The 63,306-nt window shown below is 41.9% G+C and overlaps 4 protein-coding genes and 1 long non-coding RNA gene across 5 annotated transcripts; 3 read left to right on the top strand and 2 right to left on the bottom strand.

The window, feature by feature from the left end:
* The first annotated feature begins 17,655 nt into the window (after positions 1-17,655).
* On the top strand, positions 17,656-19,724 carry LOC116716889 (kallikrein 1-related peptidase b11-like). Its single transcript, XM_032557855.1, has 6 exons — positions 17,656-17,703; positions 17,898-18,087; positions 18,164-18,346; positions 18,498-18,559; positions 19,101-19,249; positions 19,356-19,724. The coding sequence occupies exons 1-6, from the start codon at positions 17,667-17,669 to the stop codon at positions 19,509-19,511; spliced, it is 777 nt and encodes a 258-aa protein (XP_032413746.1). The 5' UTR covers positions 17,656-17,666; the 3' UTR covers positions 19,512-19,724.
* Positions 19,725-31,092: 11,368 nt separating this feature from the next.
* LOC116715937 (complement factor D-like) lies at positions 31,093-31,780 on the top strand. The gene is made up of 3 exons (XM_032556713.1): positions 31,093-31,142; positions 31,328-31,517; positions 31,594-31,780. The coding sequence occupies exons 1-3, from the start codon at positions 31,106-31,108 to the stop codon at positions 31,778-31,780; spliced, it is 414 nt and encodes a 137-aa protein (XP_032412604.1). The 5' UTR covers positions 31,093-31,105.
* Positions 31,781-36,201: 4,421 nt separating this feature from the next.
* LOC116715922 (snake venom serine protease Dav-PA-like) lies at positions 36,202-38,615 on the top strand. The gene is made up of 7 exons (XM_032556687.1): positions 36,202-36,380; positions 36,593-36,785; positions 36,868-37,053; positions 37,369-37,430; positions 37,532-37,609; positions 38,363-38,526; positions 38,583-38,615. The coding sequence occupies exons 1-7, from the start codon at positions 36,344-36,346 to the stop codon at positions 38,613-38,615; spliced, it is 753 nt and encodes a 250-aa protein (XP_032412578.1). The 5' UTR covers positions 36,202-36,343.
* An 11,347-nt stretch (positions 38,616-49,962) lies between these two features.
* LOC116716895 (uncharacterized) lies at positions 49,963-51,719 on the bottom strand. Its single transcript, XR_004338652.1, has 2 exons — positions 50,132-51,719; positions 49,963-50,051 (listed from the first exon to the last, which is right to left on the bottom strand). It is a non-coding gene; the product is annotated as an uncharacterized LOC116716895 (long non-coding RNA).
* Positions 51,720-58,450: 6,731 nt separating this feature from the next.
* LOC116716880 (anionic trypsin-2-like) lies at positions 58,451-61,804 on the bottom strand. Its single transcript, XM_032557842.1, has 6 exons — positions 61,670-61,804; positions 61,381-61,558; positions 61,134-61,304; positions 60,199-60,260; positions 58,777-58,895; positions 58,451-58,693 (listed from the first exon to the last, which is right to left on the bottom strand). Exons 1-6 carry the CDS (start codon positions 61,704-61,706, stop codon positions 58,526-58,528), a joined length of 735 nt encoding a protein of 244 aa, XP_032413733.1. The 5' UTR covers positions 61,707-61,804; the 3' UTR covers positions 58,451-58,525.
* Between the last annotated feature and the right edge of the window lie 1,502 nt (positions 61,805-63,306).

The following is a 63,306-nucleotide window of genomic DNA, read 5'->3' as shown; positions in this document are numbered from 1 at the left end:
GTTCGGCCTGGGAGGATTTTATTGATTGATGATAATGTCCGGGTCTTTGTCGTGTTTCCGGGGGACCAATAAGCATCCTTAAAATGACTGGTGCGATATGTTGATATGCAATAGTAACACTGCTGTTATGTTAGATTTACCAATGCCTTATTTTATCTTTTTTTATCCGATTACTCCATTAATCGTAAGAATAATCAATAGATTACTCGATTACTAAAATATTCGTTTACAACAGCCCTAAACCAGAGTGAGTGACTTCATGCTACCATGCTAGCTTAGCTAGCCATGAGAAGTTGAGCAACTAAAGTATTTCCTCTGCCTACATCTCCCAGGATTCTGTGCAGTTCTGGACCAAAGTTCAGTGAATATTCAATATATTTAATATTCTATCAGACGTACTATCTATTGATATTGATCACATGTTTATTGAGGTAAATACTGTTATTGATTTAGTGTCCAGTCCTACTCGTTTGTTGTGTTTTGGACACAAAGACGAGTCCTGGTAAGCTACTGACTGCTAGAGACTCTCCTGACAACCCCGCCTGCTCCGTATAGTCCTGGTTTGATGGAGGGTGGAGGAGCACCTGTGGTTCTGGTGGTCCGCCAGCTGGCAGTCCCTGCAGGTGAGCTGGCAGCAGCTGAAGCAGAACAGCTTCAGCTCCTCAGACGGGTGGATTCTGCAGAACTTGGTGGGAAAAACCAAACTGGGTCCTGGGGAGGAAACAGAAACATCAGCAAGTCTGGAGGGAACGAGCCATAAACCAGGAGGAGCCGGGCTGGCGGACCTTCAGGCTGCCGGTTCAGAACTCGGTGGGATCGGGTCAGGGTGACCCGGCGGTGAGCCGCCAGGCAGGCGTCGCACAGAGCTTCGCTGCAGTCCACACACCAGCAGGAGGCCGAGGCGCCGTCACAGGTCCCGCACTGAGGAAGAAGAGGAGGAGGAAGAGCGTCAGGTCTGGAGCCACTTCCTGTCACTGTCCCACTTGAACAGCACAGATCTGAGCTTTACCTGCCGGGCCTGGACGTCTCCTGGGTCTCCAGCTGTCTCCATGACGACTGGAGAGGTCTTCACCTGAGACGCACCAAACATCAGTAAAATGAGCTCCGATGCTGCATTCACAGCAGGAGAACACGACCCAATCTGGGCTGCAACCAGAGCCGGCCCAAGACACATGTGAGCCAAGCGGCTGCTTAGGGCCCCAACACCACCAGGGGCCCCCAAGAGCATCATTGATCTTACTTGAAAGTGATAGACTGCATGTTTTGTACATATTACATACAAAGATATTAAACTCGCTAACTTGTTTAGCGTAAACTTTGTGTTTGTCTTAAGATGTTACTTTCAAATAGTCAATATGCCTCACCAAATTAATTAGAGCATCTTTCCTACTTCTGTACGGTGAAAACCAAGAACCATAACAAAACCCAGTATTATGTAAGACAAATGACACTAATAACAGTAGGTATGTTACACATATAATGCAAATTGGTACTGGTGAAATATCTGGTGCTGACATGTTGGTTGGCGCCCCGACTGCAACTAACAAATATTTTAGTAATCGGTTCTTCGATTATTCTGATAATCAATGAAATCAGATTTTAAAAAAACAATTTGCACATTTATCAATTAACCACTTAACGTATCAATATTAGAGAGACAATAAATTAAAAGACGCAAATAAACACATAATTCAATTCCTCAAAAGTAATAAATGCAATAACAATAATCTCATCTGTACGGCTCAAAAATGCACAATATGTCTATAAATAATTCTTTAGTATTGAAAAGAAGTGCTGAAATATTCCAACGTAATAACGTCTTTGCCACTTCGGCACAAGCAGAGTGAGAAACGTTCAGAGGATGAAAACACTAGACTCCGAGCAACAATCAGATGACCCAGCTTTCCACCAGCATTTAAACGCAACACTTACGCACAAATCTGAGGCTGTCTGAAGCCTGAAAAGAGTCTCAAAAATCCTCATGCATCAAACCTGATCTGTGCGTAAATGCAGTTTTATCTGTGTGTATCAGGCGACTTGTGTTACTTATTTAACAATTGTAGGCGCAGGAGAAGGTTTGAAATCATAATTACCAGATTTGTGAAGTTCAAGTTAAAAAATTGTGTGTAGAAATTTAACGTTTGTAGAAACTGTAATTGTGTGTGTGTGTACTTTCATTTTGTATTCGGAATTTCTTCATATTTGTGTATGCATTTGACCTCATATTTACAAGTACCTGGAGTTACACACAAATTTTCTGTTTACCGTTAATAAATCATGTGTCACAGATACAACTATCCAAAGTTACACACAAAGATCCTTACACGGATTACAAATCCAGTATTACACACACACATGTATTTTGAGACTATTTTCACTCCATATTGGTGAATCTGAACCTGGTGAAGTTAAAACTGCCATGCCATGTCTGGATAAATCATATTTACAAAAAATATTTGTTCACCTTAAATGCAATTTTGGCTTATTTATTTCTCTGAATGTTGTATTTTCAGCAAAACTCCTGTTGAGTCCGAATACTCCAGTTAATTAATGGATTATTAAATTAGTTGACAATTATTTTAATAATCGATCCATTATGATTAAATCTTTGCAATTAACCGGGCCTTCTTTTTATTAGCTTCTTTTGTCTGGTTCTGATCTGGTTGTAGTTTTCAACAACTTCTTTTTTTTAATTATTTGAAATCAACATGCGTACATCAAATGTCACTATTACAGCAGACTTAGGCATGAAAAACAATATAATCTTACATTCTACATTCCCCATTTTCCGGTGTAGATATAACACAGGAAAAACAATACAAATGATAATAATAAAATGTAATATTAAATTAATGCAGGGAAAGTGTAGAATTAGCATATCAGTTGTGGAAAATAATGTTCAAAAGGGAAATGTTTTTTTGGGCTTTGTGATTTTACACAAGTTTTAAAAAGTTCACATATTTGTACAAGTAATTTTTAAAGTGAGTAAAATTAGGAAGTCATGCGTGTACTTTGTTCCTGTGAATAAAACAGTTAGCTAGACACAAAGTAACGTTGATACAGAGTTCCTATTTTTTCCCCATTTAATAACAGACCAAAAACTATGTGATCTCTACAGAGGGAAACTGGTAGTAATGGAAAACTACTGTTAAACTATGTCTGTAAATCAACGACTGCACCTCTGCCCACCACAGCAACACCATCATCAAGTTTGCTGACGACACCACAGTGGTGGGGCTCATCTCAGGGGGCGACGAGTCCGCCTACAGGGGAGAGGTGGAGCGGCTGGTGCAGTGGTGCAGGGAGAACAATCTGCTCCTCAACAACTCAAAGACAAAAGAACTCATAATAGATTACAGGAGGAATAAAACGGACATTACACCACTAACCATTGGGGGAAAATGTGTGGAGAGGGTAGCTGATTTCCGGTTCCTGGGGGTCCACACTGAGCAGGGCCTCACATGGAACATGAACACCTTGGAGCTGATAAAAAAGGCCCAGCAAAGACTGAACTTCCTGAGGGTTCTCAGGAGGAACAGCATCAAGGAGAAGCTGCTGGTGTCCTTCTACTAGTGCTCCATAGAGAGCATACTGACCTACTGTATCTGCGTCTGGTATAACAGCAGCACTACGGCTCAAAGGAAAGCTCTCCAAAGGGTTGTGAATACAGCCCAAAAAATCATTGGCTGCCCTCTCCCCTCACTGGAGGACCTGCACAGCGACCGCTGTCTAAGAAAAGCACAACACATCACAAAGGACACTTCTCACCCCGGACCTTCTCTGTTCACACTGCTGCCTTCAGGCAGAAGATACAGAGCAACCAGAACCAGAACCAACCGTCTCAGAGACAGTTTCTACCCGACAGCAATAACAAAACTAAATGCAATCAAAAACAACCATTAATCATCATGAATGATGGATGTGAGAATGTGGCTGTTCTTATTTATTAGTTTTTTTTTTTTTTTTTTTACCAGTTATTTGTTATTTCTTACATTGTGTGTGAATTGTGAGACAGTTATTTTTTTGTTTTTAAGCATATGCACTGACTGATAGCACTTTTTAAATTTCGTTGTCCTTGTGTCAATGACAATAAAGATTTATCTCTATCTCTATCTCAAAAAGGTCTTAAGTTCTTATTGTGATGCAACACATACCCGTTATTCCAAATTATTGTTGAGATCGAGGAAAAATGATGTATATGTATCATTTTCCAATACAGCAATATTTGTTTCTGAAACTCTCTGACAAGAAACTTATTTACTTCAAAACCTAAGATGAGCAGCAAGTTCAAACCGCATAGCTGGCTAAAGAGGAAGTTAGGAATATAACACCAGAATGAACTATGATGGCTCTCAACAACTTCACAATCCGTCCATAGACGGCGGCGGCCATCTTTACTGTCATAAACAGACCGCTGCTGCGCATGCGGGTTGCAAACAGTTCACATAAGTCTGGTTGCTGATGTGGGCCACTGAGTGGACCGGGATGTTCTCTGTAGACCAAAACATTCTAGAGTAAAACATTAGTCCATATTTGTTCAGCAACTGAAAATAGGTCCAAACTGGGTCAACAGAACCGAGCAGGTCTGTACTCCTCCAGCAGGGGTCGCTGCTCAGTCTGAAGAACATCAGTTGTTTCTTTTGGATCTCCTTGTTGTGAATCTCCTCTAACGGTAAGATGAGGAGATAATTCTGGTCCCAGAGCTACAGAACCAACCCAAAAGAACCTCCTGGGTGTTTCTGCTCTTCATCATCAACAAACATCTAGCTGGCGGCAGGTTCACATTTCCCTGAGCTTAAAGGAGACTTCCGGTGGAAATCTCCCTCTTTCCCGTTTATTAACATGGAGTCCAGCAGCAGTTGAACTTCTAACGGACTCACCTCCTGCCACTTCCGCCTCTCCGCTCCGTTCCTCTGTCCACCATCAGCCGCTCCTTCCTCCCGCTGCTCCTCTCGGATCGATTCAACTCCCACAGCTTCACGTTTAAAGTTCTGGCTCGGTTCTGATCAGACATCAGGTGGCTAAACAACAATTCCACACCAATTGCCGAATGTCGACTGCGCATGCTCAGTTTTGGATTGAGAAACTGTGAAACCAGTCCGGTCCCCAACTTCCGGTTCTGTTCTGTTCCGTTGCATTTAACAGCTGTTGGCAACACAGAAAAAGCACTTATATGGATGAAGTTAAATATTTATTTGGGCTTATTAGTATCCAAAAACAAAACAAGAGGAGTTGTTGAAGTCTCAGATTGTTTAGTAAAAATAAAGTTTCAGCCATTGACATAAAATCTGAATATTTGAGAAATTTGTTAAAGCAGGTTTCAAAGGTTATTTATTCACATTGTTCTATCATCTCAAATTATATGGGGTGCTGCTAGTTAGGAATAAACCATTCTGTTTTCCTCTGTGTCCTAACTGATGCTCATATACACAGGTGTTGGCGTGGTCATCGAAGGGCAAAGATAAGTTGGACAAATGCCTCACCACTACTGCAGCTGATCAGAAGGAGTCACCACTTTATTACAAACAATCAGATCAAGCAGAACATCTGACTGGAAGGTGGCGGGTGCTTCAGGATCTTCTCTTGTTAAATCCAGACCCAAAACCAGTTATTTCTACTACTTCTGACAGCAAAGCTCTTGCAGAAAATGAGTTTTTAAACTTTCTGGTTGTCAAAATGAAGACATAAAGCCATGATGACATCATTTTATTGGCTGTGAATCATTTGGATGGAGTGGATCGAGGCCTCTAAAAAAGTCCTCTTTGAACTACAGTATGTCCAAGTTCCAGAGACAGCAGGCTTAAATCGTGGCAGTGGCAGCTCCAGTGGCAGCTCCAGTGACAGCTCCAGTGGCAGCTCCAGTGGCAGCTCCAGTGACAGCTCCAGTGACACTCCAGTGACAGCTCCAGTGACAGCTGCAGTGGCAGCTCCAGTGACAGCTCCAGTGACAGCTGCAGTGACAGCTCCAGTGACAGCTCCAGTGGCAGCTGCAGTGGCAGCTCCAGTGACACTCCAGTGACAGCTCCAGTGACAGCTGCAGTGACAGCTGCAGTGGCAGCTGCAGTTACAGCTCCAGTGACAGCTCCAGTGACAGCTGCAGTGACAGCTCCAGTGACAGCTCCAGTGGCAGCTCCAGTGGCAGCTCCAGTGACAGCTCCAGTGACAGCTCCAGTGGCAGCTGCAGTGACAGCTCCAGTGACAGCTCCAGTGACAGCTCCAGTGGCAGCTCCAGTGGCAGCTGCAGTGGCAGCTCCAGTGACAGCTCCAGTGACAGCTCCAGTGGCAGCTCCAGTGACAGCTCCAGTGGCAGCTCCAGTGACAGCTCCAGTGGCAGCTCCAGTGGCAGCTCCAGTGACAGCTCCAGTGGCAGCTCCAGTGACAGCTGCAGTAAGGGGCCACGACCAGCCACAGCTTAATAACAGCAGCTTCTAGGTTCTGTGACGTGTGACACGGCTTCTGTGTCAGACTGAATATGAATTTCTGCATTTTAAACCAAAATAAATAAATACAAAACGGAAAACATAGCATACACAGCCGCCATTGAATCTGTGACATTTGCCATGGCTTCTGTTTCCAATAGAGTCTAGAATATGAATAATTTGATTTCAGACTAATAGAACTCTTTTTTAAATATAAAATCATAATCCTCATACATATTTAAACATACAGACGGCACTGAATGCATGTTAGATGGCATGGCTTTTATGACAGCGGATAATCGCTGCCACTAGGAGGCCATGGTGTGTCGGAGCTGACAAGCTGCTGTCAGAGGCCAAAGGGTTAGAATTGTTATCATACAATTACTTTAAAATGATGCTATTAATTATTACACCGGGTATGCTGGTCACTATAATTCACGGATATAGTGACCAGCATATTGCTCCATATACTTCACTCTTGTGCAGCATATGTTAACTGAAGAACTTATATTGTTTATACTCATTTTTTTGTGATCATTGTTTTTGTAAATGGCACATCAATTTTGATTTAAAAAAATGTTTTCAGTTAAACTTTGTGTAGAAGGCAAATAATTTATTTTTCAAATAGTTTTATTTGTTTTTCTCAGGTACAAATACTTGCTAAGAACCCAGACGACGCACCAGTTACCCGGGTAGGCCTCTGCAGGGAAAATAATGTTTTATTTACTAATGAGAACAGCAACTCTGATAAAAGTGCAGAAACATAGTATTCTACATTTTAGGGGGATAATAAAAATTTAAAAATGATGCTCTAATTTTGGGCACATTACACATCTGTTACACTAAAAGATAATATTGTTAAATGCTTGTAATATTGCATATTGATCCCAATATAAAATGTTTTACACCGCTAGGCAATGATGCTTTTTAATATTAAGTGAAACATTAAAACATTTATCTACATCAGTGGTCCCCAACCTTTTTAATGGCGCGGACCGGTCAGCCCTGCTGCGGGGGGGGTGGGGGTGGGTGGGGGTAGGGTGGGGGGGGGGGGGGGGGGGGGTGCGCGCGCAGCACTCCGATGTTGTTTTGTTACTCATTCGTAACCGGTGAAATCCGGTTTAGGATTTTCAAAATAAAACATCCGGAGGTAGTTCATTATTTCTTGCGGCCCGGTGGTTGGGGACCACTGATCTACATGACTGATGAAGTAGAACAATAAATAGTCGAAACATAAGCTACTTACATATTGGTATAAATATTGGGCTTTTGTGATGTTGCAATGTTTAAGCACTCGCAATTTCACTTTAAAAATTGAGGCGATATTTAGAAAGTGTTGTTTATGAATAAAAAGTTAGCCAGAGGATTAAATCGTTGTCATAATTTAACTCTTTATCAAAAGTTAGACCAAGATTTATGATATTAAAACTTGTGAGGGAGGAGCCGTCACAAGCTGGGACTTAATAATACAGTCCTTGTCAGCATGCGAGCACGCCCGCACACACACACACACACACACACACACACACACACACACACCCACACACACACACATGTCTGCGCAGCTATCTTTGCGGGGACTTTCCATTGACTTCCATTCATTTCTACAGCCTAAACTTTATCCTAACCGTAACCATTACATACCTAAACCTAACCATAACCAAAACTCAATTCACACCTTAGTCCTAAATCTGACCCCTGACCCAAAAACAGCGTTTCACAAGGACCAGTGTGTCCCCACAATGTAGTATATGTCAGGAAAATGGTCCCCACAAGGGAATAGAAACAAACCTAACCCTACCCCCCCACACACACACACACACAATCGGTTACTTACTTTTTGTTGCAGTTTAAAATGACGCGGTTCATCGTGGGTGAACACGCGATGTTCCTGCTACAGTTAGCATTCATCCTAACCCGTTACTTTAGCTTAATAAATTTCACTAAAGCGATCTCCGGCCTTGGCCAGTCATGTATGTTTGACCAAGTCATTATAGAAACCCGTCACAAAATTTAAAAATGGAAAAGATTTCTTCAACAACACCCAACTTTGAAAATCTTTCTAAACACATTAATGAAGATGCAATTGAAAAAAGGATTTATTGTTTCAAGATTAAAAGTCACAAAACACACAGGAATTTATATTTATTTTGAATTTCTTTTGCAGAAAGTCTTTACAGGGAAAACTTCATACATAATTATGAAATTAATATCTTAAATTTTTTGTGCGAGAGCAATAGAAAGCTATTTAGTTCTTAGTTTCATTAGAAATATCATCATGATTTTTAAATAAATGTTTTCTTCTCCAGGTTGAGGGGAATAAAATTGATGTCAGACTTTGTGTAGTTCAGTCATGTTCCCCTCTGTGCAGCACCGAGGTCCGTTTTCCAGTTTCGGGACTCGACTAAAAACCCCAGTGTCATTAACTTGTGAAACAATGAGATTTGGTTAAATATAAAACAAGCTTTAATAATGAAAATTATCAACATTTGATAATTTTAGCATGAATACTAATTGTAACTACATTGGTAAGAAATCCAAATTTTTTCAACCTACCTGTTTGTGAGTTACACATGTTGGTCACATTACCTTGAGAAATAATGACATTTTGTTAAAAATAAAACAGGTTTTAATGCAGAATGGTCAAATGTTACAGGTCATACAATTGGATCAGATACAGAGTGACGTTCACCGTCCAGCGATGGATCCACTCAGCTCACCTTAGTGGTGACACCAAGTGAAGCAAAGACGAGTTCTGCTTTATTTTCTCCTCATTCTGCTCTCTCTAAGGTGTTGCCTTCCTTAATCTGTGCTTGTTCTTGTCGCCAGTCTGAAATGTTATGGTTATGTCAGCGTGCAGCAGTGTGCATGTGAGCAGATAAAACACATGGAGAAAAGACAAAGAGTCACTTTGTCCACAACAGAGTGTTCCTTATAAATTACTTGTAACAATTTTGGTCTAAAGTTACAAGATATCTTTTGTGAAGTAAAAATTCAATATGTAATTACATCTGTAAACTGTTCCCCACCAGGAAGAGGAGGCACTCTGCCTGGACACAGCCGATGTGTTGAAGACTCTGAAAAGAGTCAACCCACGGAAGGCCCCAGGCCCCGACAACATACCTGGGCGGGTGTTCAGGGAATGCGCAGGTCAGCTGGCTGGTGTCCTAACAGACATTTTTAACACCTCACTGGACCAAGCCACAGTGCCAGCCTGTCTCAAAACTGCCTCCATCATTCCGGTGCCAAAGAAACCTCAAGTCACCTCTTTCAACGATTACCGGCCTGTGGCACTGACTCCCATCATGATGAAGGGCTTTGAAAGGCTGGTAAAAGAACACATCGTCTCCAGACTCCCCTCCACATTCGACCCGTTCCAGTTTGCCTACCGTCGAAACCGCTCCACTGAGGACGCCATCTCCTCCGCCCTACACCTGAGCCTGGCTCACCTGGAGGAGAAGAACACTCATGTGCGGATGTTGTTCCTGGACTTCAGCTCAGCGTTCAACACAATCATCCCACAGCATCTGGCAGGAAAACTGGGACACCTGGGCTTCAGCACCCCCCTGCGCAACTGGCTGCTAGACTTCCTCACCGACAGACCTCAGTCAGTCCGGATCGGACAACACACCTCCGATGTCATCACCCTCAGCACAGGCTCCCCTCAGGGCTGCGTCCTGAGCCCTCTGCTGTTCACTCTGATGACACACGACTGCGTCCCCAGGTTCGCCACCAACCACATCGTGAAGTTCGCGGACGACACAACGGTGGTGGGCCTCATCAGAGACGACAACGACCTGGACTACAGAGAGGAGGTGGAGCAGCTGGTGGACTGGTGCAGAGACAACAGCCTGATCCTGAACGTTGACAAGACGAAGGAGATGATCGTCGACTTCAGGAAGAACCGGCCCAGCCACGCTCCACTGCTCATCAACAGCTCGGCTGTGGAGGTGGTCAGCAGCACCAAATTCCTGGGGGTGCACATCACAAACGACCTCACCTGGACTGGGAACACCACGTCTCTGGCCAAGAGGGCACAGAAACGCTTGTATTTCCTGCGGAGGATGAGAAGAGCACACCTGTCCCCGCCCATCCTCAAGACGTTCTACAGAAGCACCATAGAGAGCATTCTGACCAGCTGCCTCTCTGTGTGGTGTGGAGGCTGCAGCGCCTCCGACTGGAAGAACGTGAGGAGAGTGGTGCGGACAGCAGAGAGGATCATCGGGGCCCCCCTTCCCTCCATCCAGGACATTTCATCCCAGCGCTGTGTGTCCCGAGGCCGAAACATCGTCAGTGACCCCTCACACCCCCACCATGGACTGTTCTCCCTGCTGCCCTCTGGAAAGAGGTTCTGCAGCATCCGGTGCAGGTCCACCAGGTTCCGAAACAGCTTTTTCCCACTTGCTATCAGACTGCTGAACTCTTAACTGGACTGCACTTAAAATCTGGTCTCCACTTCATACCTTGCACATGTACAGAGCTAAATAACTTCCATTTTACTGTCAGTCCTGCACTTTATATTTTATATTTATATTCATATTTTATACTGTATTTTATTTTATTCTGGAGTAACCTCACAACATTGAAAGCTCAAAACATTGTCCTGAGCCGTATGCAACGAAATTTCGTTCTGTATACACCCTGTGCATGCAAAATGATAATAAAGTCAGTCTAAGTCTAAGTCTAAGTCTATCTCTAAAATCAAGTCTGTCAAATCACAGACTGTTAAATTTAATATTCATACATTTTAATGTGTATTTTTTGCCATCTTGGAAATATGACAATGTTCACAAAGTAAGCTGTGTCTGTTGCAAAAAAGAGAAAAATGTTTTCAAAAGTAAAGTCTTGAAATATTTTTTGTTTCACTCTACTGAACATGTGTGATTAGAATGAAATGAAGCCTCGGAGTAAATTCAAACTGGAAGATCATCCAATCGGCGCGTCTCGCTCCTCATCATCGACCTATCAGTGCTGGACCAAGCCATGTTATGGCCAATCTCAGACCAAGCCCCAGTTGATGAGGACCTCCATCCATGGCATCTTCTGCTTTCCAGCTGTGCTCAACCCTCCTCCACCTCCACCTCCACCTCCAGGCTCTCCAGGCTCTCCAGGCAGGTATCCTTCACTGACCTCCACCACCAGTGTTGGGTCCCGGGGATGACATTCCTAATCAGCATCGGGAATGCTCATCTGAGCTTATTGCAGTTCACAGCTCGATGTCCTCCACCGGGGCCCCACCACCAAAGAACTTTAATTCATGTATGTCAATAAACCTTTTTAATCGCCATCTTTCTCCGTCTGAGTCTCTCCACATTGAATTTTTCTGTGTATACAACAAGTCAAAACAAAACACATTTGAACAGTCAAATATCTCCAGCGATGACTTTGGAAAGCAAAAATACTTTTACTGTACATTTCAAATATTTTCCTTTGATTTTCTAGTTGTACTTTTTAGCAGAGGTGTGACCAAGTCACTGTGTTGCAAGTCTCAAGTAAGTCTCAAGTCTCTGTCCTCAAGTCCGAGTCAAGTCTCAAGTAAAGACAGGCAAAAGTCGAGTCAAGTCTCAAGTCAGGAACCTTTAATTTCAAGTCATTTCGAGTCGTTTTTATTTTATTTTTTTTAATATAATTTGCAATTATACATAAAATTCAAATATTAGACCATTTGTTCTTTTTAAAATATGTATTTGAGGTTCATTTGTGATCCTCTTATTCATCTGGTATTCTTCAAATCTGTCAGAAGTAAACAGATGTCAGAAAATAAATTACAGCCTTTCATGAATTACATTTGACTTCAGTTTACTCCTTCTATTCATAAATAAACATCAACACTACAACAATCATAGTTTTCAAAAAATGCAATAAGTATAAATGAAGTTATCACAAGTAAACTCAGGAAGGTCTGGTGCATTTATTTTTCTGCTTTTATTTCTAAGTATGTTAGTTTCAGTCCTCCGTAAATATGGGACAGATATTCTAAACACAACATTTATTTGGGACAGTCACTGTATTTGGTCTTTTTTTTTTTCCCAGCAAAGCTATACTACTTGGAAATGGGTTCTGTGCGACATGTGACAGTCACGCCGGTCATTAAGTCAAAAACAGTTGACTTAATGCACTGACTGCAGTAAACAATATATTGTCAATATAATTTTCCAACGTAGATGTCTTCAAATACACCAACCATCCTTAGATGATACTAGACCCGGCTCATCATCATGATGGGACAGAGAGACTCTGTTCCCTGTGTTCAGGTCCAGAATCTGCTTTCTGTTCCGGAGCCCCGCTCACTATCCACCGGCTTCCTGAGCTAACACGGTGCACATTATTTGTGGAGGCATTTGAAGGACCGGATTTATGGTAAATCATCACCAATTTAACCCGGAGTACACATGCTAACACGAAGTTAGCTAAAGTCAACTATCTTACAGCAAAAGAAAAGCGCCACCTACCGATCTTTGTGAAGCTTCAAATGCCGGACAAAGTTGGACGTCGTGGCATCTCCATCCGATATTCTCTTCTTGCATGTTTTACAAGTTGCAGTTCGTTTTTTAGTCGAAAGTTCATAACCTACGTAGCCTAAAGAAATTACTCGCGGAAGCATATTCGAGCGGTTATTTCGTATTTCGTTCCCTGAGCTCTGTAGCTTTGCCGCGTTTTTTTAAACGTCCAAATCCTGTTAATTTGATTGGTTGTGCTGCAGCTACGTACACATACATACATAAGGAGAGAGGAAAAACATAGTGACTGTCTGCGCATATTGATACGGAATGAGTGAAATTAATTAATGACGCCACTTTATAAATAATGTGTTTTAAATTTTAAGACTTTGAGTAAAAAATATCAAGTCTTTTCAAGTAAACAGCTTCAAGTCGAGTCAAGTCCCAAGTCAATGGCATGAAAGTCAAAGTCAAGTCCGAGTCTTTGAGCATTTTTTCAAGTCAAGTCTCAAGTCGTGATTTTAACGACTCGAGTCTGACTCGAGTCCAAGTCATGTGACTCGAGTCCCCACCTCTGCTTTTTAGCTCCACAAATTGACAGCAATAATTTGGCTCATTTAGCCTGTTGACAAAGAAAACAATGGAGGTTAATTTAGACTTAGACTTAGACTTAGACTGACTTTATTATCATTTTGCATGCACAGGGTGTATACAGAACGAAATTTTGTTGCATACGGCTCAGGACAATGTTTTGAGGTTCCAATGTTGTGAGGTTACTCCAGAATAAAATAAAATACAGTATAAAATATGAATATAAATATAAATATAGAATATAAAGTGCAGGAATGACAGTAAAATATAAGTTATTTAGCTCTGTACATGTCCAAGGTATAAAGTGGAGACCAGATTTTGAGTGCAGTCCAGTTAAGAGTTCAGCAGTCTGATGGCAAGTGGGAAGAAGCTGTTTCAGAACCTGGTGGGCCTGCACCGGATGCTGCAGAACCTCTTTCCAGAGGGCAGCAGGGAGAACAGTCCATGGTGGGGGTGTGAGGGGTCACTGACGATGTTTCGGCCTCGGGACACACAGCGCTGGGATGAAATGTCCTGAATGGAGGGAAGGGGGGCCCCGATGATCCTCTCTGCTGTCCGCACCACTCTCCTCACGTTCTTCCAGTAGGAGGCGCTGCAGCCTCCACACCACACAGAGAGGCAGCTGGTCAGAATGCTCTCTATGGTGCTTCTGTAGAACGTCTTGAGGATGGGCGGGGACAGGTGTGCTCTTCTCATCCTCCGCAGGAAATACAAGCGTTTCTGTGCATCTTGACCAGAGACGTGGTGTTCCCAGTCCAGGTGAGGTCGTTTGTGATGTGCACCCCCAGGAATTTGGTGCTGCTGACCACCACCACAGCCGAGCTGTTGATGAGCAGTGGAGCGTGGCTGGGCCGGTTCTTCCTGAAGTCGACGATCATCTCCTTCGTCTTGTCAATTTCAGTCATATTTTCGACATGTTATTCATTCATTGGTAAATGTCACAGTTTCAAATGAAATATTTATTAAGCAATTTAAATCAACTTTTTCAAGGTATTCTAATTTTTTTACTAGCATAGCGTTTCTCAACAGGGGCGGTGCCGCACCGCGGGGGGCGTTCAGAGGACTGCAGGGGGCGCTGGTGGAGTTTTTTACCAAATGGGGGCGCTGCGATTCCGTTGGGTGGCGTTTGCTCCAAGGTCAACTTTACGCCTTACATGCACAACAATACAAGTTTAGACTTTGAGCAACTTGCTAAAACTGTATTGTGTAACATTTAAACACGTTTGGCTGCAACTGTATCGATGGCAACTCTTCTTCTCTTCAGTGTTTAGCTTCTTGGCGCAGCTCCTCAGAGTTACACCGATTAATGACGTTGCTGTGTGTCTGGTGTCTGATTTTCAAATATTTTATTGAGGATTTCTGTACATATGTTTTGGCAGGGCTGTGTCAAAGCAGCAACTTATATTAAAAGGTGTTTTATTGTCCGTCTGGATGCTGCCCGCTTCCATGGAAGGATATCGCTCTTATAAACATGTGATGACTAAAATCACGTTACCTTCACTGCGTGTCCCTCAGAAAAATGAACTAAGTTAAATAAAGAAATCCCTCCATGGGTGATTCCACCATAGAGATCGTTCATTTGATAGTTGTTGGTGCTGTAAGTGATCCGGTATGAAACAGTACCACAGCACTTTTGAATTTTAATCATCAGAATACTGGGATTTTCCCGTTATTTTAAAAGGTTTACGTCAGTCCGCCTTTCCCCATCGCTGCGCTTCCCGACCGCCCCGCACCGTAAAAAAACGATAAAAACTCCGAAACAAGAGAACCGGAAGGAGCAGCAAACTAGATGTGAATCCGGATCAGAGAGTTCGGCGGTGAACAGTGAAAAGGAAAAAGCTTTTAGGTACAGATCAGGTGATGAGGCGGTGCAGCAGGTGAATGGCGTGATGAGTAAAGATTACTGGTGATGAGCGTCAATACAAACGATAAAATAAAACTGGCAACAGGAAGAAAAACTGAAGAGGACATAACAATAAACCAAGAGAGGATAATAGTACTCAAAGAAAACTAAATGGAAATGAATTAAGAACAAAATGCAAGAATAAACTAAGAAACTAAATTAACAGGAATAAACTTGTATGGCAAGACCTTTTGAGCAATAATTAATACAGAGGCTTGTATGGCAAGAACAGACAGACACTATTTTCAGATAAAAGGTAAAATAATATTGTTGGGTTTGTTGAGACCACATCTAGTACTAAGAAGAAATATATTTTACAGACAATATCAGTAATAAGGAACTTATCACTTATTTATATTTTTAATTAGATTTTGTTTTATATAATTATTTCTTCAATATTGTTTTTCATGTCAGTGTTAATGCCATGATGCTGTTTAGTGACTCCATGACACTTTCAGTTTGACTCATTAGGATTTGATGTGATTGATTAAGAACCAGCTTTATTCTTTGTAATTTATGTCCAGAAAAACCATTATCTATAAATCTATAGACAGGTCTATTAAAAAATACCATCCATGTTTCTGTCCCATATTTGTGTGGCATTAAAAGGATCTGGAACTTTTGTTTTTCTACCGAAAGCTCTGGTTTGCACAGTAAATGCCATGTGGGTGAAATTTTATAGATGATACTCTGATATCCCATTCTCCTGAAGGCAGCACAGAGCTGCACCACCAGAAATAAACACTGAAGATAAGAAGAGCTACGACTGATATCGTTTCTGTTCTATCCGTGTTTTAATGTTGCAGAGCACAGTGTTTTCACAAATAGTTCAAAGTTTAAAGTGGTATTGTTGTACATCTTTTATCTGGCCATTTTGTGAAATATTTAACATCTAACATTAGAAAATGGCACAGAAGCATATTTTTGTCCACTCTGATTGGCTGCTGATAGGCTTACCGCTTCTAAGTTGAATGTCCATTCATTGCATTTTTTGTAGACGCCTGTAAAAAAATGTTTTATTCCCATGGCTTTTTTGTCCTCTGGAAAATTATTTTTGATGATAAATATAGAAACAACCATAAAAATTAAATCATCAGCAATAGTGATAGTAATATTAATAATAGAATAATATTCAGGGCAAAGTAGCCTACAAATTTTTGGTGTTTTTTTTGGTAAGTTTGATTTTTAATTAAATCTCCAACAGAACTTTTACGTCTCCTGCCTGCTGCATTTGGGTCCACACTTCAACCACACACATCATGACAGACGGTGGGAATGCATTGAACTTTAAAGTCACTCTGTCCATCATGGTCAGTTAGGAATGAATATATGTAATGTAAACATTTAAATATAAATAAAAATATTTTTTCAGAACCACAATAAAGCCCAACTTTGCTACAAAATAAAATGGCAACAATGGACTTTTTCCTTAAATCTTCAATTTAAGAACTAAAATATAAAAATATTTTTACAGCCAAGATATTCGCTGGAAATGGTGCATATTGTAGATTTATAGTCATAGTAATGATATCAATAAATACTTGTCAAAATATTGTCACTGGGGCGTGCCGTGGTGGCGTAGCGGTCAGCGCGACCCATATTTGGAGGCCTTGAGTCCTCGACGCGGCCGTAGCAGGTTCGACTCCCGGACCCGACAATATTTGCCGCATGTCTTCCCCGTTTCCTGTCAGCCCACTTTCATATAAGCCCACAAAAAGAAAAAAAAAATATTGTCACTGATGCCCGACGTCCACTTTAGCGGACAGGTGATCATTCGTAATTTCTCCAAATACAAAGATGTTATTTGGAAACTGCATCAGTAGTATTAGTCTTTAGAAGTTGCTTGATGTTACAAAATATTTTACCTGCTAGAGTTTTCTACAGCAGAAGGAGGGACTGGATATTTCCTGAGTTTGTCTGCATGCTTTTTTATCTGTCCGCTATATGGGATTTAACTACATTTTCTTGCAGTTGCAGAGGATGGCCAGTAGTTGGCAGTGTATTGTATGATGCACTGTTGTCCACCTTAGTGGTCTGTGTCCATTTACAATATAAAAGCCCAAATAAACACAAGAAATGGCTTTTGGATGGCTGTCCACTGTCCACTATGCAAACTATTGGACTGAAACTGACTGAGCAGCCAGCAATAAAAACTATACAGAGAGCCTGCAGAACCATGGATCAGACCTTAGCCAGCCTGGCAGAGATCAGTGTCCGTCCTGTGATTGGTGGCTTCCTGTCCAACAGGAAGTGGTGAACAGAGTTTAAAAGCTCCTGCAGGACTGCAGACATTCACAGGAAGCTGGACCAGCAATGGCTCTGCTGAAGGTTCTGCTGCTGCTGGGGCTGGGTGAGTCGGACACACTGGACTCACTGGAGACACTGGAGACACTGGTGACACTGGTGACATTTCCACTGGCTCTGAATGCTATGAATTATGTTGATCTGTATTTTATTTTATCCATTCCATTATAAGCTGTCATGTTGGTTCCTTATTTCTACTGTGTGAATTTAATTTGCTAAAACAGCAACTTTCTTCTCCAGGTGTTGCAGTGAGTTCAGTGTCTCTGCAGAAGAGAATTATTGGAGGTGAGAAATGTAGAGACGATGAGCGTAGGTATCATGTGAAGATTTATGGACATAATAAGACACAGGACTATATTTGTGGAGGATCTCTGATCAGTCATCGGTGGGTTCTGACTGCAGCTCACTGCTGGGAGTCAGATCCAGGATGGTGAGTCAGGAAACATTTTACTGAAAAATCACCAATAACTATTTGTTTCTCTATTAATTGTGTTTTATTTGCCTAGGGTTATTGAGGCACATGTAGGAGTTCATCCTAAAAGTGCTCCAAAGCAGATTTATACAATCACTCATCATGAGATTTATAGAGACAGCAACGGTCGTAAACATGACATCATGCTCCTCAAGCTGCCAAGACTAACAATAATCCAACCAGTCAGACTAGCTGCCTGTCCAGATACTCTCCTACTGTAAGTTGTATCTTCTCAAATGTCAGAATTTGGTTCTTGATCTGCAAGATGATGCAAAGTTCATCCAGGAAAACCTTTGAGCTCTGGTCTCCCAGAGTTAGTTGTTTTTCTTAAAGTGATTTATTTTTATTTTGTTTTTCTTGTGTTTCAGCGGCACCAAGGTTCAGATTGCAGGTTTTGGAGGATCAAAACTTGGCCTGTTTGGCAAAAGAAGTGAGATGAATGTTCATGTTTCTCATTGTTGTTGTTATTACCTCACAATGATTCAGACAATTCAAACCATTGTTACACTCTGCTGCAGCTGAACTTAGTTTTGATCATCAAACTCTCTGAGATAAACGGCTTAAAGCTGAAATAGGAAGTCTTGAGAAAACTGTGACCTTACCCTGAAAATTAGAACCAGCAACATTACAGGTCCCTCCCCTGTAAAGGGAGCAGGATGTACATTAGCATTGATTGACAGCACTAAGACCCTCCTCTAGGCTCTGATTGGTTGTTTTTGACCTGGAGTTCTGCATTTCTGCAGACAGCTGGGACAACAGGGAGGAGGTGGAGGAGATCAATGTTTTCATAGATTATCTGTCTCATATTTACCATGAGGATATAGTGACAGTTTTGATAAAAATGTAAAAAATACTTTTTATACAAGTAACATGCTGCAGTTTAATAACCACAGATAACAAAGTGATATCCTGAGCAAAATGTGACAACACTTAAACTGACCTTACATGTTGGTGCTGCTTTTCCTCTACAGTCCATCATCATTCAGATGATCTCCAGTGTGCAGAGATTGAAATTGATAAACATGAAAAGATGGAAAAGCTTATGGCAAACCATGAGTTCTTTGAGTACAGTTTCCAGGAGTGGTACAGTGTGAGAAGCTCTAAGAAAGACTCATCTAAAGTAAGTCAGTCTTTAAATCATTTTCTGCACAAAACCTTGATATTGTCTCCATTTTACTGGATAAATCACAGCAGCATATAAACTGAAAGCTTTGTGTTTGTCACAGGGCGACTCTGGTGGAGGAGTTGTGTTCAAGAACAGGCTGTATGGTGTTTGTGTTTTCACTTCAAGCTACAAGTATGCAGACAATGGACCAGCTGGTGTCATGGACGTCTGTGGCTATAAGAAGTGGATAGATGACACAATTAATCCAAAATCATAGGTTGCTCTGTGTCTGTATTGTAGCTTAATGTTTCCAGCATCATAAAATCACAAAGTTTAGTCAATGTTTAAATTTCAGTTTTCATTTGATTCATTTTATGATTTACACCTGAATTATTTGGGGTTTAAAGTTATTGTGTTCAAGTTGATCTGTGATAATATCTTATTTCTGAATAAGTGAAGCTGCTGTTTGTAATAATCAGTAATAATATCCACTGTCACATGACTACAAAATAAACGGCTGTTATCTGATCAGATTGTCTCTTTTGTGCTTATTCCTGGTTATTAATGAAGAACATAACAGATTTTAAATTATTGAACACATTTCAGCTTTAAAGGCTGCTAAACTTGTTATTAAAAGGACCAAAACTAAAAACAAGCAGTTAGAAATAATGTTATTGTTTTTACACCATCTGTTATTGGATCAGTAGCTCGGCTGTCTGGCTCTGGTCTGCTCTCTCGTTCCCATAAACTCTTTCAGGCTGAATATAGAAGTGATTCCATGGAAATAACACAGGAGGCTCCTTAATTTACCATCCTTCCCCCCCCCCCGGTAGTTTTAGGCTGAAGAAGTTGATCCGGAGTGAAGACTGTAAACTTTGCTGTGCGGCATTAGCTTTAACTGGTAGCGACGAATATTTACAAGCCACCGTCTTCTTAATTCAGGACCGCTTGGAAATCCATGAAAACTTAAATCCCATTTTATTTGGAAAGCCAACAATGTGCATTTTATTGCTTTATTTGCATTTGAAATACGACTTTGTCTTTTCCAGCTGTCATGGAAACTTAAAGCGGAAACAAGAAAGCCACATTTCGCTCATGCGGATGTGACGTCAGCGCCGTTCGTGCAAAGATCCCATTTGTTAAGAACTGTGAGAGAAGTTCAAATACATGTAGAGAGTGAAACTTCTTCCCAAAGATTAAGATACATTACAGATTTCTAAAGAAAATATAAAGGGGAAACCACAGATAATATAAGAAATAGCGCCCCCTTTGCATCCGGAGGTCTGTAAGGTTTTGGTTTTTTCTCCATGTTAATTTAGTTTTTTGAGTCGTTTTCACTTAATTGAGTCTCCGTGTTGTCCTGTCCATCCCAGCTGTCTCCTGATTGTCTCCCTATGTATTTAAACCCACTTGTTCCTTGTTCTTTGTCGGGTCATTGTCTTGTCGTCTAGTCCGCAGTCTATGGGATTATTACCAGTTGCTACCAGTTTTTGAGTTAATAGCCTTCTGCTCATTCTGTGCTGCCTGGATTTTGGACTTTGGGATTGTATTTTCACATTAAATCACCATTAATTCTCTACAACCTGGGTCCGCTGCGTCTGCCTCGCCACCTTCATAACCGCACTTCATGACAAAGTCCCATTTCTAAATAAGGTCAGACTGCCAGTGGTCCATCCCTGCCCCTTTCTGTTTGCTGCATCCAGGTGGATTTGGCTGTTTTGCCTACAGAGAACATTTTAAAAGATCAGCTCAGGCCTTCCCCTGCTGACTGGGGTGTTGAGAGGCTTAAACGGACTAAGTGCAATATTATATTTGTTGTTGTATCACTGATTTATTCAGGTTGTTTTCTTTCAGGGACGGAGGCTGCTGTGGCGGTGTCTTGTCTTATGTGTTTATTTTGTTGGTGCACCTTTTTCTTTGTTTGCTGTGTTTTTGTAGTGCCCCTTTTTCTTCACTGGACGTTGCCCCTTCCCTCACAGCTTGGTAAGCCTCTGTGTCCCTTGAAATTTAAACATATTTTACTACAACCAACAATTTTGTTAAACCGCATTCACTGTGTCTTAACCATTCTATTTTAGGTCTTTTTAAATGTTGAATTCTAATAAATCTTGCAGCACTTCTTGAATCTTGTCTCCTTCTTCCAGCATAAACTTACCTGTGCCCTTAAAATAAAATTTTCCTGGAGTGTTATTCCAGGTGGCGTTGTTGTTTTCTCTCATTCATTACAAACCTTAACATCCCCTATTTGTGTTTCATAACCTTAAAGAAAATCCACCCCAGGTTGCCACAATAACATACAGCAACTTATGGACAAAGATACGTAGAGGTTCAAACAAAGGTGGAAACATCGTCCTTCTGTCAGATTAAATTTTAATTAAAACCTAAATCCTGCCACAGGGGAGTAGTAAGTCACCAGAAAATGTTTTCTAAGTAGCTCTTCAACATTAATACAAACATTAATAAAATTGCAATTGAAAAAAGGTGTGTTGTCACAAAACGGACAGGAAAGTCTTTACAGGGAAAACGACATATATAATTATGAAATAAATTTCTTAAATACAAGGTATTTAAGAAATACAAAGTAAATAGTTTTTTCACTAAAAAACTATTTGGTTCATATTTTCTTTAGAAATATCATCAAGATTTTTAAACAAATGTTTTCTTCTCAGACTAGAGGGGAAGAAAACAGTTTGCCAGTTTCGCGACCCGACTAAACCCCAGTGTCATTACTGTTACCCCCATATATTTGTAATATATAGTATCAGTACCAGAAACCGCCAGTAGGTGGCTTGTGGGTTTACACTTTGGTTTCGACAACAGAGAAAAATAAGAGTAGAAGAAGAAAGCGTAGCTGGCTGCAGCATGTTATGCTGAGCTGTTCCTGCATACGTTTGGACTTTAATAGTTAATTAAGTTATATATATATATATATATATATATATATATATATATATATATATATATATATATATATATATATATATATATATATGAATGGGTTGGTTTTCTTTAGAACCACACTCAACTTGGGACATTGCCCCCTGCAGGCCTGGATTCAATAAACTGAGCTCCAGGTTTCAACCCAACTGCTGGATCTGCTGGATCCACTTCCTGCCTTTCACTGGATTAAGATTTTAGAACCCAAGAAACACAAGGCCATTGAAATTGACAGAAACTTGACTGACTGACTTAAAGAGCACTGAACTAAATAAATGAACTGAGCAATAAGGAATCTGAACTAAAGAGAACACACTACCTGATGTAATAAGGGTGGACACTTTCTGTTGGGAAAAAAGTGCAATAATATTTTATTCAATTTTGTATTAAACATTTGTTCATTTTTTGACAACAGGATTGTTTGTGTTTACTCTCCTCCTTTAGCATGAATACTAATTGTAACTACATTGGTAAGAAATCCACATTTTTTCAACCTACCTGTTTGTGAGTTACACATGTTGGTCACATTACCTTGAGAAATAATGACATTTTGTTAAAAATAAAACAGGTTTTAATGCAGAATGGTCAAATGTTACAGGTCATACAATTGGATCAGATACAGAGTGACGTTCACCGTCCAGCGCTGGATCCACTCAGCTCACCTTAGTGGTGACACCAAGTGAAGCAAAGACGAGTTCGGCTTTATTTTCTCCTCATTCTGCTCTCTCTAAGGTGTTGCCTTCCTTAATCTGTGCTTGTGTTCTTGTCGCCAGTCTGAAATGTTATGGTTATGTCAGCGTGCAGCAGTGTGCGTGTGAGCAGATAAAACACATGGAGAAAAGACAAAGAGTCACTTTGTCCACAACAGAGTGTTCCTTATAAATTACTTGTAACAATTTTGGTCTAAAGTTACAAGATTCATAGTTTCTTTTATGAAGGACATTTTAGTTCCATTAGTCTTTTTGTTTTTCACAATGTAGCATCAGGGATTTTTTTCTATTTATGTTTGTCCTTAACTTGATCTTTGTTAGCACATTAGCTCCACTTTACACCAATCTAACTTTTAGCCACATAAAACGGATGTTTTTTTAAAGTAATAGCTGAATATGTAATCACATCTCTAATTAGTCAAATCACAGGCTGTTAAACTGAACATTTGTACATTTGAATGTGTATTTTTTACCATCTTGGAAATATGCCAATGTTCACAGAGTAAGCTGTCTGTTGCAAAAAATAGAACAAATCTTTTCAAAAGTAAAGTATTAAAATAGTGTTTGTGTCATGAGGTGTGTTTTTTCGTGCTCTTTAGGTCTCGTTATGCCCGCCGCCTGGGCGTGATTATCTCAGCTGTTTTGTTTTCTTGATCGTGTATTTAAGTTCTCCGGTTGCCGCCGGTGTTTTGTGGGATCATCTGCGTTGCTCGCTGCTCTCAGTGAGTTTTCAGAACGTGTATGCAGGAATGGTACCAGTCTTGGATAAATAAAAGTCATTTTACTTTTCAAACTAAGCTGCATCTGGATTCACCTTCTTCCACAAATCACTGTTCCTGACAGATTGTTTCACTCTACTGAACATGTGTGATTACAATGAATTTTGCTCATTATACAAGTCAAAACAAAACACTTTTGAACAGTCAAAAATCTCCAACAATGAGTTTGGAAAGCAAAAATACTTTATATGTAATACTATACATATAAAATGAACTTTTTGTTGTAGTTGTACTTTTTAGCAGCACAAATGCCTAAGCAGTGACCAGTCCCACCATGTTGGATGTCCAAGTTACGACACAGGGGTGTACTGTCCCAGTTTTTCCACTGTTGTAACCTTCAAACTTTTTTGTGCACTTCGACTGAGTCCAGACTTCATAGAGGGGTTTAGGGTGCAGCCTTAGTGTTTTGACCAGGCCGTAGAAACGCGCACACCCCTACATGCACACGTATATACACAAGTAAGGTTAAGGAAATTACACATAAGGAAACTCCGTCTTTAAAGCAGAGCTTAGATTGAGACCTAGAATATGAATCAGAAACTGTTGCCAGGCACCATTTGCTTTATTCTCCAATAAGGAAACATGGCGATGGACCAGTTCTGTAATTTGGTCTAAATCAGGGGCCTCAAACTCCAGGCCTCCAGTCACAGTCCTGCAGTTTTTAGATGAGCCACAGGTACAAAACACTGGAATGAAACGGCTTCATCACCTCCTCCTGGTGTGGATCGGTTCTCCAGAACCTTAATGACCTAATTATTCTGTTCAGGTGGTTCAGTAGAGGCTCATCTAAACGTTGCAGGACTGCGGGCCTCCAGGACTGCGGGCCTCCAGGACTGGAGTTTGACACCTGTGGTCTAAATAAACAAGGTTGATGATTTCAACTCACTGACTCCTCTTTGTTTTTTTTCCAAAGTTTTAGTGCAAACAGAAAAGAAAAGCAGAGAAAAAACATAACCATAACACCACAATAAAATAAACTTTTATGTACTTATCAATGTCTTCTTTTTTCTGCTTTTCTACTTTCTACATGACATGCTTCACTAAACTACTGAAAATGTGTTAGGCTGCAATTACATTTAAAGATAAATTACACAAGGAACCACTTAACACACTTTCTAGGTGAAACAACATTTTTCTTTCATTACAGACATTTTAAAATACTCCAAGATTAGTCACAACTTCATGAATTTTAAATATATTATCAATTTATTAAAGAACAATTAAAAACTTAACACATTAAACATGAACATTTAAGTGTGACTACAAAGCAAGATATTTATTAATCTAAAGAACAGAGAACCAAAGTAAAAGAAAATTTCAATCTGAACATCTGAAATTCTTCTTTTTTGGCTGAAGGCTCGTTATTACATTTGTGACGAATGACTACGCGCAAAATAAAAATAAAGATCCTCTAAATGGCTGTTTGACCATCAGAGCGTTCAGCTGGGATTAAAGACAGAGAGTCTCTGAGTGGGAATGTGGACAATTATTCTAAATACTAGATGCTTTTTGTCCAGAAAGAGCATTCATAAAGCGGGCGACTGCAGCTGGACCGGTACCGGTACCTGCTTTAAGTTCTGCTCAGAGCTCCAGGATGATCAGTCTGGATGAATCTAAACGCTCAGAAACCAGCAGATCAATCTGATCTCTGATCAATGGCTCCATGTTCTCCATCAGAGCCAAAGCTCCTCAGGTAGCGGCTCACCTTGATGCAGCTACTGATATACCTGGGATTGTCTCCACACCTGATCACCTTCAATAATCAAACTGTTTGATCAGCCCTGGTTTCTCTCTAGTGAGAATAAATAGATGCATTCAGACGATGAGTTTCATCTTTATGAGACACAAACTGAGCAACATGATTATTTACATTGAGGTTTTCACATCCTTTATTTCTCTTTTCTTTATTCTGTGTGTGCGTGTGTGTGTGGGTGTGTGTGTGTGGGGGTGTGTGTGGGTGTGTGCGTGTGTGTGCGTGTGCGTGTGCGTGTGTGTGTGTGGGTGTGTGGGTGTGTGTGTGTGTGTGTTAGCTTATTGTCTCAGGATAAATGTCATGGTTTAAACACTAAAATATTAAAATCATAAAATCATGGGGTTTGATGCTTCCTGGTCTAAATAACTGAATCAGATTTCAGTGGATTTAGTGAGTTTTGACTCTTTCTAGTTTATTATTGTCCACAGAAAAAGTTTCCTGGCTGCAGCACATTTTTACGCCAGCAAAAATGTTTACGTATATTTACAGAAACTTTGGTGCAAAGTTAATTTTTATACATGCCGACTTGTGCGTAAAATATGGCGCCGCACATTTTTTGTGCGCAGGCTTTATGCATGAGGCTCCTGATTTCTACGTTCTGATCGGTTTCAGTGACTCCGGCTCAAATTAAAAATAACATTACTCATCACTGCTTTGGCTGGAGGAGCCAGGCAGTTGGACCATTACACCTGTTTAGGATTGTATTTGAAATGTAATCAATTACAAATTTATTGATGGATCCTGACTTAATGCTGTGTTTTGTTATTGATTCTATGTTGCTTTGTGATTCCGTGTTTGTAATGATGTAAAGCACTTTGAAATGCCTGCTGCTGAAATGTGCTATACAAATAAAATTTGATTGATTGATTGATACGTCATTTACCCAGAATACATTGCTGCGTGAACAACATGGCAACATTCCTGTGAAAATATTTTATTAAAATTTCTAAAAACTAAATAACCTATAGTATTATTATTGTATTGTTTTTACATCTAAGATAAATATTTCCCAAATAAGGACTATTTTTATAACTAGTCATGGATGCCTTTAAAGCAAAAGAGATGTAAACATTTTATTTACTTTAATTGCTCAATAAGAGGAAACACATTAACAATAAAAATCAGACTGCAGTTTATGTCATTACTTTGGATGATTCATGATAAACTGCCACGTTGTGCCTCAGAAATCCAAATTAGTCAAACTGGCTACATTGTTTTCATTATTTTTTTCAATTTTTCTTCCATCAGAGGATATTTCAGTTATATTTAACTCTCTAACTCTTTGAAACTGGAGGGGCTGAATGTTAGGAGCCGAGAGCAGCTGACAGTAAAAAACAGAAAAAAGTATGCCTTTATTTCTTACCATCTTCAATGTAGAGCCTTTACAACCGCAAAATAAAATCTTAATATTTTTCTAGAAAAACTCTGGTGCTGAACCTTAAGTTGAAGTTCTGATACTTCCCAGATATTCAATTCCTACATATTTATATTTTCTCACCCATCCAGGACATGGGAAAACAAAAAAAGAAAAAGGAAAAAAAGATTTAAAGCAACTAAAGTTATAATTTAATTGAGAAAAACACATTTGATATGCATTGATGCTTACTAGTCAGTTTTGGTCCTGCAGCTTGAAGACAATGAAAAAATGTTAAATCACATTTTATGTTACATTTCACTGAAACTTTGCAGACCACCCCCCCTGCCCAACAAGACTGCTCTTAAGAAATATTCCTGTTTATGGCCCCCCAATGATGAAATGGGATTTCTTCCCTTGCTCCCAGATTTTGGGAATGATCTCTAGTTTTTAGTTTTACTAACCGAAGCTGTGCATTAACTCTAGAAAATTCCACTTTAGGTCCAAAGATAATCCATCCATCTCCTTCCGCTTTATCCGGGGTCGGGTCGCGGGGGTAGCAGCTTCAGAAGGGAGGCCCAGACGTCCCTCTCCGGCCTCTTGTTCCAGCTCTTCCAGGGGAATCCCGAGGCGTTCCCAGGCCAGCCGAGAGACATCGTCCCTCCAGCGTGTCCTGGGTTTTCCCCTCCTCCCGGTGGGACCTGAACTCCTCACCAGGGAGGCGTTCAGGAGGCATCCTGGCCAGAAGCTCCTCAACTGGCTCCTCTCGATGTGAAGGAGCAGCGGCTCTACTCTGAGTCCCTCCCTGATGACTGAGCTTCTCTCTAAGGGAGAGCCCAGCCACCCTACGGAGGAAACCCATTTCGGCCGCTTGTATCCGCGATCTCGTTCTTTCGGTCATGACCCAAAGCTCATGACCATAGATGAGGGTGGGAACGTAGATCGACCGGTAAATCGAGAGCTTCGCTTTTTGGCTCAGCTCTCTCTTCACCACGACGGACCGGTACAGCGCCCGCTTGACGGCAGACGCTGCGCCAATCAGCCTGTCGATCTCCCACTCCCTTCCTCCCTCATTCATGAACAAGATCCCGAGATACTTGAACTCCTCCACCTGGGGCAGGACACCCCCCCTGACCCGGAGAAGGCACTCTACCCTTTTCCGGCTCAAGACCATGATGGCCTCGGATTTGGAGGCACTGATCCTCATCCCGGCCGCTTCACACTCGGCTGCGAACCGCTCCAGCGAGAGCTGCAGATCACGACCCGATGGAGCCAAAAGGACCACATCGTCTGCAAAAAGCAGAGATGAGATCCTAAGGCCACCAAATCGGATCCCCTCAACACCTTGGCTGCGCCTAGAAATTCTGTCCATGAAAGTGATGAACAGAATCGGTGACAAAGGGCAGCCCTGGCGGAGTCCAACTCTCACTGGAAACGAGCCCCACTTACTGCCGGCAATGCGGACCAGACTCTGACACCGGTCATACAGGGACCTGACAGCCCGTATCAAAGGGCCCGGTACCCCATACTCCCGGAGAACCCCCCACAGGGCTCCCAGAGGGACACGGTCGAATGCCTTCTCCAAGTCCACAAAACACATGTAGACTGGTTGGGCGAACTCCCAGAACCTTCCAGGACCCTGCTGAGGGTGTAGAGCTGGTCCAGTGTTCCACGACCAGAACCAGATCTTTCAACCTACCTGTTTGTGAGTTACACATGTTGGTCACATTACCTTGAGAAATAATGACATTTTGTTAAAAATAAAACAGGTTTTAATGCAGAATGGTCAAATGTTACAGGTCATACAATTGGATCAGATACAGAGTGACGTTCACCGTCCAGCGCTGGATCCACTCAGCTCACCTTAGTGGTGACACCAAGTGAAGCAAAGACGAGTTCGGCTTTATTTTCTCCTCATTCTGCTCTCTCTAAGGTGTTGCCTTCCTTAATCTGTGCTTGTGTTCTTGTCGCCAGTCTGAAATGTTATGGTTATGTCAGCGTGCAGCAGTGTGCGTGTGAGCAGATAAAACACATGGAGAAAAGACAAAGAGTCACTTTGTCCACAACAGAGTGTTCCTTATAAATTACTTGTAACAATTTTGGTCTAAAGTTACAAGATTCATAGTTTCTTTTATGAAGGACATTTTAGTTCCATTAGTCTTTTTGTTTTTCACAATGTAGCATCAGGGATTTTTTTCTATTTTTTCTATTTATGTTTGTCCTTAACTTGATCTTTGTTAGCACATTAGCTCCACTTTACACCAATCTAACTTTTAGCCACATAAAACGGATGTTTTTTTAAAGTAATAGCTGAATATGTAATCACATCTCTAATTAGTCAAATCACAGGCTGTTACTCGCCAGTTGGTCTTGTTACTCCTCGTCTTTCTCCCTGGTTTCCTCATGGCCTCTTCATTTGTCTGATTTTGTTTATTTTTATTCTTTGGACGTTGTTGGTTTATTGTAAGTCTGATCTTAAATTAAATCTACACCAGAACTTTTACGTCTCCTGCCTGCTGCATTTGGGTCCACACTTCTACCACACACATCATGACAGACGGTGGGAAGGAATTGAACTTTAAAGTCACTCTGTCCATCATGGTCAGTTAGGAATGAATATATGTAATGTAAACATTTAAATAAAAATAAAAATATTTTTTCAGAACCACAATAAAGCCCAACTTTGTTACAAAATAAAATGGCAACAATGGACTTTTTCCTTAAATCTCTAATTTAAGAACTAAAATATAAAAATATGTTTACAGCCAAGATATTTGCTGGAAATGGTGCATATTGTAGATTTATAGTCATAGTAATGATATCAATAAATACTTGTCAAAATATTGCCACTGATGCCCGACGTAAACTTTGATGGACAGGGGATCATTTGTAGAAAGTAACGACTAAAGTAGTTATTTATAAACTAAGTCAGTAGTATTACTCTCTAGAAGTTGCTTGATGTCACAATATTTTTGTACCTGCTAGAGTTTTCTACAGTAGAAGGAGCGACTGGATATTCCTGAGTTGGTCTGCTTGCTTTTTCATCTGTCCGCCATATTGGATTTAATTACATTTTCTTGCAATGCAATGGATGGCCAGTAGTTGGCAGTGTATTTTATAATGCACTAGTCATCGCTTTAGTGGTCTGTGCGCATTTACAACTTAAAAACCCCTAAAAACACAAGAAAATGGCTTTTGGATGGCTGTCCACTGTCCGCTATGCATAAAATGGGTTATATATATAATGGATGCTCTGAGAAACTAACAGGCCAGTGTTTCTCAGTCAGGAAATAATTTTGGAGTTTCAGTTATGCAGAAGATTGTGAAGTCAAGATTCTACCTGTGAGACATGGAGTGAACTTAGTTCATGTAAGTTTTTGTAAGATAATGAATCATAAAACAAGGCTGCAGACAGCAAAACAAATAAAGGGTTTGTACACATCCTATGTTTAAATCACATTCATGCAGCAGCCAAATGCAGGTCAAGGACTAGCACATGTTCAAGATTATGTTAATATGAAGTTAAATGCATAAAATGGCTGCATGAAAATGTAACTATCTGATCTACCAACGTTACAGGACAATAGCTAAGCAACGATTCGATGTCAGTTCATGCAAAGCTTTGACGATAAAGTCCTGTTTCTAATTTAGATTTCTGGCTGGAGTGAGAACTTCGACTAACTGACCTGAAATAGTCATAAAATATGTTTGCTGTCTAACCTCTACAGGCTGTAGCAGTCTGCCATAAGCACATAACTTTATCCAGTAACAAAGTCCACTGGAGTTTTGGCATCTTATTGAGTTTTAGCAATGAATTCATCAAAAAGCTGTTTGCATTAGATGCTTCAGTGTAGGTGAATCATTCTCAGGTTTTGTCAAGTTGAGTTTATTGAATGTTTTCATAATTCTTAAAGACATGAATTTCATACACTGGTAACTCACACTGGTAACCAGTTAAACTGGTAACTGGTATAATTTTAATCGGCCAAATTTAAAGGAATTTAAATTCCTCAACAAATCCTCAGCTCACAATGCTCTTTACTTTCTCATGAAAACATTTGGACTGAAACTGACAGATTAGGCAGCCAGAAAAAAGAAAACTGCTAGTCGTACAGACGGCCTGGAGGACCATGGACCAGATGTTAGGGAGTATAGTCGCCCAGCAAGCCTGGCAGAGCTGGGTGACTATACTGGGATTTTTCAGATCAGTGTCCGTCCTGTGATTGGACAGATCAGTGTCCGTCCTGTGATTGGTGGCTTCCTGTCCAACAGGAAGTTGTGAACAGAGTTTAAAAGCTCCTGCAGGACTGCAGACATTCACAGGAAGCTGGACCAGCAATGGCTCTGCTGAAGGTTCTGCTGCTGCTGGGGCTGGGTGAGTCAGACACACTGGACTCACTGGAGACACTGGAGACACTGGTGACATTTCCACTGGCTCTGAATGCTATGAATTATGTTGATCTGTATTTTATTTTATCCATTCCATTATAAGCTGTCATGTTGGTTCCTTATTTCTACTGTGTGAATTTAATTTGCTAAAACAGCAACTTTCTTCTCCAGGTGTTGCAGTGAGTTCAGTGTCTCTGCAGAAGAGAATTATTGGAGGTGAGAAATGTAGAGACGATGAGCGTAGGTATCATGTGAAGATTTATGGACATAATAAGACACAGGACTATATTTGTGGAGGATCTCTGATCAGTCATCGGTGGGTTCTGACTGCAGCTCACTGCTGGGAGTCAGATCCAGGATGGTGAGTCAGGAAACATTTTACTGAAAAATCACCAATAACTATTTGTTTCTCTATTAATTGTGTTTTATTTGCCTAGGGTTATTGAGGCACATGTAGGAGTTCATCCTAAAAGTGCTCCAAAGCAGATTTATACAATCACTCATCATGAGATTTATAGAGACAGCAACGGTCGTAAACATGACATCATGCTCCTCAAGCTGCCAAGACTAACAATAATCCAACCAGTCAGACTAGCTGCCTGTCCAGATACTCTCCTACTGTAAGTTTTATCTTCTCAAATGTCAGAATTTGGTTCTTGATCTGCAAGATGATGCAAAGTTCATCCAGGAAAACCTTTGAGCTCTGGTCTCCCAGAGTTAGTTGTTTTTCTTAAAGTGATTTATTTTTATTTTGTTTTTCTTGTGTTTCAGCGGCACCAAAGTTCAGATTGCAGGTTTTGGAGGATCAAAACTTGGCCTGTTTGGCAAAAGAAGTGAGATGAATGTTCATGTTTCTCATTGTTGTTGTTATTACCTCACAATGATTCAGACAATTCAAACCATTGTTACACTCTGCTGCAGCTGAACTTAGTTTTGATCATCAAACTCTCTGAGATAAACGGCTTAAAGCTGAAATAGGAAGTCTTGAGAAAACTGTGACCTTACCCTGAAAATTAGAACCAGCAACATTACAGGTCCCTCCCCTGTAAAGGGAGCAGGATGTACATTAGCATTGATTGACAGCACTAAGACCCTCCTCTAGGCTCTGATTGGTTGTTTTTGACCTGGAGTTCTGCATTTCTGCAGACAGCTGGGACAACAGGGAGGAGGTGGAGGAGATCAATGTTTTCATAGATTATCTGTCTCATATTTACCATGAGGATATAGTGACAGTTTTGATAAAAATGTAAAAAATACTTTTTATACAAGTAACATGCTGCAGTTTAATAACCACAGATAACAAAGTGATATCCTGAGCAAAATGTGACAACACTTAAACTGACCTTACATGTTGGTGCTGCTTTTCCTCTACAGTCCATCATCGTTCAGATGATCTCCAGTGTGCAGAGATTAAGATTGATAAACATCACAAGATGGAACTGCTCATGTCAAAACATGAGTTCTTTGAGTACAGTTTCCAGAAGTGGTACAGTGTGAGTAGCTCTAAGAAAGACATATCTGAAGTACGTCAGTCTTTAAACCATTTTCTGCACAAAACCTTGATATCTATTTTACTGGATAAATCACAGCAGCATATAAACTGAAAGCTTTGTGTTTGTCACAGGGCGACAATGGTGGAGGATGGGTGTTCCAGAACAGGCTGTATGGTGTTTGTGCCTTTTCTGGACATCCAGAGTATGCACTCAGTGCACCAAGTGCCTTCATTGACGTCTGTGGCTACAAGGATTGGATAAAAGACAGAATTAATAAACCAGAAGAAAGATTAATCTGAATTGTGGCTAAGTGTTTCCAGCATAATAAGGTTACAAAGTTCAAGTTAATCTTTAATTTAAATTTTCAATTGATTCATTTTGTGATTTGCAGCTAAATTATTTGGGGATTAATGTTATTGTGTACAAATTAATCTGTGACAATCTTATTTCTGAATAAGTGAAGCTGCTGTTTGTAATAATCAGTAATAATATCCACTGTCACATGACTAGAAAATAAACGGCTGTTATCTGATCAGATTGTCTCTCTTGTGCTTATTCCTGGTTATTAGTAAAGAAAATAACAGATTTTAAATTATTGAACACATTTCAGCTTTAAAGGCTGCTAAACTTGTCATCAAAACCAAAAACCTGCAGGCTTCCATCAAGCAGTTTAGAGAACAATGTTATCAGTTTCACACCATCTGTTATTGGATCTATTCTGGAAAATCCTGATGGTTTTGAACAAAATATTTTAAAATTATAAATTGAATTTCAGAAACTTTCTAAGAACAAGCATGAAAAGTTTTTCAGAAATCCGACATTTGGGGTCTGGATAAAGGATGGTTGATTAGCTCATTTAACTGATCTGTCAGTTTGTGTGTAGGTCGCCTTTTTTATTTTTAAACTGAACCAAAACACAACTTATTCCACAGCACATCTTGTTGTGGATATGAGTAGCTCTGATCACATGGTGTTGGTATTGATTGTAGATCACCTGTTGCTCACCTGGTGACTTTAGAGCAGGATGCCCAAAGTCGGTCCTGGAGGCCCGGCATCCTGCACGTTTTAGTTCTCTCCCTGGTACCAACAACCTTTTCAGCATGTCAGAGTTCTTTTTAGGCCTCTAACGAGCCACCATGTGATCCAGGTGCGTTAAACCAGGGAGAGACTAAAACATGCAGGATGCCGGACCTTGAGGACTGAGTTTGGGCACCACTGGGTTACAGAGTGGGTGATGGAGGAAGTCTACTTTTTGCTGACTGCTTTAAGCTTGTATGATTTTTAGTTTTTGATCACTGTTATATATACAGAGTGACAATTTTGGTTTATAAAGTTACAAGATTCATAGTTTCTTTTATGAAGGATACTAGAAATAGGAAAACTACTTATGCTACGAATTAATTAATGGAAAAGTTGTATGATTATATATGTTAAACTTCATCATACTCCTTTTCAGACTTACAGTCACAGAATAAGTGATGTATTTACATGTATTTGAGTATGTAAATTTGATAGTAAGGTATTGTCCATCCAGTTTCCATCATCTCAGTAGAAGAAAACCTCCTGCATATGTATGAACATCTGGACACTTTTCTCTCACCCTTTGGGAAGACAATTAACACAGATGTTATTCCAACAATCCAAACTCCATTATTTATGGCAACCAAACAGAAATCAGCTGTTCTTTCTCACCCACTGAAAGCTGCATGCATCAGTATGAATCCACTGAAGCAGCTGCTTCACTTCACAAAAATCTCCAATCAGGCACATGATACTTTTTTTTCTTATAGTTTCTTTTTCTAACTTTCTTATTCTCTGAATTTAGTTTGGTTTACATTTACAGTGTTTTCATTCACAGTTAAAATCTGGATTGCAACATTTGTGATTCTGGGTCTATGTCATTTCGAGGACAATTTGACACAACCTGTTGAGACAGATTTTGGATTTAGCCAACATCAACAAGCCTGAGGCTAATATGGAAGCTAGCACAGAAGTTACCATGGAACTAGCATGGAGTCTAGCATGGAGGCTGGCACAGAGGCTAGCATGAAGATTAGAATGGAGGCTAGTATGGAAATGATCACATAAGCTATTATGGAGCCAACATGGAGGCTAGCACAGACACAAGCACAGAGACATGTATGGAGACTAGCATGGAGACTGGCATAGAGGCTAACATAGACACTAGCATGGAGAATAGCATGGAGGCTAGCATGAAGGTTAGCTCTCCCACAACTTGAAAACTTCTGGGCTTCACTGAATATCAAGTTTTGTATTTTGTCATTTATTATGAAATGATTGATTGGAGCATGTCATATTTATTTCAAGGCTGATTAAGAGCAATATTTGCTTTTGCTTAATATTTTATATGTTGTGGAACGGTTTTAGCCTTTTGCTAACAAAACGTGTCACTAAGTGCTGCTGTTCAGCCCTGTGTGTTCATAAATGCATTAAAAGAATCAAGAAAAACTGTAAAAGCAAAGAATCATGGGTGATGAAAGAGGTCTGTCTCTTTAATAAAGAGAATCAGATCGGTTAAAATTTGGCACTGTAATATTGTTCTGTTTCCAAATAAAAGAAGTAAAACCTTTTCTGTTTGTACAGAGGGTCATCTTCACAGCTCATCAATAAACAAAATGATTCTACTTTCAGGAGCAAAGGCAGATGTGAATTATTGTAAATTGGAAACCAAACAATCTTTTCTTAAAAACATCAACCTGAAAACGACGACGATTTACTCTTTCTTCACAAAGTCTGTTTTATTTCATCAAGTTTACAATCAAGTTTTCCCTTGAGCAAAACTCACTGCAAAAACAGAAAATTTACCAATTATTTTAGTCTAGTTTCTATTACAAATCTCTCAGTTCACTTGAGATAAAGCAAAACTAACTTACAAGTAACTATAGCGAAATATAGGAGCTGCTTGTTTTAAATCAGTTCCTTAATATTACTGAAAAGGATCTTGTTTCATTGGTTGATTATTTAAGTTATAAGAGGTGGAAATTTTTTGTTATTAGTGAAATAATCTGTCAATGGAACAAGAACTTTTTTCAAGTTTCTTTTGAACAATGAGATGTTAAAGTTCCTCAGTATGCAGATGATAGCACACATCAGTGTCATCCTGTGATTGGACAGATCAGTATCCGTCCTGTGATTGGACAGATCAGTGTCATCCTGTGATTGGACAGATCAGTGTCATCCTGTGATTGGACAGATCAGTATCCGTCCTGTGATTGGACAGATCAGTATCCGTCCTGTGATTGGACAGATCAGTATCCGTCCTGTGATTGGACAGATCAGTGTCATCCTGTGATTGGACAGATCAGTGTCATCCTGTGATTGGACAGATCAGTGTCATCCTGTGATTGGACAGATCAGTATCCGTCCTGTGATTGGACAGATCAGTGTCATCCTGTGATTGGACAGATCAGTGTCCGTCCTGTGATCGGACAGATCAGTGTCATCCTGTGATTGGACAGATCAGTGTCCATCCTGTGATTGGACAGATCAGTGTCCATCCTGTGATTGGACAGATCAGTGTCCATCCTGTGATTGGACAGATCAGTGTCCGTCCTGTGATTGGACAGATCAGTGTCCGTCCTGTGATTGGTGGCTTCCTGTCCAGCAGGAAGTTGTGAACAGAGTTTAAAAGCTGCTGCAGGACTGCAGACATTCACAGGAAGCTGGACCAGCAATGGCTCTGCTGAAGGTTCTGCTGCTGCTGGGGCTGGGTGAGTCGGACACACTGGAGACACTTCCACTGGTTCCAGGGAGGCTGCTGCTCTCTGTGACTCTCAGACTTCTCTCTGATTCTTTTTCAGACTGAAATGTCTTTGAATGTAAACTGTGATGCTTTTCAATCTTTAACTGTTTATCCTTTTTCTGTTCCAGCAGCCATGTTTGCGCCTGATTTCTGACTAAAGTCCTCCTTTTTCTTCTTCAGGTGTTTCAGTGAACTCAGGTGTTTCTCTGCAGAAGAGAATCATTAGAGGTCATGACTGTGATGACAAGGAGCGTCTTTATCATGTTCGGCTGACGGGCACCAACGGTACTGCCACGATCCTGTGTGGCGGATCTCTGATCCGCCCAGAGTGGATCCTGACTGCAGCTCACTGCTGGGAGTTGGAGGCAGGGTGGTAAGAAAGAGACATTAAGACATTTGTATCTACAGATGATCAGGTTTTCTGTGTGTTCATTATAATCTAACCTTTTCTGCAGGACCTTTACAGCAATGTTAGGAGTTCATCCGTGGACGGCTAAACAGGAGGATCAGATAATCCAACACAGTCCAGTGATTTATGTTAAAGACGGTCAGCTGCATGACATCATGTTGCTGAAGCTTCAGAGGCCAGTAAGAAATATCCCACCCTCTCTGCTACCACCATGCAGCAACCGTCTTAAAGAGTAAATCTTTCTCTGATCAAAAGCTTAACTTCGGGTTTTCTGTCTCTACTCCTCCAGTCCTGCTACCTCTGCTTCAGCACACCTGAGTCAGGTAATCAGGCCAATAGCAGAAGCAGAACCCATTTAGCTCAGGTGTGTTGGACCAGAGACACATTTAAAGGATGCAGGACACATCACTGAGGACTGGAGGTGGACGCTCCTGTGTCAGTGGATGAAGTCCTTCATGGATTTATTTTCTGTCGTTTCATTGTTCCATCTAATGATTCCTTTTCTTCATTGTCGTCCTTATTGACATTTATTCTAATTGGGTTTCAGTGGTGATACAGTTCAGCTGGCAGGAGAGGGAGCAACGACAACCGGTCCCAGTAATGAGCGATGTGAGAGAAATATTGAAGTTATGAGAATAAAATCTTGGTTTCTGTCTCTACAGAGAAGGTCGAGTGAAGAACATATTTATGATTCTCATGTTTCTCTACAGTACCCTATGCTACTGCTTCAGCACATCTTCAGTGTGTGGAGATGAACGTTGCTGCTGCTTCCTACTTCGATCCGACACGTGGGAATATATTCCGTGCTGCGTCACTGAACAAGGATGTATGTATTGTAAGTTGTTTCTTCAATATCTCTACAGTGATTAGAAGACACTTCTGTTTTACAACATCAATAAATATATTGATATACATTTTTCTACAGGGTGACTCTGGTGGAGGAGTGATCTTCAACAAGAAGATTTATGGTGTGATTTCTGCAAGTGGAAATGATGCATGTCAGAAAGCAGCTTTTATCATGGATGTGTGTGAATACATGGCATGGATAAGCAAATCAACTGGGCTTAAACAAAAAACATAAAGTATCTCAAATTTATCATGAAATCAGATTTCCTCTGTCGAGGTTACTCGAGATCATCCCATTTTCCCACGCTGGACATTTTGGTTTAGCAGTAACAATACATACTACCAGTAAAATTAGTCACATAAAGTAACATCTAGACCTGATCAAATTGAACTTAAATAAGATCAATGAGGAAGAAGGAGTCGGAAGAAGAAGGGCGGCGGGATTGCACTTTATGTGAGTGAGAGGTGGTGTAATCCCGGTCATGTTAACGTGAAGGAACAGGTTTGTAGCCCGGACATGGAACTTCTGGCTGTGGGAATGCGGCCGTATTATTTACCGAGGGAGTTTACGTCCGCCATTTTGATCACTGTTTACATTCCCCCATCAGCTGATGCAGCGGTGGCCTGTGACGTCATCAGCTCTGACACAGCCAAACTCCAGACTCAACACCCAGACGCCTTCATGGTCATCACAGGTGACTTTAACCATGCCTCATTGGACAAAACTCTACACAACTTCCAGCAGTATGTTGACTGTCCCACCAGGGAAAACAAAATGCTGGATCTCCTGTATGCTATTGCCAAAGATGCATACAGCGCCACAGCCCTGCCCCCCCTTGGCAGGTCGGACCACATCTTGGTAAGGATGACTCCCAAGTATGTCCCTCTAGTGAGTAGGCAGCCTGTGCGCATCAGGATGGTGGGGAGGTGGACACAGGAGGCAGCTGAGGCACTGCAGGACTGCTTTGGGTCGACAGACTGGGATGTGCTCTGTGGGCCTCACGGGGAGGACATCGACAACATGTCTGACTGCATCACAGAATACATCAGATTCTGTGAGGAGACTGTCATGCCAGCCCGGACCGTTGGCTGCTTCTCTAACAATAAACCCTGGATTACCAGCGACCTGAAGGCACTTCTAAACAAAAAGAAGATGGCTTTCAGGTCTGGAGATAAGGAGGAGCAGAGGAGAGTCCAGCGTGAACTCAGAGAGACACTGAGGACATGCAAGGACAACTACAGGAGGAAGCTTGAGTCTAAACTCGAGCAGAACAGTGTGAAAGATGTGTGGAAAGGAATGAAGAACATCGCTGGAATGAAGGGGAAGGACATACAGATATCTGGGAGCCTGGATAGAGCAAACCAGTTCAACCAGTTTTTCAACAGGTTTAGCTCACCTCCTGCTACTCCCCTACCACCACCATCCCCCCACACATCCACACTGCCCCAAGTTGTTCAAACCACCTACCGGCATTCTCCAGCACACCACCTGTCCTTCAGCCCCCCATCCCCCCCTCCCCCATCTCCACTGCAGACAACAACACCTACCCCCAGCTAACGGTGACTACAGGCCAGGTTGAGAGACAGTTGGAGCGATTACACCAGGGGAAGGCTGCAGGACCTGATGGCATTAGAGACTTAGACTTAGACTTAGACTGACTTTATTGTCATTTTGCATGCACAGGGTGTATACAGAACGAAATTTCGTTGCATACGGCTCAGGACAATGTTTTGAGCTTCCAATGTTGTGAGGTTACTCCAGAATAAAATAAAATACAGTATAAAATATGAATATAAATATGAATATAAAATATAAAGTGCAGGACTGACAGTAAAATGGAAGTTATTTAGCTCTGTACATGTGCAAGGTATGAAGTGGAGACCAGATTTTGAGTGCAGTCCAGTTAAGAGTTCAGCAGTCTGATAGCAAGTGGGAAAAAGCTGTTTCGGAACCTGGTGGACCTGCACCGGATGCTGCAGAACCTCTTTCCAGAGGGCAGCAGGGAGAACAGTCCATGGTGGGGGTGTGAGGGGTCACTGACGATGTTTCGGCCTCGGGACACGCAGCGCTGGGATGAAATGTCCTGAATGGAGGGAAGGGGGGCCCCGATGATCCTCTCTGCTGTCCGCACCACTCTCCTCACGTTCTTCCAGTCGGAGGCGCTGCAGCCTCCACACCACACAGAGAGGCAGCTGGTCAGAATGCTCTCTATGGTGCTTCTGTAGAACGTCTTGAGGATGGGCGGGGGCAGGTGTGCTCTTCTCATCCTCCGCAGGAAATACAAGCGTTTCTGTGCCCTCTTGGCCAGAGACGTGGTGTTCCCAGTCCAGGTGAGGTCGTTTGTGATGTGCACCCCCAGGAATTTGGTGCTGCTGACCACCTCCACAGCCGAGCTGTTGATGAGCAGTGGAGCGTGGCTGGGCCGGTTCTTCCTGAAGTCGACGATCATCTCCTTCGTCTTGTCAACGTTCAGGATCAGGCTGTTGTCTCTGCACCAGTCCACCAGCTGCTCCACCTCCTCTCTGTAGTCCAGGTCGTTGTCGTCTCTGATGAGGCCCACCACCGTTGTGTCGTCCGCGAACTTCACGATGTGGTTGGTGGCGAACCTGGGGACGCAGTCGTGTGTCATCAGAGTGAACAGCAGAGGGCTCAGGACGCAGCCCTGAGGGGAGCCTGTGCTGAGGGTGATGACATCGGAGGTGTGTTGTCCGATCCGGACTGACTGAGGTCTGTCGGTGAGGAAGTCTAGCAGCCAGTTGCGCAGGGGGGTGCTGAAGCCCAGGTGTCCCAGTTTTCCTGCCAGATGCTGTGGGATGATTGTGTTGAACGCTGAGCTGAAGTCCAGGAACAACATCCGCACATGAGTGTTCTTCTCCTCCAGGTGAGCCAGGCTCAGGTGTAGGGCGGAGGAGATAGCGTCCTCAGTGGAGCGGTTTCGGCGGTAGGCAAACTGGAACGGGTCGAATGTGGAGGGGAGTCTGGAGACGATGTGTTCTTTTACCAGCCTTTCAAAGCCCTTCATCATGATGGGAGTCAGTGCCACAGGCCGGTAATCGTTGAAAGAGGTGACTTGAAGTTTCTTTGGCACCGGAATGATGGAGGCAGTTTTGAGACAGGCTGGCACTGTGGCTTGGTCCAGTGAGGTGTTAAAAATGTCTGTTAGGACACCAGCCAGCTGACCTGCGCATTCCCTGAACAACCGCCCAGGTATGTTGTCGGGGCCTGGGGCCTTCCGTGGGTTGACTCTTTTCAGAGTCTTCAACACATCGGCTGTGTCCAGGCAGAGTGCCTCCTCTTCCTGGTGGGGAACAGTTTTCTTTGCCGGAGTACTGTTCAGTGCCTCGAACCTCCCAAAGAAGTTATTGAGTCCATTTAGAAAGTCAGCATCAACTTCACCCACTGGGGGGGAGGATGGATTGTAATCTGTGATCGCCTTTATGCCTTGCCACATACTCCTGGTGCTGCTGGTGTCGTGGAAGAACTCCTGTATTTTCCGACTGTGGGTTCGCTTTGCTAACCTGATAGCACGGTTCAAGTTGGCTCTCGCTGTCCTCAGTGCCTCCTTGTCGCCAGACTTGAAGGCTGAGTTCCGTGCTTTTAGCATTTCCCGTACCTCCTTAGTCATCCAGGGTTGTTGGTTGGCCCGGGTGATAATGTTGTTAGTGATGCTGACGTCCTCTGTGCACTTGTTGATGTAGGCTGACACAGTCATGGCGTACTCATCGATGTTGATCTGGTCGTTGTGAGTGGCTGCTGCCTTGAACATCTCCCAGTCAGAGCACTCAAAACAGTCCTGAAGTGCCTCCATGGCCCCCTCAGTCCACATTCTCACCTGCTTCACTGTAGGTTTTGTTCTGATCAGCAGGGGCTTGTATGCAGGAATTAGCATAACAGATAGGTGGTCTGAAGAGCCAAGGTGGGGGCGGGGGGCTGCTCTGAATGCTTCTTTGATGTTGGTGTAGGCCAAGTCTAGAGTATTTCCTCCCCTGGTTGGAAAATCCACATATTGGTTGAAGTGAGGGAGAACAGTCTTCATGTTGGCCTGGTTAAAATCCCCAGCAATGATGAAAACGCCCTCTGTGTGTGAGGATTGCAAATCACTGATGGTCCGGTAGAGAACACTCATAGCCTCTTTAGTGTTAGCACTGGGGGGCACATACACAGCAGTGATGCTAACAACAGTAAACTCCCTGGGCAGGTAGAATGGTCTGCAGTTAACAGTCAGAAGCTCGATGTCCGGGGAGCAGTAACTGGCGACAGTCATGGCATTTTTACACCAGTTGTTATTGATGTAAATACACAGTCCCCCCTCCTCGGGTTTTACCGCTGAGAGCGCTGCTCCTGTCTGTGCGGAATGTAGCGAGCCCCTCCAGGCTAACAACGTTGTCCGGTATGGTCGAGTTGAGCCATGTCTCCGTCAGAATGAGAGCGCAGCAGTTCCTCAACTCTCTCTTTGAAGACAGTTCTAGTTGCAGATGGTCTATTTTGTTGTCCAGAGAGCGGATGTTGGAGAGGAAGATGGACGGAAGCGGCGATCTGTGGGGGTTAGCGTTTAGCTTAGCTGTTAGTCCACTTCGACAGCCGCGCTTCCGCTGCCGGTCGCACCGCCTTCGCTTTCTCCTCTTCCGACTAGTGCTGCTAGGCGAGTCCGCTGCGACTCACCTAGCAGCTGTTCACTTTACACCATGGATCTTGAAGACCTGCTCCGGCCAGCTGTCCCCTGTACTGGCACACATGTACAACCTGAGCTTGAGGCTGGAGAGAGTCCCGCTGCGGTGGAAGACATCACATGTGGTTCCTGTTCCCAAGAAGCCAAGGCCATCCGACCCAGAGGACTACAGACCAGTTGCTCTCACATCTCGTGATGAAGGTCATGGAGAGACTGGTCCTGGCCCAGCTGAGGCCTCGGGTGAGGACGTTTCTAGACCCCCTGCAATTTGCCTACCAGCCCCACTTAGGAGTTGACGATGCCGTCATCTTCCTGCTGCAACGAGCACTGTTGCACCTGGATGGTGGAGGAGACACTGTGAGAATCACATTCTTTGATTTCTCCAGTGCCTTCAACACCATCCAGCCTCTGCTGCTGGGTGAGAAGCTGCGGAGGATGGGTGTCAACGACTCAGTGATCTCCTGGGTGACTGACTACTTGACAGGCAGGCCACAGTTTGTCCGTCTGGGCAGTGTCCTGTCTGGTGTGGTGGTCAGTGACGTAGGAGCTCCACAGGGAACTGTGCGTTCTCCCTTTCTCTTCACCCTGTACACCACTGATTTCCAGTACAACTCTGAGTCATGTCACCTACAGAAGTTTTCTGATGACTCAGCGGTTGTCGGGTGTATAGGGGATGGAGGGGAGGGGGAGTACAGGACACTGGTGGACAGCTTTGTGGAGTGGTCTGAGCAGAATCACCTGAGGCTCAACATTAGTAAGACCAGAGAGATGGTGATTGACTTCAGAAAGAAGAAGACACCTTCATGGCCACTAAAGGTCAAAGGGGAAGTGGTGGAGGAGGTGGAGGATTACAAATACCTGGGAGTTGTAATCGGCATCAGACTGGACTGGGCATCTAACACTGACGCTGTGTGCAGGAAGGGGATGAGCAGACTCTATTTTTTAAGGAAGCTGAGATCCTTCAATGTGTGCAGCAAGATGTTGGAGACCTTTTATCACAGTGTTGTTGCCGGCGCCATCTTCTTTGCTGCTGTGTGTTGGGGAAGCAGCATCAGAGCCAGCAACTCTAATAGACTGGACAAAATCATCAGGAAAGCTGGCTCTGTACTGGGACTAAGGCTGGAGTCCCTGGAAACTGTGGTGGAGAGGAGGACACTGAAGAAGGTTCTGTCTATTATGGACAATGAACAGCACCCTCTCCACCACATAGTGGACAGACAGCGGAGCACCTTCTCACATAGGCTGCTCCAGCTCCGCTGTCGTAGGGACAGATACAGGAAATCCTTCCTGCCACAGGCCATCTCACTGTACAATAAAAGATAAATCATTGTTCTGCACTAATCAGTCCGATTTCGCACAACTGCACTGTGGCACACTGGCTGTACATATATTTACATATACATACTGTTCTGCATTTTGAATCCTTGCAAGGACTGCTCTAAGCTGCTTTTTTATTAACAGCATTTTATATTTTATTTTTATTTTTATTTTGTCTACAATTGCTACTCAGTGGTGGATGTTGTGTGTCTTGTCTCTATTCTGCTGTAACTGCGAAATAATTTCCCTGCTGGGATGAATAAAGTAATTCTAATCTATTCTAAATAAATAGTACAAAATGAGAATAAATAGACATCAGAAGATGGTTGCAGCGCCTGGAGGTGTCGCAACAGAATTTACATTTTTAACAAAGTGGTGTCAAGAGCAGAAGTTCTTATGCCTTTGTACAACTTTGCACATGATTTCACTATTTAGAATAAACATCCACTTTCAAAGACTCTCTGACACGGCGTCTGTCTTTAAATCACGGCTGAACGCTCTGCTGTTCAGACATTTGCACCATCACTTTATTTTCTTTTTTTAATTTTTTTTTTCTTTAAAATGTATTATTTTATTTTTGTGAAATAATACAATTTTATGTATTATTTAAAAGGTGCCCAGAAAGCACCTTTTAATTAAATTATACAATTATTATTATTATAAATACTTATACTGCTACAAACAAGGACGTTGCCATGGTTATTGCTTCATGTGATGGCAGATTTCTGAGTATTTATAATAATTTACATATATATTTATGGGTGGCGACACGGCGGACCAGCAGCTGCTCTCCATTTCCCGCAAATTAGGACATATAAAGAAAAGGTGCACGGCCACGTGCATGTGCATGGCTTTATACTTTTGCTCTGACTGGGAGATGTTCAAGGCAGCAGCCACTTACAACGACCAGATCAACATCGATGAGTACGCCATGACGGTGTCAGCCTACATCAACAAGTGCACAGAGGACGTCAGCATCACTAAGAACATTATCACCCGGGCCAACCAACAACCCTGGATGACTAAGGAGGTACGGGAAATGCTAAAAGCACGGAACTCAGCCTTCAAGTCTGGCGACAAGGAGGCACTGAGGACAGCGAGAGCCAACTTGAACCGTGCTATCAGGTTAGCAAAGCGAACCCACAGTCGGAAAATACAGGAGTTCTTCCACGACACCAGCAACACCAGAAGTATGTGGCAAGGCATAAAGGCGATCACAGATTACAATCCATCCTCCCCCCCAGTGGGTGAAATTGATGCTGACTTTCTCAATGGACTCAATAACTTCTTTGGGAGGTTCGAGGCACTGAACAGTACTCCGGCAAAGAAAACTGTTCCCCACCAGGAAGAGGAGGCACTCTGCCTGGACACAGCCGATGTGTTGAAGACTCTGAAAAGAGTCAACCCACGGAAGGCCCCAGGCCCCGACAACATACCTGGGCGGGTGTTCAGGGAATGCGCAGGTCAGCTGGCTGGTGTCCTAACAGACATTTTTAACACCTCACTGGACCAAGCCACAGTGCCAGCCTGTCTCAAAACTGCCTCCATCATTCCGGTGCCAAAGAAACCTCAAGTCACCTCTTTCAACGATTACCGGCCTGTGGCACTGACTCCCATCATGATGAAGTGCTTTGAAAGGCTGGTAAAAGAACACATCGTCTCCAGACTCCCCTCCACATTCGACCCGTTCCAGTTTGCCTACCGTCGAAACCGCTCCACTGAGGACGCCATCTCCTCCGCCCTACACCTGAGCCCGGCTCACCTGGAGGAGAAGAACACTCATGTGCGGATGTTGTTCCTGGACTTCAGCTCAGCGTTCAACACAATCATCCCACAGCATCTGGCAGGAAAACTGGGACACCTGGGCTTCAGCACCCCCCTGCGCAACTGGCTGCTAGACTTCCTCACCGACAGACCTCAGTCAGTCCGGATCGGACAACACACCTCCGATGTCATCACCCTCAGCACAGGCTCCCCTCAGGGCTGCGTCCTGAGCCCTCTGCTGTTCACTCTGATGACACACGACTGCGTCCCCAGGTTCGCCACCAACCACATCGTGAAGTTCGCGGACGACACAACGGTGGTGGGCCTCATCAGAGACGACAACGACCTGGACTACAGAGAGGAGGTGGAGCAGCTGGTGGACTGGTGCAGAGACAACAGCCTGATCCTGAACGTTGACAAGACGAAGGAGATGATCGTCGACTTCAGGAAGAACCGGCCCAGCCACGCTCCACTGCTCATCAACAGCTCGGCTGTGGAGGTGGTCAGCAGCACCAAATTCCTGGGGGTGCACATCACTAACGACCTCACCTGGACTGTGAACACCACGTCTCTGGCCAAGAGGGCACAGAAACGCTTGTATTTCCTGCGGAGGATGAGAAGAGCACACCTGTCCCCGCCCATCCTCAAGACGTTCTACAGAAGCACCATAGAGAGCATTCTGACCAGCTGCCTCTCTGTGTGGTGTGGAGGCTGCAGCGCCTCCGACTGGAAGAACGTGAGGAGAGTGGTGCGGACAGCAGAGAGGATCATCGGGGCCCCCCTTCCCTCCATTCAGGACATTTCATCCCAGCGCTGCGTGTCCCGAGGCCGAAACATCTTCAGTGACCCCTCACACCCCCACCATGGACTGTTCTCCCTGCTGCCCTCTGGAAAGAGGTTCTGCAGCATCCGGTGCAGGTCCACCAGGTTCTGAAACAGCTTTTTCCCACTTGCCATCAGACTGCTGAACTCTTAACTGGACTGCACTCAAAATCTGGTCTCCACTTTATAGCTTGAACATGTACAGAGCTAAATAACTTCCTTTTTACTGTCAGTCCTGCACTTTATTTTTTATACTTATATTCATATCTATATTTTATATTGTATTTTATTTTATTCTGGAGTAACCTCATAACATTGGAACCTCAAAACATTGTCCTGAGCCGTATGCAACGAAATTTCGTTCTGTATACACCCTGTGCATGCAAAATGACAATAAAGTCAGTCTAAGTCTAAGAACAGGTTTTGACCTGAGGAGCTGATCAACAGACTTTGAGGGGAATCTCTGGATGGAGCAACATGAATAGTTGATCTTCATCATGTTTTTCTTTCAGATATTAGTTTGAATTAATTCTTTTTCTGATTTCTGCCTGCAGAGGAAAACCTTTCCAAAGTTCGTAGTGAGTTTGTGAAGAGAGTTTCTGAGGAAATCCTGATTCAGCTCCTCGATGACCTGGAAACAGATGGTGTCTTTAATCTTTCGGAGAAACGGGCAATACTTGAAGGGAACCAAATAACAGCAAACAAGGCCCAGGAGACCATTGATGCTGTGAGGATGAAAGGACAGAGAGCCAGTGAAATAATGATCCAACATCTTCACAACATAGATCCTACCCTGTCCAAGCAGCTGGCTTTGTCCCCTGCTAAAGGTGAGAACAAACAGTTCATTAAAGCTACTTTTATAGCACAGCCAGTAGTATCTCTGATTGGACAGAACCAGAACTGAACTCAAATCTGACCCCTCCCTCTGAACTAGAACTGCCTTATTTATTTCACACAGGTAAACTGAACAAATTCACAGCCTCAGAATAAACTGCTTCATGCTCATGGAACATTTCCTGGAACATGGAACATTCAAGTCCACAGCAGGCTGGACTTCCTGCTCTGAACACTTCATTTCTAACTCACTTCCTGCTTGGTGGAAGATCTCAAGGAGCCAAACGGTCTAGTCCAAGTCAGAGCTGTGAGCAGTTCCTCCTCCTCTCCATCATCTCCAGTAGTTTCCTTCTTTCAGCTCAGTCAGCTTCTTCATCAGATGCTGCAGAGAAAACTGAACTTTCCTTCACAGATGATAGAAGATCTTCAGATAGATAGATAGATAGATAGATAGATAGATAGATAGATAGATAGATAGATAGATAGATAGAGATAAATCTTTATTATCATTGTCACAAGAACAACGAAATTTAAAAAGTGCCATCAGTCAGTGCATACGCTCCAAAACAAAAAACAACTGTCTCACAACCTACACACAATGTAAGAAATAAACAACAAACAACTGACAAAAACACTAATAAATAAGAACAGCCACATTCTCACATCCATCATTCATGATCATTAATGGTTGTTTCTGATTGCATTTAGTTTTGTTATTGCTGTCGGGTAGAAACTGTCTCTGAGACGGTTGGTTCTGGTTCTGGTTGCTCTGTATCTTCTGCCTGAAGGCAGCAGTGTGAACAGAGAAGGTCCGGGGTGAGAAGTGTCCTTTGTGATGTGTTGTGCTTTTCTTAGACAGCGGTCGCTGTGCAGGTCCTCCAGTGAGGGGAGAGGGCAGCCAATGATTTTTTTGGGCTGTATTCACAACCCTTTGGAGAGCTTTCCTTTGAGCCGCAGTGCTGCTGTTATACCAGACGCAGATACAGTAGGTCAGTATGCTCTCTATGGAGCACTAGTAGAAGGACACCAGCAGCTTCTCCTTGATGCTGTTCCTCCTGAGAACCCTCAGGAAGTTCAGTCTTTGCTGGGCCTTTTTTATCAGCTCCAAGGTGTTCATGTTCCATGTGAGGCCCTGCTCAGTGTGGACCCCCAGGAAACGGAAATCAGCTACCCTCTCCACACATTTTCCCCCCAATGGTTAGTGGTGTAATGTCCGTTTTATTCCTCCTGTAATCTATTATGAGTTCTTTTGTCTTTGAGTTGTTGAGGAGCAGATTGTTCTCCCTGCACCACTGCACCAGCCGCTCCACCTCACCCCTGTAGGCGGACTCGTCGCCTCCTGAGATGAGCCCCACCACTGTGGTGTCATCAGCAAACTTGATGATGGTGTTGCTGTGGTGGGCAGAGGTGCAGTCGTATGTGTACAGACAATAGAGCAGGGGGCTCAGCACACAGCCCTGTGGAGAGCCAGTACTAAGGCTGAGGGCAGTGGATGTATGTTTTCCCACCCTAACTCTCTGCTGTCGGTTGGTCAGGAAGCTCAGAATCCACATGCAGGTGGAGTGAGGGAGGCCCAGGTCCCCCAGTTTGTCCACCAGTCTGTGAGGGAGGATGGTATTAAAAGCAGAGCTGTAGTCTACAAAGACCATCCGTACATAGCTCCCCTGCTGCTCCAGATGTGACAGAGCAGCATGGAGGGCCGTGATCACAGCGTCCTCTGTGGATCTGTTGGACATCTGACTGCAGCTGAAGGTCTGCTCCCATGAAGCCTGGACCAGAACCAGAACCAGAACCTGGACTTTAACCAGGACCTGCACAGATTCTCTGTGGGGTCAAACTCAGTAAATTGAAGATCAGATGTTGATCAGATGATGACATCACTGTTATCATATTTTGGTCTATTTATGATCCAGATTAGTATATTTACAATTGACTTTATTTCTTCTCTAATCACAGACTTGGTGGCTGGACGCTCCAAAAGGCTGAATGTGAAGTTGTGGCCTCGGCTCTGAAGTCCAATCCAGATCTGACTGAACTGGAAATAAGTCGGATCTTCATAAATGGAGGTGGAGACTCTGATCTGAAGCCTCTGCTTGAGATCCTGGAGAGTTCAGTCAGTAAAGTGAAGAAGCTAGGGTTTGTTTTCTCTATTTATCCAATTAAGAATTCTATTCTAATATATTTTCTTTTAAAACATTATAAACCTTTTACCTTATAAATTAATTGTTTTCTTGTTCAACTTTGTTTTCAGTTTTGTTCACTTAAAAAAGTTGACTGAACAAAAATGAGTAAAATAATTCAAATGATGTTAATTCATGATGGAGATGTTTCAGTTTGGTTTGGTAAAGATTCAGATTGTTTTATTTCTGATTCTCATCTTTACATCCAGAATGAAATGTTGTTCCTCCAGAGTCGAGCCACAAACACTGACAAGTTCAAATCATCATTAATGACCAAATCTAAGAAATGACTGATTATAGAAAAGCAAATCTAGATGAAATGAATGAAAGTGAGGTTTGCAGCAGCAGCAGGTTCCTCAGCTTTGTCCTGAAGCTGTGGTTTTGTTGGGCCGGGTCAGAGAGGAACCGTCCTGTTCAGTCTGACAGCTGGCAGTCAGTTGGAGCCTCGTCTCTGATGATGCTTCACAGAGACGAGGTGTTCAAATACTTATTTTCCTCACTGTAAATACATCACTAAATCAGAATACAAAGTATTTATTAGTTCTGACATAATATTCTAATAAAACCATACTTTTTCATTTTTTTAAGGAGAAAGAGCTAATTAAATGACCTAAACAAAACCTGAAAGTGGGTCCAGTTTCACTCGATGTGTCATGGTGGAGTTAACTGTCTTAGCCCACATGCAGAACACTACAGGAGGTCATAGAATCAGTTAAAGATGTTTATTATAACAAGGGTGGATAATGAGGAATAGAGGGAGGAAATCCTCAGGATGGATCCACGGAACAGTCGGCTCACTACGAGACAGTCAAAGGAGATGATGAGTTCAGGGAAAAATGGGAAAAGGAAGTGATCGACGGAGCAGGGCTGATCTTACTTGTGAGGCAGGCGGCCAATCCAGGGAAGGGGTTCGGCTGAGGAGTCGGGGCTTACGTAGGCTGACAGTCCGTGTTCCAGGAAGCAGAGGCTACAGCCGTAGCGGATCTGCACGGAGGTGGGCAGACGTGGGGGGGAGGACGGACAGGTAAGAGCGGGAGCACCAGGAGACCGAAGAGCGAAGACCACCAGCGGGGAAGGAGTCCAGGACCATCAGCGATCGACGGAGGAAGTGAGAGTGGACTCGGGCAACCAGCGGGTAAGACCCGCGGCGTCACAAGGAGGAGGTTTCCAGAAATCACCAGTGGAGATCGTCTGTGGAGGATCTTGAGCGTCACAGGAAGATAAACCTTGAAGGCAGGAAAGACAACGAACAAATTACTCAGGACGATCTACGAGGAAGGCTCAGAGAAGGAAAATTCTCTAGGAGGCTCAGAGGTACCGTAACTGGCTAACACTCAAGCGAAGAGGTACTGGCGGTCATCTCCTCTTGTACTCCCAGTAGGATGAGGTAATTGGGTTCAGGTGAGCTGAGCCGCAACAGGCTCTCCCAGGTAAAACAAAGAGTCTTGATGCCTCCTGGTGGACAAACCTAGATGCAACAAGGAAACCCCAAACACCCCGATCCCTGACACGATGGCTAACTTGTTGAAACTGTGGCAAATTTTAAATACTTTGGGTCATTCCTGGACAGTCAGCTCAACTTTGCTGAAAACATTGACTGTATTTTTAAGAAATGTTCTCAGAGACTCTATATTTTAAGAAGTCTTAGTGGTCTTAGAGTTTCTATACAAGACAATGTTGAGTGTTTTTCCTTTATTGATTTGTAAAACTTGAATAAAGGTTGATTGATGCATTAATTAATCTGGGCTTCATTACTGCAGTGCTGCAGGTTGATGGCCTCCATGCCACATTGCATTGATGCAGTAATCCATGACACAAGAGAACAACCAAGTACTGAGAGCAGAGAGGGACAAACTTTCATAACTCTAACATTTGTGCTTCAAACGTCCTTTCTGATTGGTCTGATGTGAGATTCTGATTTTCTGAGAAACTGAATTTTGGGTTTTCTTTATCTGTCAGCCAGAATCATTAAAACAAAATAAAATCTTGAAATCTTTTCCTCTGTGTGATGAATCTCTATAAAATCAGTGTTTGACTTTCTGAGCTGCCTGGCAGTAAATATTTCACTGTAACTCCACATTGTAATTATTGAGCGGTACCAGTAGAGCGGACCAGGAGCTGATCTTTGGAGCCGCTGGAGGAGCAGACGTTGCCTATTCAGCTCCTTTGGTTTCACATGTGAGGCAGCTGCTGTGGACAACCTTGAGGATGACCTCTGACCTCACCTGCCTCCTTAACTTGGCCATCTGCTCATTAAAGAGACCCCCCCCCATCTCCCCTTCCTCATGCTGTGATGTCACAGTTTGGTTCTGAAAGTCCATTTAATTCCAGTCCAGAACCACTAAAGGCCCAACTGAAATGTTCAAACACGTCATGATAAAATGTTCTGGTTTTGCTGGTTTGGACTCTTTAAACCAGTTTGACTGGATCAGATGTTAGAATCAGTTCATCATGTTTCTTTTACATTCAGGGAAATTAATTTTCTACATTTTTATCATTTATTTGTTCATATTTCAGTTTTAACCTGCATCCTGTTGGCTTCATCTTTTATTCTTTATTCAGATTGTGGAGCTGCAGGTTGTCAGAGACCAGCTGGACTTCTCTGTTCTCAGCTCTGAAGTCCAACCCGACCCATCTGACAGAACTGGACCTGATCAGAACCAACCTGGGAGTGAAGGAGCTCTGTGGTTTTTTACAGACTTCTGACTGCAAATTAGAGACTCTGAGGTATTCTAATTAAATAATTATTTATATTTCTGTGAATAATTAGATGTAATTGACCTGAAAATTAAAGTTCATATCTTCTGTTCTAATAAATATTTTCTGAGTTTGTTCCTGGACTTGTATCCATCGTTTGAATTTAGTTTTTAGTTTCTACAGAAGCAGCTCAAAGTCAGGAGAAGTACAGGAAGAAGCTGGAGAACAGACTGCAGAGGAACAATATCAGAGATGTGTGATCAGGGATGAAGAAGATTACAGGCTACATCGTATATATGGAAGCTAGTCGTCGTCGTCGTCGTCGTATCTAGAAGTCAGGTGAAGAGGCAACTGGAGACACTGAACCGGAACAAGGCTGCAGGTCCAGATGGTGTCATCCCCAGAGTTCTGAAGCTGCAGATCAGCTGTATGGGATTCTGCAGCATCTCGTCAACCTCAGCCTGACCCAAGAGAAGGTTCCACTGTTGTGGAAGACATCCTGCGTGGTTCTGGTACTGAAGAAAACTCACCCATCAGTTATCAAACAACCTCAGACCCGTTGCCATGACAACCCCCATCCTGAACGTCCTGGAGAGACTCCTGTGGGCCCGCCTGAATAAGCGGACAAGCACACAACAAGACCTCCTGCATTTGCTTGTCGCCGTGGAGGTGGATTGAAGATGTCATCAAACCCCCTGTCATCTGGACAAAGCAGTGGCACTGACAGGATCATGTTCTTTGATTTCTCCATTTAACACAATTCAGCCTGATCTACTCTGAGAAACTCCAGAAGACACAGGCGGAGTCCTCAACTATCACCTGGATCTATGACTACCTAACAAACAGGCCAGAGGTAGAAACTGAAGGACTGTGTGTGAAACCAGGTTGTCAGCAACAGAGGAGCACCACAGGGCCCTGAACTCACCATTCCTCTTCACTCTTTACACTTCAGACTTCCAGCACAAGTCTGACTTCTGTCATCTACAGAAATACTCAGATGATTCTGCAGCTGTTGGGTGAATCAGAGATCTGGTGGATCGCTTTGTGTCATGGAGAGAGAACAATAATCTCATCTCGAATGTAAAGAAACCAAAGGAGATGACTGTTGATTTCAGGAGAAACAGGATTAGAACAAACCCTATTTCCATTACGAGAGAAGAAGTGAAGGTGGTGGATTAATATAAATACCTCAGTGTCCGCCTTGACAACTGACTGGACTAGAAACACATTTGCAGTCAGAACAGTGAATAATCAATAAGCAGGGACAGAGCAGACTGCACTAAGATCCTTCAAGGTTTGCAGCAAGATGCTGCAGATCTTCTATCAGTCTGTTGAGAGTGTCATCACTTCATCCATCATCTGATGGGGCAGCAGCATCAGAACCAGAGACCTAAAGAGGCTCAACAACCTGATAAAAAAAGGCTGGTTTTGTTCTGGTTCTCTCTGTGGAACCTCTGAAGATGAATTCTTCATAAAATCAAGGACATTATGGACAATTTTGACCATCCTCTTCACGTGACTGACTTGGGAAGGTAGAGTGTCTTCAGTCAGAGGCTTCTGAAGGTTCAGCGCTTTACAGGCAGATGCTTAAAATCTTTCCTGCCAACAGTCATCACCATCTGCAATAACTCACTGAAGACTCTTTATTAATGAGTTGCTACATTTAATTTCCCTTTGGTATAAATAAAGTATTTTTGAATTTGAATTTAATTTAGTCCCTCTGTATAACTGATCTGAGGTCAGAACAGGACAGCATTCGGACCCCCAGTGGGTAGAAATCCCCCTCATGTGTAGCAGGTCAAAGGTCATTCAACCCAGTCTAGAAAAGTGAATTCCTGGAATCTGACAGGAACAAATCAATAATCAATGATTGATGCTTCAACACTTTGATTAGAACCTGGAATGATTTTACTGACTAAAATCCTCCAACACAACATGACCCAGTACCAGGTTCTGGTTCTGGTTCTGGTTCTGAAGTCAGCAGGTCTTTATTGAAGCAGCAGCTTGTTGGCATTAATATTGATGAGAATCTTTAACTGGTTCTGTTGGACTGGTTAACCTGCATCCTGTTGGCTTCAGCTCACATCTTTTGTTCTTTGTTCAGATTGCAGAGCTGCAGTTTGTCAGAGACCAGCTGTGATTATTTGGCCTCAGCTCTGAAGTCCAGCAGCCTCCGTCTGAAACATCTGGACCTGATGTACAATGGCCTGATAGATTCAGATGTTCAGCAGCTGAAGGGTCTTGTAGAGGAACTATGGTGAGTAGATGTTCGGAGTGAGTCCAGCTGCTGTCGGCATATTGAGCTAAACCCAGTTAGCATTAAAGCTAGTTCTGTAGCGATTCTTTAAGTGATTCAAGTACCTCAATTGGTCCTCGAGAAAAATTATCTACCTCAAATCTTCAATAAATTGTTTTATTATTTAACACACCAATGTTGCGACCGGATGATTATTTCTGTTGCGCAACACTCTCCCTTCCCGCCTGTGAGATGTTGACGAAAGCTACATGTTAGCAGCATAACGCCTGATTTTCAAGCTCAGTCTGGGGGGATTTCATTGATTGATGGGTTTTATTGTTTTTCGGGGGACTAACAAGAATCCATAAATTGACTGGTATGAAGCCTGGATACGACAACCTTTTTCCTTCCTGAGCTGCTGCCTGGTGGCCAGTTCACAGCGAACAGTGGAAAAGAGCGCACAGGGTTTTTATACAGGTGAGCGGATAGATTGAACACTGTGGGGGCTGTACTGTAGTTGATGCTTAATGTAAGTGTAGCTTTACAAACGAACTGGAAATTGAATTTGCCTCCATCCCGGTCGCAAGAAATGGGTGGCGGAGTGCATTATGGCGGTACGTACCTGGTAGATGTGTTTCTGTGTGTGACAGAGGAACCAAATCCAATCGTTCCCATAAAAATAAAAGCTATAAATGCCTGGAGAAAGTGGGAGTTCGTCTGTTAAGTTGACTGAAGGTTATTTCTTAAACTAGAAACTGGAGTTTAGACATTTTGTACTGTCTTTGTGAGCCACATTCTATATAATTTCATATCTGCGTATATTTTTTGTCTTGGTAAACTTAAAAAATGAGCTTTTATTGTTATGGGTTAACTTTTTAAACTACAGAAAAGTAATTGTTAGGGATGCTCAAATATGAAAGATTAAGCTGATGTTGAGATCCATAGTAGAGGTGCTGATATTGCCTAAATTTTATTCAATTACTCAATTGTCAAAATAATCAATAGAATACTTGATTACTAAAATAATCATTTATAACAGCCAAAGATCAAATCAAACCAAAGATCCAGTGTTCCCAGTAAAGCTGCAGCTTCTCAGTGGGAGGAGAATGATTCAGGCTTCCTGATTGGACACAGAGACAGCAATCAGCCAATCAGAGGAGCAGCAGCTTGCTGTGTTCCTGTGTTTGTGTTGGTGTGAAGATGAGTGTTGTTGCTGTGTCCATGTCTCCAGGAAGTCCAGCTGGACTCCAGCGTCCAGCCGTCCAACATGTCTAGAGACAGTGGTCCTCATCCATCAAACTGTGGCAGCAGCAGATCTGATCTCAGATCTGTTTGTTCTCTCAGTTCAACAGGAAACAACTGATCAGGTTCATCTTGGTCACAGCTCTGAGATCAGTCTGACTGCAGCCTGGAAACCATCGACTGGATGTGCTGCGTCACTGACTGCTGCTGCAGAGAGGCTGGAAACACTCACTGATCTGCTCTCTCCTTCCTTCTTGTCTCTGCAGGATTGGATCTTGGTAAAGTAGAAAATGGTCTCTGTCTGATCCTCAGAGGTTGAAGCTGCAGCAGTCTGAGTCTAAAGAGACTCTGGCCAGGTCCCAAAGTGCAGCCTACACCCCCTATGAAGTGTGGATTCAGTCGAGGTGCACATCAGGGTTCGAGTGTTCAGGCTACAAGAAGCAAAAATGTGAGAATTGGGACAGAATGCCCTGGGTCATAAATAAAATGTACTAATAATCAATTTAACAGTCTGCCATTTGAAAAATTAGACAGAAATTTTTACCATCTCTTTTATGCAGCTAAAAGTGAACTTGGCATAAAGTGGAGCTAATAACAAAGATCAAGTTAAGGACAAACATATGGCATATATAGAAAAAATAGAGAAACAGACCTGATGCTATGTTTGAAAAATAAAGAGACTAACGGAACTAAAATGTAATTTTTTAAAAGAAACTATAAATGTTGTGACCTTTTAGACTAAAAATGTTACAAAAAATTCATTTTGAACTCCTGTCATCAGTTTTCTTTCCCTCTAGTCTGAGAAGAAAACAATTGTTTAAATATCATGTTAATATCTCTAAAGAAAATAAGAACCAAATAGTTTTGTAATCCACTCACACAAAAAAGATGTTAATTTCATAATGATTTATGAAGTTTTCCCTTTAATGACTTTCTGCAAAAGAAATTCAAAATAAATATAATTTCTGTGCGTTTTGGTACTGAGATTTTAAGACAATACACTTTTAGAAAGATTTTCAGAAGTGGATATTACACATGCAATCTATTGCATCTTTAAGTTTTAATATAATAAAATTTGGTCTAACGGGATGAAGAGTTAAATTATGATATTAACAATTTAATCCTCACAGCAAATTCTGCAGAGTTAAATCAACACTATGCCGAGTCTATTTGGTCCTTATCAGAATTGGTGTTAATTTAACTCCTACAGAGTAATTTCAACTATAGTTATAACTCCTTCAAGTGTTAAAATTACTCATTTTCTTGGTGAAATAACTGAAAAGAGTTAAATTAACACCAATTCTGATAAGGACCAAATAGACTCGGCATAGTGTTGATTTAACTCTGCAGAATACTGCTTTCTAAAAATGACGTCCATTTGGAAAGTGTACAGTTGCAACATCACCAAAACCCAATCTTTATACCAATATGTTAATATCTTAATTTTAGATCTGAAATTCGCCTCTCATTTGCAACATTTTGTTTGACTTCCCTCAGTTAGTTTGTGACAATTTTTTATTTCTTCTTTTTTCTGCTCAGTTTATCAAATCAAACTTTTTTATGATTGTCAGACTATTTCTTTGAATTTTCTATAAAGATGGAAAAAACAACAAAACATTGTCATAAATCTGTTTTTTAACTTAAAATGTCATGTGCAGCAATGAATTGTGGGTAAACCAGTTTACCCAGTTTAGAACTGGATGTCCCACAAAACCACTGATAAATTTACAGAAACATCCATCACTTTATCTGAAAAAAAAGATTTTACATATTTTTATCTTTTTCAAGTCACTGAAAATATTTTATATTTCTCAGTTTGTTTTGGTGGTTTACTTTTTTAACTCCATATTTCATGTTTTACTTTGAGTTTTCTAGAGAACTTTAAGACTCAATGTGTCACATTATATTATAATATATATATATATATATATATATATATATATATATATATATATATATATATATATATATATATATATATATATATATATATGTTCAGACGACAGAGAATCAGTAGGATAAAGTGCTGATTGGTTCAGGTTTGTTATTTTTTATGTTTCTTTTAACGTAATGTGGGTTCCTAGATTTGTAATGAGCCAAAATTATTTTAATGATGTTCTCTGTTTTTTCAATTATGCTCATTGTGTACAAATATAGTAACTGCACCTTTATTTTAATCATTCATGTTGTGTAGCCTTTTATATTCAGATCACCAAAGAAATAAACTGTAAATTTTTTAGTTTTAAGTTTTTATCTTACTTTGGCAGCTTTATGTAGTAAAAACAGAAACATCATGTTCAGTTGATCTGATCTTTTCAAGTTTCTAATTAAGGCAAAAATTAGTTTTTGCATTATTCAGATTGAAGATAAATAACTAATATGTTAGATATCTCTTACTGCTCCTCTGTCGCTGCCAGGCTGAGATCTGAACTGTCGGTGCGTCGTCATGGCTACAGCGCTGCTGGAATGGGTTAATGTGATTGGCTGAAACAGCTTCGTTCATATGATTGGCTGAAACAAGGAAGCTATCTGATTGGTTGCTGATCACCAAATTAGATAGACCATTTATTAAAAAGACATTTGTGGGCTGAGACATCAGGGAGTCTCAAAATTCACACACAAAAGCAGCGAAACTCACAGGCTTGTAAATCAAGATATACAAGTGTGAATCTCATGCTGTGCATTTGTGAATCTTTTGCATTTGTGAATTATGAGACAGTTACAGCTCCATACACAATTACTATTAGATGTTCAGTTTGTAGTAATTGTTTTAAGAAATGCTCCAGTTGTTGTACAAACGTGAGAAATGAACCAAAAGATCTGAGAGAAACTGGAAAACCAAAAATCTCAAGTCTGAAGAATTTCTTCACATTGAGTTACAGATTATTGTCTATTATTGTCCAAGTCTTTCTTAAAACATGTTGAGTTTCAAATTACTAGGAAAAAATGACATTTGATTTCCTTAAAATGAACCTTAAGTGGCAGAAAAATGAAGCAGAAATGTGAGCAGCCAACAGCCAGGAAGTAGTTATCTACATTTATTTATTTTCCATTTATGCAGCAGTGGATTCTCTGTTGCTGCTGATAAAATGGAGATTAATCAGAAACATGAAGACCGGGGAACACTTGCTGGTTGATGAGCTGCAGGTATACACAAACATCCATCACCCCAACTGGAGCGCGGCAGGCGTAGTTTCTATTGCCAGTGAATGAAATTACTCCATAAAGCATGTTGTTGTGCACCACTCCTCCTCCAGAGTCGCCCTGTGGGAATCAAACATCGAACTGAATATGATGGTTTGATGACAGGATCAGTGCTGAATGTCTGGTGAAGATGTTGGACGTACAGGACAGGCGTCTCTGTTTGGCGCTCGGACCAGGAAGACGTTTCCGTATGCAGCGTTTCTTTGGAAGCCGACGACGTTCATGTTGACGCACTGAAGACGAAGAGTCATGGGAGCAGGGACTGCAAGAAGGACGACAATCATTTCATCATATTCACACAACTTCCTGCCTGAAGGTGGCGACACAGTCAGAGCCGGCCCCAGGCACATGCAAGTTAAGTTACTGATTAGCAGCAGAACAATCCAGTTAACTAAATGAACCTGGATGTGTGGCTCCTATTGATTTAGGGAAAATAAAGAAGAAAAACCATTGAAGAACAACTCAAAATCACTCATATTCTTTTTTCTCGCTCTCTGTGTCGGCTACGCTACACACAGACCCGTTGTCATAGCAACTGACTGTCAGCAATGAGAGTAAAGTATCACGATTCAACTCCAAAAACACTCAAACATTTCCCACACAAAGAACAGAACATTCAATTTATTACAGTTTTAGGTTTTTAGACTTGATGTTTATTTTGCAATTATTGATAAGTGATTGATCAGCTACACAGCAGTAGCTAAATGTAACAGCAGTGGTAGATTACCTTAGATTAGCTCATTTAAACACCTGCTCTACTGGGACACTGTGGTGACACGGGGTTACCCACATATGGAGGCCTTAGTGCTCGAAGCGACCGTCGCAGGTTCGATTCCCGGCCTGGTGACCTTTGCCCCATGTCTTCCCCTTCTCTCATTACCCACTTTCCTGTCAATTCATTTCAAATAAAGGCCACTAGAGCCAATAAAACCTTAACAAAAAAAATTAAACGTCTACTCTACTGATGCTCTATCGCCTTTTTTGTTGTAACTGAACCAAAACAGAATCCCGCAGCACATCTGCATGTTAAGGTTGTCAGAGTCAAGCTAGCATAGCTGACCTTGTTCCGTCTCCCTCATTACTTTTTCTTAAAAATGTATACTTTCTCCTGATCTTGTTATGTAATTGTCATAGTGTTGACAATCGGTAGCAAACCACTGCATCCCTTTATGTTGCATATCACTCCTTCGTTTTAGATTTAATGTTATGTTGACAACTTGACAGCTAAATCCAATGGAAATCTTCTAACTTGTTGACTGTAAAGTTTATCAGCTGATGTTTCTTTGAAACAGTTAAAATAATATGGCACTCATACAACTCAAAATTTCTAAATTTTGGGGGGTTTGAAATCCCAAATAATCCACCATAACACTAGTACGATGTAAGCTAATTACAAATTATGCTAATGACAGCAGCTATGTTACACACAGAGCAACTTAATGATGAAGCATCTGATGTTGACATGTTGTTAAAGGGGCCACCCCAAAATAAAGCAGCTTTGGGCCCCAAAAAGTCTGGGGCCAGCCCTGCAGACGGGACGGAGCAGAGATGGACGTCTCTCTTACTTCGCTGTAAGTAGCGGCCGGTCATTGTTGTTGCGTACCCGGCCAGCTGGACTTCATCACCACTGAAACACGGAAAGAACAAAACATCAGTGAAAACAGAACCAAACTAGAACAGGAGTCAGCTTGTAAAGTTACACTTTAAAAAAATAACAGTAATAATTTGGTTTATTTAGCCTTTCATATAGAAAAAAATTTGTCTTAATTTTTCAGTCATATTGTTACCATTTTATTCATACATTTATAAATGTCAGAGATGCAAACTAAATATTTAATTTACAAACTAAATATTAAAGTAAATATTTAGTAAATATTAAAGTAGCCATTATTAAGGAAAAGCTGTCTAATTAAATATTTATTTCCCAACCAGTAGCCTGCCAGTAGTGGAGTTTACTACTGGCAGCCACAAAACCAAGCTTTTATTTTGAAATCCTACTTCCGCCTAACAGCAAGCAAACTTCCAAATTATCTAAATATTTAGCTTTGACCCAAATATTTAGTTATTAGCTAAATATTTATCTTGCAAATTTTAGCAAGTAGTTTGCTTACTAAATATTTAGTTTTAAATTAAATAGTAGTTTGAAAATTAAATGTTTAGTTTAGAAAATAAATATTTAGTTAACAAGACATATTTGTCTATAAATTAAATATTTGGTTTGCAAACAAAATATTTAATTCAAAAGTATTTAGTTTGTAAACTAAATATTTAGCTAGTGAATTAAATATTTAATTTCGAACTCAGACATTATACATGTATGAGTAAAATAGTGAAAATATGACTTTAGTTCTTTTTCTTTTTGACAGGCTAAATAAGCCAAATAATTGCAGTTAATTTTTTACAGTGTAACTTTACAAATGGCGTCCCAGGCCTTCAGCATCTAAGACAGCTAGATCTAGATCTGGAACAGTTGTTTTTCTGATGTTGGGGGCTATCTTACATTCTCAGACGCGCCTGACAGTCGGGCAGCCGGACGGGCAAGATGGCCGTCGGCGACCGAAGCCTCACCAAAGCGATGTCGTGGTTGTGTCCAAAGACGACGGTGTGGCTCACAAACTCCAGCTGGCGGCGTGCGGTGGCAGGATGGCGCCCCAGCTGGATCAAGATGTTACTGTTGGAAAGGTTGGAGGGATTCAGAGAGCTGCTGGGAGCCGTCTGCCCCCCGCCAGCGCTGCTGATGTCATCACCTCGATCTCACGCAGTGAGCCGCCGTCAGAACCCAGCGCTCGCTGATCAGAGAGCCTCCGCAGATATGATTGCCGTTCTCCATGATCTTCACGTGATACCAACGCTCGTTGTCATGGCAATCATGACCGCCAACAATCCTCTTTTGCAGTGAGACGGAGCCAGAGTTCACCGAGACACCTGAAGAAGAAAATGACTTCATCGTCATCATCATCAACTCAGAGGAACATCAGAGAGAAACCAGTGGAAGTGTCTCCAGTGTCTCCAGTGTCTCCAGTGAGTCCAACTCACCCAGCCCCAGCAGCAGCAGAACCTTCAGCAGAGCCATTGCTGGTCCAGCTTCCTGTGAATGTCTGCAGTCCTGCAGCAGCTTTTAAACTCTGTTCACAACTTCCTGTTGGACAGGAAGCCACCAATCACAGGACGGACACTGATCTGTCCAATCACAGGACGGACACTGATCTGTCCAATCACAGGACGGACACTGATCTGTCCAATCACAGGACGGACACTGATCTGTCCAATCACAGGACGGACACTAATATGAACAACAGCAAACTGTCATCTGCATACAGAGGAACTTTATCGAGGCTTTTCTTGTGGACATCCAGACCAAATGGAAATGACGATGGAAGGACAAAAGTGAACAGAATAGAATAGAAAATCCTTTATTTTATCTGGTGTAACAGTATCACAGTAATATGCATTACAAAGACAAAAACATAAAATATATAAAAACAGAATTAAGAGAAATATATAAGATTATAACATAAAATATGGTGTAGTTATTAAAAGTAGAGTACTCTGACTGAGTAGAATGATTTAAAAAATCTACAAAACGTGCAACTATTTGAGTGTTAAAAACAACTATTTACAGTAAGTGACAATAAAACCTGAAACAACATGAATGTTATTTCAAATGAGATGAACTACAAATACCAGCAGGAATTTAAATCCTTGCTGGTTTTATTGGGAGCAGTCACTGGGTGAAGGATCTGCCATGACGCTCCTCAGTGCATTTAGGATGCAGCCAAAGGAATTTCATGCCTGGAGTGGGACAAGCTGCCCATCATTACTGGAAAACATTTAGATCTGTGACTTTAATAAATCTGAAATATTTTCAAACAGATCTAAATCAATAAAACATTCTGTTGGGAAAAAATTCCATATAAATGAATTGAACTGAGATTTTCTGTTAGCTTTGGTTCATCTACAGAATCATCACTAAATTCATCGTCAGGTGTTTTAATCTGACTGATGTTCATTCAGACGACGTTTTCCTGCTCTGTTACTGCAGGAGCAGCTGATAAAATAAAATACCACCTTCAGTAAATGAATCATTCAAATGTAAAATTTAATCTGGAAATTCAGCAAGAACTTGTTACATAAGTTTAAAGTAAAATAAAAATGCAACTTTCAATTATCTTCAGTTTTTTTTCAGACAAAAACCTGTAAATGTCACTTTTTTCAAAGATGGGATTAAAGGTAGACTTTCTTGAATTTCCAGCGATTAAAATAAAATACTGTAGATTTGTTGTTTAATGACTGAAGCAGTGAAGTGTTGATTTAAAATGTTGATTCATCTTCCTGGCAGATTTCCGTCTCAGTTTGGAAACACTTTCTCGTTTATCTCGCAAGTTTTTTTTGGTTCCTCTTTCTGATCTTGACTGGGAAAATAAAAAGATTTGAATCTGCATGACTGAGAGAAACAGTCAGTGTAGCAACGCCTTGCGACATCTGGACACCAGCCTTGCTAAAAACAAGGAGAGGATTCATGTGAAACCTGCAGTTTGTGACCCAAAAAGGACATTTTTTAAAATGATTGAGTTGCTCTTACTTTTAAAGTGTATAAAACGTTTTGTTGCTGAGTTTTGGTCACTGAGGTCAAACGACCTGATTCTCTCAGCAGCAAATTGAAGAAGCTTCAT

Source organism: Xiphophorus hellerii, chromosome 3 (assembly GCF_003331165.1).
Source record: "Xiphophorus hellerii strain 12219 chromosome 3, Xiphophorus_hellerii-4.1, whole genome shotgun sequence".
Taxonomy (NCBI): Eukaryota; Metazoa; Chordata; class Actinopteri; order Cyprinodontiformes; family Poeciliidae; genus Xiphophorus; species Xiphophorus hellerii.
Note: the sequence above shows the minus strand (reverse complement) of the source record. Positions and strands in the feature narration are given on the sequence as shown.

Bases quoted from the DNA above. Each gene is read 5' to 3' on its own strand.
- LOC116716889 (XM_032557855.1), top strand. From the start codon at position 17,667: ATGGCTCTGCTGAAGGTTCTGCTGCTGCTGGGGCTGG. The intron at 18,088-18,163 runs GTGAGTCAGGAA...TTATTTGCCTAG, and splicing joins TGGGAGTCAGATCCAGGATG to GGTTATTGAGGCACATGTAG. The intron at 18,560-19,100 runs GTGAGATGAATG...TTTCCTCTACAG, and splicing joins TGGCCTGTTTGGCAAAAGAA to TCCATCATCATTCAGATGAT.
- LOC116715937 (XM_032556713.1), top strand. From the start codon at position 31,106: ATGGCTCTGCTGAAGGTTCTGCTGCTGCTGGGGCTGG. The intron at 31,143-31,327 runs GTGAGTCAGACA...TTTCTTCTCCAG, and splicing joins TCTGCTGCTGCTGGGGCTGG to GTGTTGCAGTGAGTTCAGTG. The intron at 31,518-31,593 runs GTGAGTCAGGAA...TTATTTGCCTAG, and splicing joins TGGGAGTCAGATCCAGGATG to GGTTATTGAGGCACATGTAG.
- LOC116715922 (XM_032556687.1), top strand. From the start codon at position 36,344: ATGGCTCTGCTGAAGGTTCTGCTGCTGCTGGGGCTGG. The intron at 36,786-36,867 runs GTAAGAAAGAGA...CCTTTTCTGCAG, and splicing joins TGGGAGTTGGAGGCAGGGTG to GACCTTTACAGCAATGTTAG. The intron at 37,054-37,368 runs GTAAATCTTTCT...ATTGGGTTTCAG, and splicing joins TGCAGCAACCGTCTTAAAGA to TGGTGATACAGTTCAGCTGG.
- LOC116716880 (XM_032557842.1), bottom strand. From the start codon at position 61,706: ATGGCTCTGCTGAAGGTTCTGCTGCTGCTGGGGCTGG. The intron at 61,559-61,669 runs GTGAGTTGGACT...TTTCTTCTTCAG, and splicing joins TCTGCTGCTGCTGGGGCTGG to GTGTCTCGGTGAACTCTGGC. The intron at 58,694-58,776 runs GTACGTCCAACA...TGATTCCCACAG, and splicing joins CAAACAGAGACGCCTGTCCT to GGCGACTCTGGAGGAGGAGT.